Genomic DNA, 70,944 nt, shown 5'->3' with positions numbered 1-70,944 from the left:
GTGAATATGTCAAGCAGAAGGTGAACAAAGTGAATAGAGTTGGAATGGGTTGAATCGGTTGAAAAATGTAGAAATTAGAAGGGAAAAACTAAATTTTGGGAAAATTTGGTGTGAATTTCAAAATTGAAAATCTGGAATTTTTGGTAAGTGGGAAGGTGTGGAATAGGTAGGCAAAAGATGAACAGTTGAAAGTTGGAACGAGTTTAATCGGTTGAAAAATGTAGAAGTTAGAGCAAATGTTCAATCCACTGAGAGAATGAATGGGAATTTTAAAAAAAAATTGCGCCGAATTTTTTTGAAATTTAGAACGAAACAAAACTACGGGTTCAAGAGGTTCACTTTGGAGTTCAAAAGTTAAAAAGAGTTGAATCGGACAAAAAGTGTCAAAGTTAGAGCAAATGTTGAATCCCCATAGGAAAGGAATGAGAATTTATATAAAAAATGTGCCAAAAAGTTTTGAAATTTGGAACGAAATGAAAACTACGGGTTCAAGAGGTTCCCGAATAGCCGCCGATTGCGGTTCTGTTTCCCCAGTCGCCGCCGAGCGCAGTTCAGGCTATATCACAAACCAGTGGGGTCGTCTGGACTGGTGCGCCTTTACACAATAAAGCACAATAGCATATGTGTGAAGGCCATCGCCTTCACACAATAATAATAAAGTGAATGGTGTAGAATAACATATGTGTGAAGGCCATCGCCTTCACACAATAATAATAATAATAGAGTGAATGGTGTAGGGGTGCGTCCTCTCCCCACTGCTCTTCTCTCTCTACACCAACGATTTCTCCTCGGGTGACTCTCCTGTGAAGCTCCTGAAGTATGCAGATGACACCACTCTCATCGGACTGATCCAGGACGGTGATGAGACTGCGTACAGACAGGAGGTGGAGCGGCTGGTCCACTGGTGCAGCCAAAACCACCTGGAGCTGAACCCGCTCAAGACCGTGGAGATGACAGTGGACTTCAGGCGAGACCCTTCACCACTTTCACCCCTCACTATCCGCAGTAATACTATTCTCTCCACAGACACCTTCAAGTTCCTGGGACCCACAATCTCTCGGGACCTGAAATGGACCGGCCACATAGACTCTGTCCGGAAGAAGGCCCAGCAGAGGCTGTACTTCCTGAGACAGCTCAAGAAGTTCAACCTGCCGCGGGAGCTGCTGAAGACCTTCTACACTGCCATCATCCAGTCTGTCCTCTGCACCCCCATCACTGTCTGGTTTGGATCGGCCTCCAAACAAGACAAGCACAGACTGCAACGGACAATCAGGACTGCAGAAAAGATAAGTCAAAGTCAAAGTCAAAGTCTGCTTTATTGTCAATCTCTTCACATGCCAAGACACACAAAGAAATCGAAATTACGTTTCCACTACCCCACGGTGACAAGACATAGTCCACGATATACATACAAGTAAACAACACAAAATAAAAACAAGAAGGCACCAACAATGAATAATAAGAGTGATGAATAAATAATAAATAAACAAATAACACAATAAATAAGAGGAGCAAAACGGAGCAAGTGTGCATACAGCAGACAGTCAGAATAGAGCGCAAAAGTACAGGACGCTACGCAGAAGGGGGGAGAGAGTTCAGGATCCTAACAGCCTGGAGTATGAAGCTGTTGGTGAGTCTGGTGGTGCGGGAGCGCAGGCTCCTGTACCTCTTCCCAGAGGGCAGAAGATCGAACAAAGAGTGAGCGGGGTGACTCACATCACTCACAATCGTGGTCGCCTTGCGGGTGAGATGGGAGGTGTAAATGTCCTTCAAGGAGGGGAGTGAAGCACCAATAATCTTACCAGCTGTGTTCACTATGCGCTGCAGGGCCTTCATGTTGTATTCAGTGCAGCTACCACCCCAAACAGCGATACAACTGGAGAGGACGCTGTCAGGGTTTTCCAAACTATCTTGATCGTATGATTATGTTGGAATGTATGTAACCAGTAATAAATAACCTAGCTAGATTAGTTTTATGCTTATGTTGGTGTGTAACCAGTAATAAATAACCTAGCTTGTCCCATCCTACACAATGTCGTAAAACATCCCCTGCTATGCTTTGACTAGAGGTCAAGGGTTTTCTCTTCCCTATCCAGTCCACTGTCACCCCCACCCTGTTTCTCTTAATAAAAATGCTCATGCAGGAGGCGAGAGTCAGACGTCATTCGATCATCGCTGTATGCACAGCGACGAATTGACTCTCCGCCTGCAGGTGCCCAAAAAGACTTAATTGTCTCCCATGTGGTTCTTGCAAAATAAGTTAGAGTGAGCACCACTCTAACATTTTGGTGCCGAAACCCGGGCCCTCTCATACCCGCCATCTGGCTGACGGAGGACGACACGCTGCACACCGTCGACGGGCCAGCGTCCATTTAGCCGGACCTGGTAAAGAAAGACCTGGGAAGGAAATTCTTCGCTGGGCCAGCATCTTAGGTCTGCCTTTGTCTGACAGAGGTGGATTGACGGGACCCGGCAGTGCAACGAACCAGGGGACAAGTAAGTTAAAGCCCTAAAGTTGTGTGATTGTGTTGTTGTGAAACGCGTAAAAGTAAAAGTGCACAAGGAAAAATAGGCAGGACAGAAGATTTTAAGTCTTGTGGAAGGAGGGGGTGTTGTAGAGTCCCCCTCCGGATGAAGTGGCTCTTCTGGAGCAGTGGTTTTCAAACTGTTCTCTATATTTTTGTAAAATCTCACGTACCTCCGTGTACCCTCATTTGACAACCACTGTTCTAAGGGGTACAACTTCGCGTTGGCAGGGCTGGGTAACAAGACTGTTGTCTTTAGTTCCCAGGGAAGGAAGGGGTGTTGTAGAGTCCCCCATCCGGATGAAGCAGCTCTTTTTTTTTAAAAGAGGACTTCGCGTAGGCAGGGATAAGAGTTTGTGTGGTTGAGAGTGTGTCTGGTAGGATAAATTGACTAGAAAGAGAATTTGTTGAAAGGTCAATTTAAACCTGCATTGAGGATCCTCAAAGAAAGAGTATACATTTTTGAAACAAAGTTGTATAAACCTAAAATACCAAGTTAAGATGGGAAATAAAAACGGTAAATCCCTAGCTCTTGACGGAGATGAGAAGTACATGGCGAGTAAATTTGTTAATTGTATGCAATACATGCCGAAGTGGAAGAAAAAGTATGGAGTAGAAGGGAAGTTGAAAGTTGAAGTGTGGAAGATAGTGGTTGATGTTTTGGAGGAGAGTGTGAATAGGAAGTCAAAGGGACTGAAAAAGAAAAGAAAAGAGAGAGAATTGATTTGTGCTAGAATGTGGTTGAATGCTTCACAAGAGAGAAGAGAACAAATCCAAAAGACAAAAGATAGAAAGATGAAAAGTGATGAGGCTGCGACTATGTTTGTCAGGCCGGAAGACAATGAGGCCACAGTGCGCAGGCGCACTGTCCCAGGTGCACCTCAAGCAGAGGAGCAAGAGGGGCATTCCGCTTGTGCGCAAAACTTGTATCCAAGCTTAACAGACCTGCACCCTCCCCCATATAACAGCAAAAAAGGTCAGGGTCAAATTATTAGAAGCCCTGTACAAACAAGAAGTTTGACCACTGCTGCTAGATTTTCCCAAAATTTAGACAATGTTGATGTGTGCCCAATGATACAAGTGCCAAACCCTATTGTAGGGGAAGGCCAACCTCCACATACATATGTTTTTCGGCCATGGACTTTGGAAGAGGCAAGGAAAGCAGTTGAAGGGGTTACCCCTGTTGCTGAAGACCCAGAAAAATGGGCAGAAGACATGGCTGGAATCATACATTCCTATAGACTAAATGGGCATGAGGCAGGAGAAGCTGCAATGTCATCCTTGGGAAAAGACTGGGCAAAGGTTAGAGGAAATTATACAGGTAGAAATAATCAAGGGCCTTTTCCCTATCCCGTTGAGGGAAATCAATTGGGAGGGGAGTATGCAGCACAATGGAATGATCTTGTGCAAAGAGTGCGAACTATATTTCAAAGACGAGCGAATTATGGTCATTTGGCAGGAATAAAACAGAAGCCTGGGGAAGATACTGATGATTTTCGCTTGAGATTTGAAAAAGAATTCAGGGTGCATAGTGGCATCCCATTCAATGATGCAGCTGAGAGTGCTTATCAGCAACAGCTTAAAAATGCGCTCCTTACAAATTTCCGCCCTGAAATAGGCAACTGGGTGAGGAAACATTTGGTGGAAGTAGATATTGCAAGTGTGACAACAACTATGCAATGGGCCAGACATGCTGAAAAAGTGATCAAAAAAGGCAAAAGTTCTGATGTATTTCATCTAGACGATGATGACCTAGATGAAGATACAACAGTCTTCTTCCAAGGGTCCCAGCGAGGCAGAGGAGGTAGAGGCCAACAAGGTCGAAGGCCACCATACAATTCAAAACCCCCACCAGATTCTGACAACTGTTGGAACTGTGGGAAACGTGGACACTGGTCAAAAGAGTGTTTTAGAAAAAAACAAAACCAATCAAGGGGTGGAGGAAGAGGCAGAGGGAAAGCTAAATTCTCAGCATGACTAGATTCCTCCCCTATGACCTCTTGTGCTCCTACTGAGGAAGAAATAGTAGATGTCCATACAGCATGGGACATTCTGAGTGCATTAAAAGAAAAACCATATGTTACCTTAAACATTGGAGGAAGTGAAGTAGAGTTTTTGTGTGATACCGGAGCTTGTAAAACCGTAATAAAAACTAAAGTCCCTAATCTAAAGGCCTCCCAAAATACAATTTGGGTGAAATCTGCTGATGGGCAGGTACACAAGGAGAGTATCTCCAATCCAGTTGTAGTGAGAGATGATGAAACAGGAGTCATAGCTTCAGTCTCGATTGTTCTATCCCCAAAATGTCCCATAAACCTGCTGGGACGAGATCTGATGACTCGGTTTGGAATTGCAATAATTCCAGTAAAGGATGGCATGCGAGCATGTAGAGTGAGAGATGTAGACTCATATGCTGCACAAGCAGGTGAACAGATTTGCTGCTCCTATGACATCACTCCTGAACGGAATCCCAAGCTACCAAGCAGATTGCTGAGTAAAGCTCGAAAACAATTGTCCCGACCTGAATCAGAAATGACTTGTAATCAGTTACATGTCACCATGAATATTCTCACTGATCCACATGATGACTATATTGAAAGTTTTCTCAGTGACACAGAAGTAACTTTAACAATCACTGCTCTGTACACAGATCGCAGGTCATTTGCAGCTGCTGCTGTGCTCCTGCCCGCTCCTCAGAAGGACAAATACAAGTTGTCGGCTGTACCCCACATTTCATTGTTCAAACCTCACAGTACAACATGGGCAGATGTGGGTTGCCGAATTAAACTTGCTGGATCTGTCACTGATTATGAGGACAAAGGTGATGGGTGGAGCTACAGTACCAGTTGTGACATGTGGAAGCAAACAGTGTGTGAAGTAGCTGTTGGAAGGGCATGCGCTTGTGCGCTTCCCTGACTAGTTGACATTTGTTTGAATGAAAAGGAGGAGGGGGAATTGGCTGGGCTTCCTGAAGAACTGTGGACAAAGGGGCCATCTGATGTAGGACTTTTAACGTCCATTCCACCAGTACAGATCAAACCAAGATCAGAGTGGCGTCCAAGAGTTAAGCAATATCCTTTAAAACACGAGGCAATAAATGGGATTGCCCCTGTTATAAATGATCTTTTGACAGGAGAAATCATTAGGAAGTGCTCGGATTCTCCTTGCAACACTCCTATTTTTCCAGTCCAAAAGGCCAATAAAATTGATTGGCGAATGATACAAGATTTACGAGCAGTGAATGATGCAGTGCAGACAAGAGCACCTAATGTGCCTGACCCACACACACTTCTGAACACTTTGAAACCTAACCAGAAGTTTTTCACAGTAATTGATCTTAGCAATGCATTTTTCTCAGTGCCAATTCACCCAGACTCACAGTTTTGGTTTGCGTTTACCTTTAAAGGACAAAGCTATACGTACACCAGATTGCCACAGGGATTTGCTGATAGTCCAACTATTTTCATTCAAGCCATCATGGCCTGTTTGGCTGATTTTCAGATGTCAAACAAAAGCCAACTTCTAGTTTATGTAGATGATCTCCTGGTAGCCTCTGAAACTGAAGCTGCTTGCAAGGAAGACTCCTTAGCATTGTTACACTTTCTCTGCAAAACGGGGAATAAAGTGAGCAAGAACAAGCTACAATGGGTCAGACAGGAAGTGAACTATTTAGGTCACACTTTGTCAGCTTCTGGAAGACAGATACAGAGAACCAGAAAGCAGATCATTGCAGATGCACCGAAACCTGAAACAAAAAAACAAATGATGTCATTTTTGGGGCTCTGCAATTACTGCAGAGCATGGATCCCCCATTATGCGGAAAAGACACAACCGCTGCTGAATATTGTGCATGGAGTCCCCATGGCAATGACAGAAAAAATAATGTGGACACCAGTAGCAGATGATGCTTTTGTAGTGCTGAAACAGGCTCTGATGGAAACTACAACTCTTATCTTGCCAGACTACAATAAAACCTTTGTGCAAACAGCAGACTGCAGGAATGGTTTTATGACCTCAGTGTTGCTGCAGAGTCATGGCAGCAAACTAAGACCAATTGCATTTTATTCCAAAAAATTGGATCCAGTGGCTCAATCTTTGCCAGACTGTGTCCAAGCAGTATGCGCGGCAGCGCTTGCAGTGAGACAAGCTGCAGATGTGGTGCTCTTTCACAAAATGGAGCTGCTAGTTCCACATGCTGTAGATGTGTTGCTACTACAAAGTAAAATGAACTTTTTGTCGCCAGCCAGACACCTGTCTTACACTGCTACACTTCTGTCACAACCACACATTGTGATAAAGAGGTGCACAGTCCTTAACCCAGCAACGTTGATCCCGTTGCCAGGGGATGGTACCCCACATAACTGTTTGGATGCCACAGAACATCTCCAGCTGCCCAGAGAAGATTTACGTGACACGCCACTTGACAAAGGGGAAAAGTGGTTTGTGGATGGATCATGTTCAAAGGATCCTAAAGGAAACAATCAAAGTGGTTATGCAATTGTGAAATTGCCAAACCAGATTGTTGAAGCAGAGAAGCTTCCATACAACAGGTCAGCGCAGGCTGCTGAGCTAATTGCGCTAACAAGAGCTTGTCAATTAGCGGAAGATAAGGAAGTCACTGTATACACGGACAGTCAGTATGCGTTTTCTACTCTGTTCTATTTTGCGAAACAATGGGAGCGCAGAGGGATGACAACATCAACCGGTAAGCCGGTTACCCATGCCTCCTTGTTAAAAGACTTGTTGCAGGCCATTCATTTACCTGCTAAACTAGCTGTGTGTAAATGTGCTGCTCACACCACAGGCACAGATGAAGCCTCAAATGGAAACAGATTAGCAGACAGAATTGCTAAAGAAGCAGCAGCAGGGAAACATGGCCATGAATTTTTTTAAATGGATTCAGAGGACACGCAACTCATAGATAAGACTATACTGACAGATATGCAGGGCAATGTTCCAATGGTGGAAAAACGAATGTGGACAACAAAAGGTGCAATAGTGGATACAGATAATATCCACCGCATCGATGACAAACCTGTTTTACCAAAATCACTTTTTAAGGCAGCGGCTATTGCGACACATGGGCCTTGCCATGTGTCGACAGGAGGGATGAAGTCCATCATACATCAACAATTCACTACCTTTGGTTTAGATGCTTACTTAAAAAAAATTTGTAAAGCATGTCCTGTTTGTGTGAAACATAATCCACAAGGAAATATGAGACCTAAGAGAGGCTCATTTCCAAAACCGTCTTACCCATTTCAAATCATGCACATGGATTTTATTGAGCTCACACAAAGTGGACCTCACAAATACTGCTTAGTGATGATTGATGCATTTTCCAAATGGGTGGAAATAGTTCTATCTAAACGAGCAGATGCCTTAACAGTGGCAAAAGCCATCTGCAAAGCCATCATACCGACTCATGGCATCCCCCAAACCATTTCCAGTGACAATGGTCCACACTTTGTGAACCACGTTGTACAGAACATGGCTGTACACCTTGGGATAACATTAAAAAAACACTGCGCTTGGCATCCTGCGAGCGCTGGCCTGGTTGAACGAGCAAACTCCACTATCAAAAGCAGGTTGAAAAAATGCATGGAAACAACAGGCAGATCTTGGCCAGAGTGCCTAGACTTAGTGAAGCTCTATATGAGAATTACTCCCACTTCAGAAGGGCTAACACCTTTTGAAGTCGTCCATGGGAGACCATATAGACTACCTGTGTTCCCTGCAGATTTGCAAAAAGCAGATGAAGAACAGTCTTTGGCAGACTATATGATAAGGACGCTCAAACTGAAAGATGTGTCAAATGCAAATTTACTGCCGCCTGATCTTTCCTCCTCACAGGTCGACAACCCCATCAATCCAGGAGACTGGGTCTACATCAAGGTCATTAAAAGAAAGAACTGGGTCAGCCCACGGTGGGAGGGACCATTTCAAGTCTTGCTGACTACCCCCACCGCAGTGAAGATCGCTGAACGGCCCAGTTGGATTCACCTCAGCCGCTGCAAGTTGCAGAGAGTGCTGGACCCCTAATTCGGAGCGGTGGGGAAGGCTAACTTCAAAGGGGTCCTATCGTTTAGGGAGGGACGTCTCAATGTTGGTGAAGAAAACAACGATCCCCACTCCGCTAGGCGAGGGGATGTCCCGGTGTCTCTGCCATCCTAGTAGCAACGGGGCTCCATATGCCAGATGGATCCTCTGCTGCGTTGTGGTTGGAGCGTGCTATGGTCTATGGACTCATTTGAACAGACCAAGTGACAATGTAGACCGTGGAAAACGATGGTCACACGATGAGAACTTTGAGGACTGGTCATGGGACCCCAGAAACCCATACGAAACCAACACCGTCCGTACCGGTACGTCAAGTTCACTGTGAGAGCCCACACACAGGAGGGGTGTTATGTGTGTTCAAAACTCCCCCCTTCCTCCACGCAAGTTCACTTGGAGGCCAGGGCAATGAATGTCACTGAAGCGAAATGTATGGCATCCATGGGAGGAGTTGGATATCAACACCGTGCTGTCAAAGTGAGTGATGACGACCCTTCCCGCCCTGGACTTGCGGAAGGTGCCTGTGATCAGCTTTTCTGGACAAATCTCAATGTGACTGTTAAAGGACGAACATTGCCGCAAGTGGCCTACACGGAGAGACAAGCTGGAGTGAATTACACGTTACATCCAAGGTAACGAGACCCACAAATGCATTAACGACGACTGCTCTCCAGGAGGAAACTGGATGGGAGCTTTGGACATCGCCGCTGAGTGTCAGGATAGGAGAGCCATTTCAGTTGGGGAGGGCTCTCCGACTAACATGTCTGCACCATCGAACGGAACATACTTCATACAGAATGGCTGGTGGCTTTGTGGTCACAAGGTTTATCCGATGCTGCCCGCCAACTGGACAGGAGTGTGTGCACCAGTGTGGGTGACAGACCACACCTACAGGATACGACATCGTCAGCTGACGGCAGCACACAACTCTTCTGGACGTCAACGCAGGGCGGTTGCAACCTTTGACCCTCATGACCCTGTCTGGGGTGCGAATGTTCCAGACGACCATAAAATATGGTCCGTTGGAGACAAAGTCGTTCATGCGCTTTTTCCCTCGGTCGGAGTTGGAAAACATTCGCTCTTCATCGAAACACTGAACTATCGTTTTCAATCCTTTGTGAATCTCTCACTGCAAGTCAACGATGGACAAAATAGAGAGATTCAGGCTATTAGGCTGATGGTCTTGCAAAACAGGATGGTTCTGGACTTGTTGACGGCAGCACAAGGTGGTGTGTGCCACATCATTGGGACTTCCTGTTGCACATACATTCCGGGAGAAAATGACACACACATCTACGACGCCATGGCTTCACTGAAGAACTTACAGCAGGCCATGTCGAATGACAAAGTTCCACAACAGTGGGGTTTCTTTTCATGGCTATTCTCTGGCAACTGGTGGCAACTGCTGTTGAAAATTGTGTCTCCTGTGCTTGTTGTGCTGGTGTTGTTGTGCTTGTTTACGACCTGTGTTATCCCATGTTTGAAGTCTGCTGTGACGAGGGTTGTCTCTTCTACCGTAGCACAAGTACATATACAACTTCTTAGTCGTGACGGATGTGATGACCATAATGAAACGTGAATTGCGTAGGTGCTGTTATACTGAGCATGTTTTACAGAAACTTGATGATTTGATCATCGAAAATGCTTCGCAAGTGATGGATACAATGATGTACTGTTTCTGTGTTTTTCTTTTTCTTTTTTATTGATAGCGTTGTGGTCGCCTAAGGCAGAGGGACCGTGTGAGACTTTTCCTGCGATTTAACATCGGCCGGCAGGTTTTTAGATCACACACTAAGTTTGAACTGGAGTATTGAGGAAATACCTCATCTTCACTGGAAGTTATTGCTATCATTGTTTATTATTTTTACTATTCTTCTTTATATTTTCTTGCTTGTGTTTGTGGATCGGGTTGACATAATCATATGATAAAACAGGAGGGATATGTCAGGATTTTCCAAACTATCTTGATCGTATGATTATGTTGGAATGTATGTAACCAGTAATAAATAACCTAGCTAGATTAGTTTTATGCTTATGTTGGTGTGTAACCAGTAATAAATAACCTAGCTTGTCCCATCCTACACAATGTCGTAAAACATCCCCTGCTATGCTTTGACTAGAGGTCAAGGGTTTTCTCTTCCCTATCCAGTCCACTGTCACCCCCACCCTGTTTCTCTTAATAAAAATGCTCATGCAGGAGGCGAGAGTCAGACGTCATTCGATCATCGCTGTATGCACAGCGACGAATTGACTCTCCGCCTGCAGGTGCCCAAAAAGACTTAATTGTCTCCCATGTGGTTCTTGCAAAATAAGTTAGAGTGAGCACCACTCTAACAGACGCTCTCAATGGTGCCACGGTAAAATGTAGTCCTGACGGCCGGAGGAGCACTCGCTCGCCTGAGTTTCCGCAGGAAGTACAGGCGGCGCTGGGCCTTCTTCGCCAGTGATGCGGTGTTGGTGGACCAGGAGAGATCCTCACTGATGTGCACCCCCAGGAACCTGGTGCTGCTCACTCTCTCCACCACAGCACCGTCGATGGTCAGCGGCAGGTGTTGGGTGTGACCCTTCCGGAAGTCAACCACAATCTCCTTGGTCTTGTTGACATTCAACCTCCCATCTATCCAAGACTTGTACCTGTCCAGGACCAGGAAACGTGCAAGTAACATCTCTACAGACCCTTCTCACCCAGGTTGCAGTCTGTTTGAACTACTCCCCTCCGGACGGCGTTCTAGAGCTCTGTACGCCAAAACCAGCAGACACAGAGACAGCTTCTTCCCCCAGGCTGTTGCTCTGATGAACTCACACCACTCTTAGAGTCTCAGAGTCATTACTGTGCAATAACATCCTGCTCTCCACACCTTTTTTGAATTGTCTACACTGTTTGTACTATGTGTCCTCTCTGCATCCATTGCAGCCTGGTCATTCTGGAAGAGGGACCCTCCCATCTGTGGTCTCTTCTCAAGGTTTCTCATTTCCCCTAGCTGGAGTTTTGAGTTTTTCCTTGCCCTCTTGGGAGTTTAAGATCAGGGGATGCTTGAGAATATTTGCTATTTTTCACATGTCCTGAGTGTTGTTAGTCACCTAAATGTTGAACAGGGTCTGTGATCTACCGAAGTCAAATTCCTTGTTTGGCACGCTCAAACATGGAGAATAAAAACTCTTGAATCTTGAATCTTGAGAATAACTTAAGTGTGAAGGCCATCGCCTTCACACAATAATAATAAAGTGAATGGTGTAGAACAGGGGTGTCAAACTCATTTTTTTCGCGGGCCGCATTGTAGTCATAGCTTCTTTCGGAGGGCCATTATGACTGTCAACCCAAATAAATGTATGAGCACCTCATGTTATACACAGTAAAAGCTACAAAACAAACTGACAAATAACTATTTTTCAAATCAGACTAGTAAAAACTGGTCAAATATTTAAAAAAACAGATATTATTAAAAGTGAAGACAATTTGCAATTCTAGTAATGACACACGAATTTGATGCACAATTTGTCTTCGCGGGCCACATAAAATTATGTCGTATCTGGCCCCTGGGCCTTGAGTTTGACACCTGTGGTGTAGAATAACATACCGTCTTTTCCCATGTATAATGCGCAAAATTGAACTCATTTATTGTCCTAAAATCTGGGGTGCGCATTATACATGGGTACAACAATTTTTGAAGAAAATCTCCCTCGAAATAAAACTTGAAATCACCTTTCTTCTTGTTTGTTGTCAATCGCGCATCGCATTCAGCCATCCTGTCCAACACACTTAGTCAGTAAAATTCATAATTGACGACACATCGTTTGATGCGATGGTGCAATCCTTGATGGTGTGTTATTGTCAAATATTGTTTGTTTTTTAATCTCCATCGCAGACCGGATATCATACGGAGGCTGCCATGACAGTATGCGCAGAACGGATGCGCAAGACACGTCAGCTATATACTAAAGAGCGAGAGTTCAGTTCTAAACCTAAATGCGTATTACAGGTAATATTTTATTTCACAACACTTTGCCTTGTTCCTTTCGTCTCTGCTGTTCACTTCAAACACGCTCCATACAAACACAATGCTCTCGTATCAGACGCTTGCTCGATCACCTGCTCGTTTGCTGTCACAATGTACCCTACACAAATCCGAAACATTTGTTGCGGCTCCGAGTCACGACGAGGGGCAAGTTTTGGTTTCCAAGGGTGTTTTTATTCCTTTTCAACTTCTCTCCCATACAGAGCCGCCTTTTTCACATGTCCGCACGTCACTTTCCTCTCTTTTCATTTTTACCTAACTGATCGCGGTGGTGCCTTTCTGGGCAGTCGGAGAAATCAACGCCAACAAACAAAATACATCCAGCCTAGTTAAGAAATCACCAGAAAGATCACCATGACAATTGTGAACACACAGAAAGATAATAAATAACTGGAACATCACTCAAATATTGGTGATCCCGTTGAGAGTCTCACATATTTCTTCGCTATCGAGTTTGCTACCGCATGCGCAGTGATACTGACCGGCAGAATAACCTCCGGTTGTTCCCAAAGATGATCTTTTTTCTGAAATAATTTTACGTTTACGGACTTAAGTAAGAGTCAAAATTTGGGTGCGTATTATACATGGATACAGGCTTTTTTCCAGCATCGACTTGCCATTTTTAGGGTGCGTATTATACATGGGGGCGTATTATACATGGAAAATTACGGTATGTGTGAAAGTCATCGCCTTCACACAATAACGGAGGAAAACCGGAGGATTTACTTCCTCCATAAACAAAAAATTAACGCGGCGGTGAATTGACTTAGTCATGTTTTGACTTCTATTACTATCACTTGAGCATTTTCATTTTTGTCTTGCAAAAATTAGAGTTGCGAGTGCACTACGAAGCCCCATCACGAGAAGGCAAAAGCCATCGGTTCCTTTCTAGCACTAACACTTTCCTTGACATCACGCCTGTTTGCCAAGCGGCAGGACACCACAGAAAAGCAAGTTAGGACAATATATTTGACAGCACAGTTGTGACAATTATCACCATTGGACAATTAATGAACAAGGTTGATTTTCGTTTTCATCACATCGAGAAATACTTTCATTTAAATCAAAGTTTGAAACATTTGTCAAAAATTCCAACGGTCGCACTTAAGATGAAGCTTTTATTTGTGATTTCCCTTTGAAGTAAAAACAACAACAACAATCAGCAGCAGGAACCCAAGTCTTGGGATCAGGTGGGCAGTGCGAGTCACCATGGTAACAGGCAGCCAATCACACAGCATAGCTCAGTACCATGGGAACGAGGCTGATGCTCAGAAAGGTTGCTTGTTGACGAATCTGGAGAAGACAGCAAACGCTGCCACAGGTTTGTCCGTCGGCACCATGTGACCCGAACCCTGCGGGGGTAGAGTTTATGGTTGGGCCGACGGGCGCGAAAGGCAACGTCATTTACCTTGACAGTGAGGAAGGCCAAGTTGTTGAACTCTTTGACGAAGCCGCCCACCTGACGACCGTCCTCATCCTCGTACAGCCACGGGCGCCGGCTCACCTGCACCTGTGTGCGAGCGAGAGGCTCCCAATTAGCGTCACATTCATGCGAATGTCCTTCCTTGCACATTCGTCTGACGACCGTGGGTCGTTTTTGCTCGAGTCCACTAACCTCCTGGTTCAAGGACTCCACGAACCACTCGTCGCCCATGAAGTTACAAGCCATGTCCACATCGCCATTGTACACCAGCACGCGGTACTTCTACACACATGCACACACGCAGAACTTCTGTTGAGGAATATCAACGTCAAGCGGAATGCAGTGAGCACGCCGTCGTCGTACCAGCGCTGCCAGAAGCTTGAGGTATTGCTTGCTGACGTCCAGATACAGCCGGCCATAGTTGAGGTACACCTCGGAACTGTCAAAGACAGAAGTGTGAACGTTTAGCCTGGGGATTATTGCGGATGGGCGATGCATATTGCAGTGTGTGGGGGGGTGTACTCTGAAGAAACATTCACACGTGCGTGCCGGGCTAAAACCTTTGAATTGTTTTGAGGATTGAAATCGGACGTTTTTGTCTTGCAACATGACATTTTTAGCCTCATCTGTCCCAAGGTGGCCGCTTAGCGTTCCAAGAACATCAGTGTCACCTGCAGATGGTCCAGTCGGGCGCATTGGGGCTGATGTGCAGGGCGCGTCGCACATGCGGGTCGTTGAGGAAGCGAGTAGCGGGTGTGGAGTTGGTGCAGTGTGGCTCCAGGTGCACGCGTGTCTTGCCGGACGCCAGGCCTCGCAGCTTCTGAAATGGAGCAAATGTGTTGGTGGGAGAGTTGTGTGAAGAAAACTTGAATGTCTTCCACTTGGTTCTGATCTCTCCATATGCTGCACCTCCCCGTTAGAGGCCAGCAACAGATGCCTTTTGTTGGAATTGATTGTTTTGTGCTAGCTCTTCTTTTATTGTTTTCCTAGGTGACTTCTTTACTCGTTTGTTTATTCTGGTGATATTAGAAAAATTCAAAGCCTTTGTGACAACAATTCAAGAATACACAGACTTTTCTGGAGAAATTTCCACGTGATGCGGAAGAAAATAGAAAGCCGAGCTCTCCAGTTTGTCTCGCAAGTGCAGAGAACTCAAGCTCAAACGCATGAGAGAGCGGCCAAAGACATTGACGCTTTGAATGTGCACCAGGGGGCCGCAAAGGAGTCGATGCGACTACGGCACGACACTGATGGCGAACAGGCTCCAATTTCACCCAATAGCCACACAAAAAGTCATCAAATGAGGCTACCGTGACACTTTGAAGTGGTCTCGCTGTACAAGTTGAAGCAAGAGGACTCTCGGAAGAATTACATTTCATTCACTGTGATTTTAATCTCAGTCTAAAATACCTTCTTCCACATCTGCGTCCACTCGAGATGGATGAAGACGTTGCCCAGGTCCCGCACCACCAGCTCGCCTCGCTCCGCACTGAAAAGAGGCAAGAGGCCGATCAGGAACGGCAGATGCAATCAGAGGCGCCGATGCTGACATTGAGCGGAGCAAGCCGGGTCGGCGGCCATCTGACCTGAACCTGTGGGCAGCGCCCCCCGGACAAGGCGCGTAGAGGTTGTACATGTTGAGCCCCGAGCCGTAGATGATGTCCTGAACCTCAACCAGCTGTGAGCAAAGCAAAGAGGCGTCACGCCAGCCGCGGCGTCTTGGCCGGACCTTTGCGGCCGGACTCACGGCAGCCGAGCAGTTGACGTCGGGATTTTGATGGAAGTCGCATCTGCCTCGGCGGCAGCACCACGCCTGCAGGCGGCTCCACAGATGGCTTCCCAGCAGGCCGTGGTAGTACGCAAAGTACACCAGCGAGTTGTCGTTCAGCTTGTAGCTTGACATCCCATTGCCCACCGCCATGCCCTGGTGTGCACCGGCAAAAGGGTGGTGAAGTTCCGCTTGCACTTCCAAGAGCCATCTGTCTTCAGACAAGCTTTCCCAGGTGCTGAAAGCAGAGCCCGTCAATCGGCGGCGACCTCACCTGAAGGTTGAGAGCAGCGTCCTCCATGACTCTCTCGGCCAACGTGGGCACGTAAATGCCGCCGTAGCTTTCTCCCATCAGGAAAAGCGGGTTGGTGCTCAGCTCGGGGAAAAGACGGAAGAACTCTTTCAGCGCCAAGTAGTTGAGAATGGACACCTGAGACAGGCAGAACCGGAAAAACGACAGCCATCAGCAAGTCGCCAGGACCGGCGGGAGGCGTGCAGGCGGCCTGTGGTGAGCACCCCCCCACACACACACACACCTCCGTGTCATTGGTGGCGTAGGTGCCATTATCAGAGTAGGAGAAGCCCACCCCCGCCGGAGACTCCAGGTACAGCATGTTGGCGATCTGAAAGCAACAACACAACAAAATCGACAGATTCCGGATTTGTCTTTATCTTTGTCTTAAGCTGAATTGTGGTCATGGGTAGAAAAAACCAAAACAGTCGGCAAAGCCAGCCAAATTAAAAAGCGCTAAATAGATCGGAGGGGGAGCGACGTGTAAAGAAAGGATGACAATTGTAAAGTTTTCTGGAGATGGACTAGGGAGGACGCAAACCAAGCCGAGCCAGACGTGCAAGAAGGGTCGTGACCTTGTTCCAGGATTGTGTGTTTTCTCTCAGCGTGGCGCCGTCATCCTCCACCTACACAACAAGCCGCAGGACGTCCATGTTACACGTCAGAAGGGTCAGAAACAGCCCGTTCAAATATCACGGAGCATCTGGCTCCAGTCTATCACATCACTCAAGACGACAAGATTGCTTGCTCAAGCGACGGCCGGCACGTGGAAACATTCCCAAGTTAAAATTGGCCACCTACCAGGAAGGGTCCGTGCTCCGTCAGCAACCCGTCCAGCGAGCTGCAGCCGGGACCGCCGTTGAGCCAAAGCACGACCGGGTCGGACGCCGGAGAGTTCTGAGACTCGACGAACCTGCCGGAAGAAAGTCGGCGGCTGAGCATGCGGCGTGCCTACCCTCGTCGTGCGCGTGCGCTCACCAGTAGTGCAGATGCTTGCCGCCCGCCACACTGAGGTAACCCGAGAAGTGCCGGAAGCCCGGCTGCTTGGGAAGCCCGGGAAGGTTGACTACCTCATCGTGGGTCGGCGCTGCTTCGCTCATCCTCGCCAACAGCAAGTACAACAGCACCACTGCCGCCATCTGACAGGAAGTGACATCATTAGACCACACTTGCGCTCAATCCATGTCGACCCGCAACCATGAATCAACAAGTAACCAATGATCCAATTCATTGAGGATTATTTTTTATCACAGCTGAATTGTTTCGATACTTTTTTTAATTTGAAACTGCTCTGAAGTGCAGCTTCTGAACAGTAAATATCCAAATATTGGCCTTTCTTTGGAAACCAATGAGCAACATTTTTCGACATGTTACGGAACAAACCGGTAAATATTATGAAACCAGCCATTTCATTTTGAAAAACAAAATGGCAGGTTTCAGGAAAGATTTGTCAATTTAAATTACATCACACAATTTTCTGTAATTACTTCACTGATTGGTATCACATTTAATTGAACATTTATTCCTTAAAGATAAGAAAAGTGTGTGAAGGTCTTCTTGAGTGACCGAAGTGGCTTAGACTTTTGTCTTGCACTCGATGTCACGCATGTTACTTGCACTGAAGCCCCAAAGCCACAAGTCGGTTCGGGCACAATTTGAAGGAAAGCAAGTTCTTAGATTGAAGGCTTGATGACGCTTCGTTGAGCCACATATTCCAGCTCGTTTGAAGCCCATTCTTCTACTCATCGTTGAAGAGCTCAAGAAACACTTCGGAAAATATGCACGAGATTGGGACCTGTGACTTGCACAAAATGAGCGCAGCCAGCCTCCTCAACATTGAGCTTTTGTTTGTTTCTTCAAACACATTCGAAGTCGTTACGTGACATCAGGAGCCCTACAATCATTGGAAGTTTTGAAGTCATTGCGTGTTTGGGCTTGTGACATCACGTCATTTAGAAGCTTCTCTGCTTGTTTGCCGGCAAAAGGAGCTAGCCACAACTCCCACAGAACAATTATCTTGTGACGAGCACGAGAAATGTGGCCCAAGAAGCAAGCTTTTTTTAACCGCTTTATTTGTAATACTACATAGTCACAACATTTTTTTCAATTCTTGAGGTTTTTTTATACTTCCTTTTGGCTTTAATTGCTTTTAAGTGTGTACAGGTAATTCATTTGAGCAGGGATTTTAGTATAACACATTCCTCTCACTTCCCAGCAGTGTGAGCGACCCAAAGCCACCCTTTGGTGGCTGTGCTGCGTGTGAGGGGATTCTGCAAAAAGAGGGTTTTTGTGCTACAAGTTTTACTGTTTATGCTGAATCTTTTTTTCTGCCATTTTGAGTAAAGTGTACACTAGCTACAGTGATCAATTATGTCATTCTATCCCAGTCGGATGACTCGTTCAAACTTTGTGACCATTTCTCACTCACTCAATAAACTGTGCCCTGAGAGTACAGTTTGTGCCCTTACGAATAACTTACCCCACAATCTCATTTGAACTTTACCCTAAACAAGAATGACAACAGTAACAATACGAAAGTTCAATAAACATCCAATGGGGAGAAGAGGGGGCACCAACATTGCCTAGGTTTGCAGTCTCATTTACGGTACTCAGCGTGTGTTGATGTTCTTTGCATGTACTTGGACGTGCAGGTTGTCTTCTATATTTTAAAGCATCTGAGTTTGTTTCAAAGAAACACGGATGCAGTGGTTGCCAACGGATTGGCTAAGTGCTTCATTACCTCAGTGCAAAATCAGAGAATTTTAGCAGTCACAATCAAATGCCTTCGCTACGTGTCACCGGGTAAATACGTTTGTAATCGTGTCATGTCCTTCTTAACATCATGAAACAAGTGCCGTCTTACCTTCTTCTGTTGCTTCTGCTCCTGCTTCCGGGTCACATGACCGCCCGACCACACGCGCGTGACTGGATTCTTTTTAGGGGGTGTGATTTGGCGATGACCAAACTTTCCCATTTGAGTTGATGTACAGTTTCTTTCATTGTCTTGTTACTTTCCTTTCTTTAGTTTGCCTACTTTGTTGTTTTGAATGCAGTATGCATGTATCATTTGAAAGTGTTCCTCACCATTCATGTTTGGTACTGCCTGTAAAAATCTATGCAACTCATGGGACTTCACAGGATTTTGTTTCGTATTGTCTATTTTATTGTTGGTGTGTATTTTGTTAGATAAACAATCTATGAAATATATACACAAAACGGAATATTTGTATCAACCTCACTAAAATTCAGGTATCCAGATAATTGTTGATGTTTCACGGACATATAGCACAGTGGTATTGTGGGAGATAAGTATAGCTGTTTCTGGTACTTTTGTGTAATCTTCATTCTTGCATTTCCTGCTCTTCACAGTCATTCAAGTTTGGTTTTATGCATTCAATTATTTTTAATCGTACCAGATATTTCATTTGTAATTTGATTCAGCCAGTAATAACTTTTGGTAATCCCACACATTTGATTGTATTTAAGGTTAGCATTTTATGCCGATTACAGGTTATTATATTTGTTTCATGATGACACTGGACTTTAAATTGCAGTGTGATCACTTCATTCCATAAAATTTCTTGGCTGTTTCAATTCAAGTGGTAAGCAGAGCAACAATCATGGAGAGAACGTTCACCTTTATTAAAAATAATTTAAAAAAACCTTAAGAGTCAAAACCAGCAAGAAAACAGGAACATTGTACAGCATGCATCTTTTAAGGACGTGGGGGCGGTCTCAGGCCGGGAGGGGGTGGTCCTGCCACAAAAACAAAACAGACAGCAAATGAAGGATTCCGCTTTGGGATTCTGCCACCGCCGCAGAGGCGCGTACCTCTCATGCCGGGGGGAGGCGGCCTCATGCCCGGGGGAGGCATGCCCATGGGAGCCCCTCTGCCCGGGGGCATGCCCATGGGAGGACCCATCGGGGGCCGCATGCCAGGGGGAGGACCCATCATACCTGCACACAAGAACCAAGCACATCTTAACCTCCCTATCAGGGTCCCATATGGGGACACATCAACTCAAATGCTCATAACACCATGCACCCTGTTCTGAATGTTCATGTTGTCCATTTACACTAAATCTGCTTAAAAACAAAATCCAGAAAACCCAACTACTGTCGAGCTGGGCTTTGTTGACTGCACATCACCGACTTGACTGAGCAGCCTTCATCGTTTTATGATTTAATTAGAAAAATATTACAATTCTCTGGTGGGGTGCGGGGGTCCCTCTTCAAAACCAAGCAAAGACACCAAACGAAAGCCACACTTACCAGGAGGCGGGGCCCCGCGCCCCATCGGAGGCGGGGCACCTCGTCCGGGCGGATACTGCGTGGGCGCCCCCGCAATGCTAGCGCCTACAGCAGCGGCGGCAACTGTCCCTCGGCCCTGTGGCGTCATCACCTGCGAGACAAACCCCCAACTCGATCAGCGAGCGAGTTCCAGCGGACGCCGTCACAGGTGCCTTACCTGCTGCGAAGGACCACCAACTCCTCTGACTGGTCCCGCAAGCCCGGCGGGGGCCTGGGGCATCGGTGCACCAGCCGGGACGCCGCGGCCCGCCGCCCGTCCCACACCGGGGCCGCCGGCCACGCCTGCCAGAGGGACGCGGGCGATGCCTGTCTGCGGGGTAAAGGCAATGGACAGTCAATGGAAACAAAGTCAAAGGTGCGAATGCTGAGAATGAAGTGCGAACGTGTGGCGTCTGGGTCAAGTGCGGTGGGCAGGCGGGCAGCACTTCCTTACGTCTTTGGGCGGCGGGCCCTCCACAGTCATGGAGACCAGGTTCTCCCCTCTCAGCAGGACCAAGCCCAGGACACGCTTCTCCTCCCTCTCGGGCTGCTTGGAGTTCTTGGGCCTGCGCAGGCACGCGCATGTTTGTGCGTAGCTTATCACGCACGTTCAGAGGCGGCGCTTACTTGATCTTGCGGAATTCGTCACAGTCGCATAGGATGAGGTTCATGTGCTTGTCGAAGGCCTTGAAGGTGCCGATGAAGATGCGGCCGTCCTGCAGGATGCACCTCATGCGGAAGTCGATGTGCTGCAGCATCTTGCTGCTCTTGCCCACAGTCTGAACAAAACAAAAAAAACAACCGCATCACTCGCACGCACGCAGTAAACTTTTGAGTTTCCCATTTAGTCAGCAGCCAGAAACACAAAATTCTTTCAACCAGAGAAGAAAATAAAATCACAATTCGCTGTGCGTCAAAATTAATAAATAAAATTAAGTCCAATAAAAAAGTCCAGCTATCGATCAATTGATCACCTCAATCTATGGACGCTTTCATTAGTTGGCACATAGAATTCAATTAATTGGATGATGATATATTTACATACCTTTTAACCAACAACAGGACCTTATTTGAAATTGCCAGCACAGAAAACGTACATTCGATGATGATGACGACTGACTTCTTGGTTCAGTCGGTCAGAAAATTATCAGAAAGTCTATCATGACAAATAAAACCAACGCTGCTTTTATGAATGATGACAAATTGGAGATTCAAATGAGAGGCTGAAACTCTGATGATGAAATTCTGAGAGCACTTTGTAGCTTGAAACGACTATCAAAACAGATATCGAAACTTGTGACCGTGAGGATGAGCGGTTCAGAAAATGAATCAATGAATTTTATTTGTTTCAAACATATAAAATATACATCAAATGAAGACAAATAAAATAAAAAGCAAAAACAAGGTGAAAGTAATTTAAATTATGACTTTGTATAAATACTACGTATAAACAGAAAACGATCTACTGCACAAAATGGGCAGAGTTTACTTGTTTGAAAAGGAGTGGGAAGAAGTAAGATTTATTTAATCCCACACCCTATCTAATTTAAGACAAAAAATGAAATTTGTAGTTACCTCTAACAGCGTTGTTAATTTATTGTTGTGACTTTCCCGTGAATAAAAAAGGAGAAAAATCTTAAAAATTAAAGTTAAAAAATGCCATTAATTTGTGAAATTTCAATGTGTTTGTAGCTCAGAAGAGTCAATTCTTTAAATTTCTTTTTAAACATCACCATACTTGAGCATTGTTTTAGGTTTTGACTCATATTGTTCCAGAGTTTAACACCTGCAATGGAGATACAAAAGCTTTTCCTAGTTAATTTATGTTTGGGTAGAGTAAACTTGCTGTCATTATCCCTTAGTTTGTCATCACTGTTTTGTAGGTGAAACTGCTTTTGAATTTTTTTAGGCAAAAACTTTGCTTCACTTTGAGCATGATTTGAGTAGTTTGATAATCTACCAAATATTTGAATTAAAGAATTTGTGATTTAAGAAATAGCTTGTTAGTATGTTCAAGGTAATCGGATTTGTTTATAATTCTAATGGCCTTCTTTTGTAAAGGCGTGATTTGTCCTGAGGCTTTGTAGTTTCCCCATATCTCTGCGCAGTATGGATGGGGAATAGTTGCACCCTCAGTAGGGGAGAGCACTGGGAGATGTTTGCGTGCGCTTCGAGCGTCACCTTGACCGAGCAGTTAGGAGCAATGAGCAAATCCTTGTTGGTTTCATCGGAAGACATTTTGACCAGTTCTCTTGCAAACTTCGCATTTGCAGGACGAAGACATTCGGCAAGCGACGTTGTCCAATGTCGCTTGCCGACTAGCCGCCATGCTAGACATGTTAGCGCGCACAAATCACGAGACAAGTCCGGAATTGGACGCAAATCGTCATCGTCTTCCCTAGGTGAAGACGACGGGTGAATGTGTTGAGAACGCAAGCCCACGTGCCCAAGTTTGACGGACCGGACGAGCCTTCCGGCTTCCCGCGCCCAGTCGCCATTATCCGGCGTCCCTCGGTCCATTGAGTGGCAAACTGTGAGCAAAATGCCGGCAATGGTCGTTGCGTTGAAGACTTCGTCGGCTTAACTTGAATGTGCGAACGCACTCACCATGTTTGCGGTTTAGATGGCTCTGATTGACCCCAGATTCCGAGAACCCCAAAAATGCAAAACGCTCCAACTCGAGACGCTGGGACTGGCCGCCCAAGTCTTTATGAAAGAGCCTCAACGGAAATGACGTCGTCTAATGTCTAGTGTTGGCAGGTGAGTGAACGATTCGTTCAAAAGAAGGAATCTTTTCAGTGAACGTGAGTGAACGGATCACTTCCTGAAATGATTCGTTCTTTTTTCAGTTCGTATGACTTCATGCAATAACGTAATTTATCCCACACAGTAGGTGTCGGAAATGCGCATTGAAGCTGGTGCCAGCCACCTCGCCGTATAACAAAACGAAGAAGAAAATGACGTAACTTCCCTGAATTGCCTTGCCCGTTCATCAACTGAACGGATCTATGAGTAAACGCGTCAGTGAGTGATTTGCATTTCCCGTTCATGCACATCACTAGCTCCAAGCTTTGGAAGCCAACTATCCATTCTTATATCTGCTCAAATCACTTTGTGGGAAGTACATAATTTTGTTTTATTGACGTCAACATTCATTTGTGAGGTATACTGGATGTAGTGCTATAAAGGTACACATCCACCATCAGAGGACGCTGGCATGAGTGCCTCTCATAACATTTGAAATGTACTCTTTATTTATTTTAATATATTTTATGTTTGGTTTTTACCCTGTGAGCCAAGAGCCTGTAAAATAAAGTTTATTATTATTGCTCGGATATTCCCTTTTTCTTGCTGCTACTCGGCCATGTCCTAAGGAATGCATAATTACACAGCTTCATTACAGTATGTTTGTCCAATTGCTAGTTTCTAATAATTAGATGGTTCACACATCTACAATTATGATATATTATTATTATTATATCATGTACTGCCATGGCTGGCATCTTCTCCGTTTCGCTCCACTGGCTGTGACTGAACGGAATGGACATAACCAGCAGTCAGTAGTGATATTGTTGCAAATTCTTGTAGGCTCTGAGGTCTTCCTTGGTATATGAACTTGAACAATCTATCAAATAGTTGTAAATGTCTGGATATGTTACTGGCGGAAAATCGCCTTATCAGAGGACCAAACGCTTGCTGTCCCAGCTCCTGCTACGCTTGAGCTGGTGGCTTTCTTACTTGGTTTCCACAGCGGATCAACACGAATGTTATATTTTTTCAACTTTTCAATGTATCTCTTGCGGCTTTCTTGGTCCAACTGGACGAAATAATCACTCACGACACCCACCCAGGCTGCCATCCTCACGAGTCTAGTGGCAGCGGACAAGGCTTTTTGCCACCTAAACAATAATGGCCGCCCCGATCTGTGACGGCAGTGCATATTGTTATCCAATATATCTAGGGTGACCAGACGTCCTCTTTTCCCCGGACATGTACTACTTTTCAGCCCCAAAAATTGTACAGGATTTTGTTCGACTGCCTCACATATACTGTACATCGTCAATAGAATTGTCACTCCGTTCCATTTCACTCTATTCCAGGTTTCTATGTAATCGTTTGCAAATAAGTCACCCCCTTTTCCTCAAATCTAGCCACCTTGCTGATTGTGTGTGTGTAGATCACAAATTTGAGATTTTCTGATGGCATGGCAAAGATGTAATTTCCCTTTTTACCCATGTTGTGGTTTGTGACTCCAGATTTAGCTCAAGGAGTGGCATGTGAAAAAGTAGGTGTTTATCTTCTGATGTCATTAAAATGTGCACCTAACTTTGTTTTGCGCTCAACAGGGCTCGGAACTCTAAGGCAAATCACTACAAAAGTTTAAATTGTGTTGTGTCATGTTATTAACAGCGGTTAATGGGTGAATTGTCAAATCAGACATCTTCTTTTTCCCTTTCCCTCTTTTTCAGACTCCAAGCCTGGAGGTAAGAGGAGCATCTGTCTTAAAAACTGACCGGAATCCACAAAGTACAGATTGATTTTTGATTTATTCTTGATTGTAGTAGAAATCTTAACTGCCTTGCGTTACCTTTGGAAATTGATCTGTTATTGGTGGTTTGAATACTTACTTGTGTATGCTTAGCTACTGTCACGCATTTGCAAAAAGCGTATGTTGTAATTGCAATCTTCAATATGGAACTTGCATTCATGACATGTCATTGCCTTGACTTTCACACTCTGGAAACCATGGCGGATGTCAAAGTGCAAAATAAAACCCAGGTTTACCCTGTACATTTTCATCATTTGGACAACAACTTGTAGAACAAGCAATTTTATCAGTACTATTTTAAAATAACGTGATTGGATATGTACAACAGCCAAATTAATTTGCACCACATTCAAAGGCACAGACAGAATGCCACCGATTTTTTTTTTCAAAACAGGGCAAAGTTTATCATTGGAGAATGGTTCATTTGAATCTTGCAGCTAACATTTGCTTCATTCTTCAACAGCTAGGAAGTGAGTGTGAAATGCCCATGACAGGGAAAAGTAAGAGGGTTTTTTTGTAGGCATTAGTCATTTAAAAAGATGTCATAGCTGCAGTAATTTAAGTGAGTATTTTATTTCTACTTCTCTTTATTCTCAGAGTTTCTGAAGGTCATCGTGGAGCCCCTTCTGGCAATCTCTGGGCTGAGGAGCCTCAATTCTCGTTCAGAATGTGACGCGGAGACTGGACGGTGCCCATGACTGATCTGGACACCTTTGACACGATGTCCAAGGAAATAAATAACAAACAGGATGCAAGACTGAATGACAGTGTCACGCCCATGCCAGAGCACGCTCGGCCGGCAACTTCCCTCAGCCACACCCCTTCATCACCATAATGTCTGTCACCTGCTTCCTCTTGTTACCTTATGTATTTAAGCCCTGCCCGTGTGTTTCTCCCTGTCGGTGTCTACTGTTGTCTCCCGTCTGTGTCCGCGCCTTGTGGTCCTGTCCTGCTTGTCCAGCCACACCTGTGGGTTCTCTGCCACTCTGCTCACGGCTGCCCCCTGTGGATAAGAGAAAAACCTCCCGGACCCTGACAGTAGGGTTCTGTTGGTTTAATTGCTGTACTGTCAAAGTTACTGACTTTTCAGTTATTTTTTGCTTGATTTACAAGAAACAAAGTCCTCAATTCAGTTTTGTCTACTCTTAATTCCACTCTTCTGAGACTCTGTTCATAATCCCTTGTATGCAGATTGCAAAGCAGTCTTGTTAGGAGGCTACTGATTTGAAGACCTGCATGTTTCCAAGACCATGGACAGGTATGATTAGTTTGACATCTGTAATGTAGATTAAAAAAAGACAACAGTGAAGGCTTTAGATGTGGTGGGTGCGCTCAATGTTGACATTTTTCTTCTGTTGTAGACTCTACACAAATGACAATGACAACGTTCAATATGCGTGCTTGTGTGACTCGTGCAGAGGGCCCTCAGGAAGACTGCTCTGACAGTGCTGGCAAATAAAAAAATAAAATAACCTGTCTGCTCGTTCCTGTGCGATTGCTTCATGTTCGAAATGTGCGACTGACATGAGATGCATCAAGGAAAAACTATTTTACAGGTAGTCCTTTTTTTTTGGTTCCCCATATTCATATTTCTTTTACAGAGTAATCCCAAAGTCTACAATGGGTGGTGCCTGATGTCCATCGAGTTCATCTTTGTAGAAGCTGTTGGCGACACACACAGAGACCACGGATGATGAAACAAGGACCGCAATGCTTTAAAATTAAAACGGGCTCCAGCGCTGAGTAGCAAAGGGGGCTATCAAAAGCCCACAAGAGTGATGTTTATATTGTTTACCCCTTGTGTTTTGCCGAGCTGATTGTTTTGTTTGATATGTCCTACATAAAATATGTATATTTCTATTGTAACTTAGTAGTTTTGTTCTATTAAATAGCCCCCATTTTTTAATACTGTATGTATATTTTTACATTTTTAAACATGATTTAAAAACATTCCACATTTGTATTTGTGATGGTTGGATAATGTTTGCAAAAATGTTTTTATTTAGGTTCAATTATCGTTTTGGTTAATTTAAACATCAAAAGGTGTATTTATATCTGCAGCTAACATAAGTATGACTGTTACTGAAACCTATTTTTATATTAAAAAATGTAAATTTTCACACCCTGGACCATCACTAATCAAATGCATTTTCACAACATCCTGGAACTACACAAAGGTAAGGATCACAGGTTAAATGTATTGAAGAGGACCTCAATGTTGAATAGACGTCTAGATGTTCAAATGATCACTAGCTAGCGATTAGCGCTAATCGCGTTAATAACTATTAGCCATCATTCAAACGTCTAAACTTTCACTTATAGACGTCTAATAGACGTCTATCCCATAGACGTCTAAAAAACTTTCACATATAGACGTCTAATAGACGTCTAAAAAACTTTCAGGTATAGACGTCTATGCTATGGTCTGCGACCTGCGTGAAGCTGCCCCCCCCCCCCCCCCCACGCAAAATCTAAGCAAAATAGTCTGTTTCGTTTGTGCTTCGTTTGTGCTGGTTTGTGCAGCAAAAATTTTCGTTTGTGCTGCTATGGTTTTTTAGTTATGAACAATTCTTTTATAGGTCATCCAGAGTTCACCCAGCCCCCCATCTGCTCAAAATGAACCCAAAATGGTACCGTTCGTTTGTGCTTCGTTAGTGCTGGTTTGTGCAGCAAAAATTTTCGTTTGTGCTGCTTCCGTTTCGGAGATATTACACATTTATTTTATAGCGATGACGTCACCCAGCCCCCCATTTCGGTCCAAATGGACCCAAAATAGTACCGTTCGTTTGTGCTTCGTTAGTGCTGGTTTGTGCAGCAAAAATTTTCGTTTGTGCTGCTTCCGTTTCGGAGATATTACACATTTATTTTATAGCGATGACGTCAGGTAGCCCCGCCCCCCTGTTTACTTCCAAACGACCCAAAATAGTGCCGTTCGTTTGTGTTTCGTTTGTGCTGGTTTGTGCTGCAAAAATGGTACCGATTGTGCCGCAAAAAAAATTGTTGGCGTTCAGTGAATCATTCAATTTGTCATTTATTTAAAACTAATTTATTTTCTAGAGATGTCAAATCCTTGCTCCATGGATCGTTAATTAACCATTTGTTTGTGCCATTGCAATTTTTCATTATTAAAATCATGCATCTTCATTAACCCCCTGTCATGTATTTTATTCTTTTTCACTTGACATCATGATAACTCCTTAATTCTTACACATGTATTATCCAACTAATTACCATGCAAAGTGACCTCTCTGCAAACAGGTGTTGTGCTTGATTTGGTTCCCCCGTGAGATCTTGTTCCCCCTGCCGCGGGAGCGCGCACGCCTTATTTGGAAAGCGAAAAACCGATGTCGTACGGCGTCGTACGGCGTCAGCACTATGTCGTTTTCAATAAAAACATAAAGAACTCACGTTTGCGTCAGTCAATTTTAATTTTTATAAAGGATTATTCTCATTTGATGTCTTTAAATTCATCCGCGTTCTGCCATTGAAGCGGGGTGCATTCAAAGACCAGTCGTACAGTAGGGATGGGCGATACCAATGATTTTGGATTCGATCCGATACCAAGTATTTCCTGCCCAAAATACCCGATATCGATCCGATATCGATACCGGAAGTGTAATTTCCCGCCAATTTTTTTTTTTAAATGCAGTGGCATGCTGCATCAATATTTTGTGCCTTACATGTGACTATTGACCTGCACATTTGTATACTACAGCAGGTGTTTCACTGCAAATGATACTTGCTCTTGGAGAGTCATCTATTGAATTTTGTAGAAAAAAGTATTACGTCATGTACATGAATTATTAACCTTTTTAGAAAAACATTAATGGAAGATGCATATTAATAGTATAACTTTAATTAAAAGGAGCTATTCTTTACTTTTTTCTCTCTCTCTCTGTTGTTGGGAAAAAGTTTTGTCTTTTAGTATAATGTAAAAAGAGACATGGTACCAACAGAGATGCAGGGCTTAATCGTCATGAGCAGCAAAACTATCAATTTGTAAAGCCACTGGATACTTACATTTAATATTGTAATACTTTAGTGTTGTTTATAGGAAGTGGAGTTACAAATAAAACGTATGGCGTTCGACCACAAATTGAAAAGGGGAAAACTTTATTTATAAATGACTGACTAAAGCGCAGTAATTATTGCTTCAAATAGCACATCAACCACAAATGCTTACGATTTTTGGTTAGCACCTGTTACCTGGATATGTCTTGCCTTTCTGAAACGCTGCTTCTAAGGTACTTTGGTACCTTAGCCTCGGTGTGGCTGCAGGGTTTTCCGTCGCTGCCTTAGTGTCTGCGGCACGTTTCAACTGCAGCTCTTCATGAACCGTGGGGTGAATTTTGCTTAAATGTTTTGTCAAGTTTGTGGTGTTGCCACAATATTTAATTGTTTTGTGACATATTTCACATTTTGCCTCGTTGTTATTAAGTAAAATATAATATCCCCAAACCAGACTTCTCTTGCGTTCGGACTGGGCCGCCGCCGTGGCCATGCTTGTTTGTGTTTGGATTGGAAAGGGGGGGCGGAGGAGGAGGGCTTGGCTTGTGAGAAAAGGGGGCGGGAGCAGAGCAGAGCAGGACACGCCGGTGCAGCAGGCGGAAGGAAAAGTAGTGCTAGCATGAGTGCAAGTCGTCAAATTGGAGCAGAAAAAAATGAGGAAAAATATAATTAAATAATTGTAAGTATCGATATTTTAGCTAGGGAGATCGATACTCAAAAATGAGCAGCCTGGATCGATATATCGATATTTTGGTATCGATCCGCCCATCCCTATCGTACAGACGGAACACTCACTCACTTCACCAAAACGCAACAATATAATTACGTGAGCTCTTTGCATAAACCTCGATGCAAAGAAACTCCTCTTTTTGGGTACAGGCTACAAGGAGTATATATTACAAAGGAGACTTTATACTTAATTGTGATCATCATTCATCCATCCATCCATCCATCCATTTTATTACTCAGGTATTTTCAAAGCAAATTAATATTGTTGCATTTATTAATTTGCTTTAAAATGACAGCGCAATATAATTAAAAGCTGACACTATAGCAATGTCAAACGTGTTCATTTAAGAAAAAGCCACACACGTTTTGTGATCAAATCTTTCATAACGAGAATGATTTGAGTGAATTGATTTGAATGAATAATTGAGAAGAGATTTCAGTTCTGAAGGCTCCTTTTGTCCCAAGCAAAGTGACAGATGGTGGGGAGGGGGGATATAAATTGTAACAGGAACTCTATAAAAAATGTCAAGCCGTGAGAATTTGTGCCCCCCTCCCATTTTGAGAACGGTGAGTCCTGGACATCGACTGGCTTTTTTTCTATCTTCCTGGGGGTCTGTTCAGGTTGTGTGGAAAATTTGAACAGGTTCCCTCATTCCTAGGCCAAATTACAGGGGGGAAACAAATCCTCACAGCTGCCCCATGAGGATATGTTCCCCCCCCTTATTTTGAGAACGGTGAGTGCTGGACTCCAGCTGTTTTTTTTCTGTCTTCCTGGGGGTCTGTTCAGGTTGTGTGGAAAAATTGAACAGGTTCCCTCATTCCTAGGCCAAATTACAGTGGGGGAACAAATCCTCACAGCTGCCCCGTGAGGATATGTTCCCCCCCCTTATTTTGAAAACGGTGAGTGCTGGACTCCAGCAGTTTTTTTTCTGTCTTCCTGGGGGTCTGTTCAGGTTGTGTGGAAAATTTGAACAGGTTCCCTCATTCCTAGGCCAAGTTACAGGGGGGGAACAAATCCTCACGGGTGCCCTGTGAGAATATGTTCCCCCCCCTTATTTTGAGAACGGTGAGTGCTGGACTCCAGCTGTTTTTTTTCTGTCTTCCTGGGGGTCCTTTCAGGTTGTGTGGAAAATTTGAACAGGTTCCCTCATTCCTAGGCCAAATTACAGGGGGGGGAACAAATCCTCACGGGTGCCCTGTGAGAATATGTTCCCCCCCCTTATTTTGAGAACGGTGAGTGCTGGACTCCAGCTGTTTTTTTTCTGTCTTCCTGGGGGTCCTTTCAGGTTGTGTGCCAAATTTGAACAGGTTCCCTCATTCCTAGGCCAAATTACAGGGGGGGAACAAATCCTCACAGCTGCCCCGTGAGGATATGTTCCCCCCCCTTATTTTGAAAATGGTGAGTGCTGGACTCCAGCTGTTTTTTTTCTGTGGGGGTCTGTTCAGGTTGTGTGGAAAATTTGAACAGGTTCCCTCATTCCTAGGCCAAATTACAGGGGGGGAACAAATCCTCACAGCTGCCCCGTGAGGATATGTTCCCCCCCCTTATTTTGAAAACGGTGAGTGCTGGACTCGAGCTGTTTTTTTCTGTCTTCCTGGGGGTCTGTTCAGGTTGTGTGGAAAATTTGAACAGGTTCCCTCATTCCTAGGCCAAATTACAGGGGGGGAACAAATCCTCACAGCTGCCCCGTGAGGATATGTTCCCCCCCCTTATTTTGAGAACGGTGAGTGCTGGACTGCAGCTGTTTTTTTTCTGTCTTCCTGGGGGTCTGTTCAGGTTGTGTGGAAAATTTGAACAGGTTCCCTCATTCCTAGGCCAAATTACAGGGGGGGAACATATCCTCACGGGTGCCCTGTGAGAATATGTTCCCCCCCTTATTTTGAAAACGGTGAGTGCTGGACTCCAGCTGTTTTTTTTTCTGATGATTTGTGCAGTGATACCGTTATTACTGCACTTTATCAATTTCTTTGGCCTTATTTTGGTCAAACAACTTTGTTTCTTAATCATATAACATACATCAAAAATTATAACTTTAAACTTTATTAAGAAAAAAAAAAAATTTATTTTTTTTAAATAATAATAAAATAAAATGAAAAAATACAAATTTTAATAAAAAAAAGCAAGATTGTCTTCAAGCAAGCTTCAAATATTTAGCATTTAATTTCTGTATTTATTTGAACAGGTTCCCTCATTCCTAGGCCAAATTACAGGGGGGGAACATTTGTTCCCCCGTTCCCCCCCATTTAAAACGGTGTATATGTAAATAAATGATTTGTGCACTGATAACTATACAATATTGGATGTTAAATAAATAAATAAACAAATAGATAATAATGTTTTCTTTCCTTTGTTGGTCAAACAATATTGTCATGAATTCAAACTTGTCACCAAAGCACCCATTTTACCCCACCTTGTAAGTGCGCACTTCGCGTCATTTCGCCATTGTTTTCTGACAACAATACGCTGCCGCACAATGGACCCAACTATTTACCAAAAAATTATTGCCTACAAAACAAAACAAGAATACCCAAATGGTATTACGAAGAAGGAGAAGTACGTATTGAGAAGAATAGCTTCTTTTTACGACGTTGAGGGTAAGATACACATCGTACATAAATCAAGCAAATTAGATCCAGAGACGCACCAAAAATTCACATTGCAGAACCTGCTCATTTCTACACTAACGTCAGAAACTTAAGTTTTAGAGTAATTACTCTATAAGACAAATAATTGACTTGCAAAATGTTGGAAGCAATATATATAACACACCTCACTATGAAGGAAATTGTTGAATTTGTTGAGTGCAGCTCAAGCTGTTTTTTATTTCAAGTAACTATTTGTGGATCTATCGAGTAAATATTTGATAAATTATCAAACTAAAGTAACATATTTGGTTGTAGACCCATTGAGTGAACATTTGATATATTATGAAACTAATGTTTTTTTTTTTGTCCAAGTAGCAAATTTCCAATTAGGTGTATTGAGTGAGCACTTAATGAATTACCACAAGTATGGTGCTAATTCAACGTTTTATTTTTACTTCTACTCAGGAGGGGAGCTGTATTATTGCCGCCAAAAAGGCACAGACCAGGCAGTCCAAGTGAAGGTTGTCTGTGGTGCTGAAGAGGCAAATGAAATTTTTAAGAGATTTCATGCCAGCCCGGCAGGGGCACACACCGGGCAAAATAAAACAAGACACAGCATCTCTCTGAGATATTACTGGCCAGCGATGTCTGTTGTAATTAATGAAGTCCAGCACTCACCGTTCTCAAAATAAGGGGGGGGGGGGGGGGGGGGGACATATCCTCACCGGGCAGCTGTGAGGATTTGTTCCCCCCCTGTAATTTGGCTCCCGCGGCAGGGGGAACAAAATCTCACGGGGGAACCAAATCAAGCACAACACCTGTGCTGTTAAGTAAACATGCAAACTGAGTAATCACGCCTCGTCGGATTATTATAAAATAAGGATGACAACACACCTTTAACCTGTGATCCTTACCTTTGTTTAGTTCCAGGATGTTGTGAAAATGCATTTGACTTGTGATCCTTACCTTGATGTTAAAGAAAAATAATAAATGCCGTTATTATTTATCCATTTATTATTTTTCTTTTTGCAAAATGATCATAAAACAACAAACGCAAAGTGGCTCCGTTTCAGGAAGATAACGTCATCACCGCAGGACAAACGTTCTTGTGTGGTCACGTTTTGATGATTTGACGGTGTCGTAATCCCTCCCCCTGTGGGCCAATTGTCATGGTAACTCGGGATTCCGCGCGCGCTGCCGCCACCGCCGCAGTGAGTCACCGCAACGAACGCGGGCACGAGCGAACGCACGCCACAGCGCTGGCGTACCGGACGACACCGGCGAGGGATTGATTACGGACTTGCATTCAGAAGTGATTGGCTGACAGCTGTCAACAAGTCGACCGTGCACGGGCATCAGGTGAGCGCGCGAACTTGCCGCGTTGTCCCGAGATGCGCGGCCTGTTGTTCCCGCCGCACGTTAACGTCGCTGTGATCTTTTCTTGTGGAGCGTTGAGTGAACGACGGCGCACACGCACTTTGAGAGGGACACCAAGGTTTTTTGGGGGGAGGGTGTGCTCACATATCTCCTGAGCAATGAACACGCAACACATCACGCTGTTTGTTTGTTTGTTTTTTTAAACTTTTTTTTTCTCTTTATGTCACATACAACCACATGAACCGAACTCATGGTGCCTGCACACAAGACAGGCGAGTGAACCGCTCCACTATCAGCGACCCACACATCGCGCTAGTTGGACCACTCGGCTCGGTCGCTGACGACGTAACAGCTCATGTCTGGTAGACGTGAACGTGAGGGAACACGTTGAACGCTGTGCAGCCACGTTATTTTATTTATATTCCATTCATACACAATGATTATTTTTTCATTGACTAGCATATCAGATTCAAACAGACTTGTTTCATTTTCATCCCATTTTCAAGACTGAACATGATTTGACATTGACAGAAATGATGATGATTCTGTGAGTGGTTTGTGCCATAACATTCACCAGGAAATTGCGTTCCAATGCCAGTTCAACAAACCATGAATGGATTGTTGTTGTCCATTGCCTCGTCTGCCACTCAAGCTGGAGCTGTTACCATAACAAAGAGCTCATGCGCCGCTCAAGCTGGAGCTATTGCCAGAGCAATGAGCGCTGTCCCCTTCAATGCGCCTGCCGGTGTGTGTGTTGTTATGTGAGGCCAGGTGGCCCAATGTGATGCACACACGCAAGGATGCTCATGCGCCACTGCTGCCGATGTCTTGCAGATTTCCATGGGACTAGACCTTGGATGCCATCGCCGGGAAGCAACATTGCCCCTGTTGGATTTCGTCCACAATTTAGGGAGCGCGCTATCTGCGCCTCACGGCAAAAGCCATTGCCAATCACCTGTTATCCAATTTACTCACTGCGTGCTTGTTTGATTTCTTCAGATTTAGGAAAATGCTAAGACACTGAAGCAGAAATTAGACTTACACAGGTTGGTTGAGTTCAATCACAATTCTTGTTAAGAAAGCTCTGTTTTCAGGAAAGTACAATACAGCGCTGGGCCTTTCAAGAGCAGAAAGTCTCCATTCAGAAAAGGCAACGTTCAAGGTTCTTTGGTCTGCTTATATTCAGTTGCTCATGCCGGTGTGGGCCGAGTTTGATGGGTGATGAGTCTTTGGGGTGGGGCAAATTCGCAGTAGAGTTTGATTCCATGGGAGTGGGTGCTGGTTATGGACGATTCGGTGTGTGTGTGGGGGCTGCCGTCTTCCACCCTGTCTTTCGGCCTTGGTGATCATCTTTGGCCGAGTCCTTGGCTGTCTCCCTCTGGCACCTGCTGGTTTTATCTCCAAGTGACCTTCCTGTAAACATTCTGCTCCATTCTTACACTGTCGCACCTCATCCATTCGTCATTCTTTCAATTTTGTCATTTTGTACGGAATTATGTGAGTTTTTGGCTGTGACATCCTCAATTTATTAATGTTCCCTGACTATGCAAAGTTTGTTCTTTTGATACTCCATGTCTTTGCTTACATCATTACATTCTTAGTTTAATCATGCTTCCAACCGTATCTCTTCTTTGTTAGGCAAAATATTTCCCTCTGTGGAGAGCGTTCAGTAGTAATCGAAAAGCTGGCGTCTCGCATTTAGGCGACATATGACGTTTAGTCAAAACACAAGATATAATCAAGTACTGAACGGTCAAGACGACTCTGGCCGTGTCCATGATTTAGAGAAAAAACATCAGGCATGCATTACACAGTTCCTTAAGGGTCATTAAGCTATTTAGGCAATATATCAAAAAACATTTGTTATTTCACAGTGCTCAGAAATATATATCAGAAGTTATAAAAACCTTTGTCATTACCACCTATTAAAAATGTCTAGTTATGTCTTCTTTATTGATTTGGTGTGTAGGTATAATTATATGCTTAAAATGTTTCTTTTATTGATTTAATATGTGAATATACTTTTCTGCTTATGTACTTCATTCAATGAAGTTCGAGCATATCTGTTTTTGTAGCTAGGCAGGACTTTTTGTATTTCGACCCCATTCCTTCACCCCCTTCTGCCTCAGACAACCCACAGGATGACCCGGCGCGCCAAAAAGACAGAGTTGAGCCGGGAGCAGCAGGACCAGGCGAGGTCAGCCGTCAGTGCTAGCGTGCGGGCCAACCGCCCGCCGATGGCGAGGTTGGCCGAGTCACCGCCGGACGAGCTAGAGTGTAAAATCTGCTACAATTGCTTCGACGCTGGCAGCCGCGAGCCCAAAGTTCTGGCGTGTCTGCACCGCCTGTGCGCCAAGTGTCTCAAGAGAATGCTGGACGTGGGTGAGTCGAGTTCATGATCTCATCACATCACAAGTTATCGACCACTCGCCCATCAGCCTAGCAAGCGACAGCTACTTTGCTCTTTGTTGAATTGTTTGGAGAAAATTATTGAATTGTGCCTTTTCAGCCTCTCAAACAAAACCGACCAATGATCTTGGACCGGGGAGTGGGGATGGGGTGTTAACGGAAGTCACGGGGGCAGCATCCGAAGGAGAGAGAGTCCAGCCTTTGCTCTCCCCGGCTGATTTCGTGGTGGATTCTCATTTCCAAATACACAAGTTGGGGCCGGCCGAGCAAATGGTGGCAATGGAAGGAAAGGAAATCAAACTTGTAGATGGAAGTCGGCGCTCGCGATGGCGCCTGGACAGCAGAGGAACCCCGCCCATCCGCCGCTGGATTCATGTCCTACTTCCAAGAGAATTCGTCAAAGGCGGTCAACCCTTGCTACACTCGCTTTCCTATAGAACCGACTTAAGACAAGTGATGATCATGTAACATCATCCATCCATCCATCCATTTTCTGAACCGCTTAGTCCCCACGGGGGTCGCGGGAGTGCTGGAGCCTATCCCAGCCGTCAACGGGCAGTAGGCGGGGGACACCCTGAACCGGTTGCCAGCCGATCGCAGGGCACACAGAGACAAACAACCATTTGCACTCGCACTCACACCTAGGGACAATTTGGAGTCTTCAATCGGCCTACCAAGCATGTTTTTGGGATGCGGGAGGAAACCGGAGTGCCCGGAGAAAACCCACGCGGGCCCGGGGAGAACCATGTAACATCATCTGACAGCCAAATGGATGCTAACAGGCTAGCAATTGCTATGCTAAAAGACAACGAGATGAGTAGCAAAGTGAAAAAAAGTCAGATGTTTAAGTCTCACGTGAAAATGTTTGGTGTTGTCATTCAGGCGAGTCGTCCCCGTACATCCTCACTTGTCCCTTCTGCCGTCACCAGACTCGCCTCCGGCAAGAAGAGGTGACGCCCGCTCCTCCTCTTCCCTTTTCTTCCTTCTTCCTGTTCTTCTAGCATCCTTCTTTTCTCCGTTTCCTTTCCTCCTCCTTCCCGTGTCTTCCTTTTCATCCCGTCTTTCCTTTTCCTCCCTGTTCTCCTTGGCACTTGTTTGCCCTGCGCGGAGGTGTGGCTGATGGAGGACGACCGCCACATCCTGGCAGTACTGTCGTGTGGCGAACGAGCTCGGCGAGGAGGAGAAGTTGTGCTCTGCCCCGACTCACTCACAGGTGACATCGTCCGCCTTCACATACATACGAGTCATCGGCCATCGCAATCCAATCTACGTCTGGCGTGTACAGGCACAGAGCAGGCGCCCCGCCATTCGGACTGCCTGGTGATCACCATCATGGAGCTGCCGGCCGAGTCGCCAGCTTCGGACTCCCTGAGCGCGCTCAACGCCACGGCGGTCACTTTGTACCGGCAACGGGACTCGCTGGCCTGCGACCTTCCTGCCCACAAATGTGACTCTTGGACATCTGGCCCTTTGCCCCACTGCCTGCTGGGGGCACTGTGTCTGGTCAGTCGCCCGGCGTACCGTCACAGCAGTGCGGCCACACGAACATCTGAGCCTGACCCATCTGAGATTTTGGACCGATTACCAAATAATTTGCAATTTCTTTAGATTTCCACAAATGTCATCATTAGTCATTAGTGTTAATGTAGGCAAAAGAACGGTGACAGCAGTCGGTGACAATAAAACAATGAAGCAATTCATTGGTCAGGTCTGAGTGCAAAAACCTGAGTCAAATTTTGACTTTGTGTTGTATTTGGTCTGTAGTTTGACTTAATTGCACACTAAAGTGTTTTCTGTGCACCGGTACTTATGGCCTACATGTGTGTGTGTGTGTGTGCGTGTGTGTGCGTGTGCGTGCGCACATTCAGGTGTATTTCAGCTCGCTTCCGGTGGGCATCTACCTGCTGATGATGGCTCACATGTGGCCGGGCGTGCTTCTGGTCAGCCTGGTCCCGTCCACGCTGCTTCTGCTGGTCCTCTACGGCTTTTGCCAGTGCTTATGCCACAAGCTCCTGGAGGCGCTCGCCACCCATTGCCACGACAACGCGACCATCGCCATCACGTCCGAGGAAGACGACTAGCACTTGCTGCGACCGCCCGGGAAAATATTGACATTGTTGCTGTGACAGATAGGACACGCGCACAAAATTTGCAGTTTCACAAAATTTGAATGTCGCCAGACTTCAACTCATCCGTCACGCCTTGGTTGTCGTTTCTAAAAAAAAGAAAGACAAAAAACGGAAAATATCTCTTTGTAGTATAATGTGCGTGGAAATGACAGATTTCTGGAAAGCTTGCTCACTCGGACGACCCAGTTGTTCATGGCAATGATATGAAAGCAACAAATAGTCCAAGTATTTTGACTGCATGTTATATCTTGATTGGCTTGGCGTTAACTTTTGGGATGACTGCAGTCTCAGAGTGTCACATGTGATTGATTGGCTTAGTGTCAACTTTTGTTATGACTGCAGTGTTAGTGTTACATGTCTCCTGATCACATCCGTCCAAACGTGCCACCAATATGGCGGCCGTGCTGCTAGCCTAGCTTAGCATGGAGATGGGAGGTGGCAAAGAGCTAAATAAGTTTTCACCCAACAAGACTGGGCCTGGCTGAGAATAGCCAAAAGTGACAAATGATTGACGCTCAATAGCATTGCCACGATCTTTGTCAAAGGGAGGGGGAAAAAAAATCTGCTGGGGATGGAGTGGGGTGACCAGATTTGGGTTTCTGAAAAAGAGGACACCTTTTTATTTGGGGGGGTTGGGGGTCATTTCTTTGGAGGGGGGGTCATTTGTGTCATATGTTATGACACAAATGACATGGTGTCTGTATAGTGCTGCGTGTTGTTTGAGATGTCCATTGTCGAGCAAGGAAAACAAAGATGTGCATTAACAGTTGGTTCTTTATTGGCAAGATCTTGGGTTGTTTAATGGCGGCCAGTACACGAGGCACGGCAGCAGATGAAATAACAACACCCATTCTCCAGGTCAGAAGGTTTTATACTGTCCGGGAAAAGCGGGAACGCATCACCTGACCATTTGGTATTGAAGGAATGGCTTCGAAATACAAAATGTCCTGCCTAGCTACCAAAACAGATATGCTCAAACCTCATTGAATAAAGTACATAAGCAGATAAGTATATTCACATATTAAAGCAATAAAAGAAATATTTTAAGCATATAATTATACCTACACACCAAATCAATAAAGAAGACATAACTAGACATTTTTGATAGGTGGTAATGACAAAGGTTTTTATAACTTTATGATCTGATATATATTTCTGAGCACTTTGAAATAACAAATGTTTTTTGATATATTGCCTGAATAGCTTAATGACCCTTAAGGAACTGTTTGATGCATGCCTGATGATTTTCTAAATCACGGACACTGCCAAAGTCGTCTAAAAATGTTCAGTACTTGATTGTATCTTGTGTTTTGACTAATGCTAGACGCCAGTTTTCGATTACTACTGAACGTTCTGGACAGAGGGAAATATTTTGCCTAACAAAGAAAAGATATGGTTGAAAGCATGATTAAACTAAGAATATGATGACGTAAGCAAGTACATGGAGTATCAAAAGAACGAACAAACAAAAACATGGTAAGTGGTGAGTACAAACTTTGCATAGTCAGGGAACATTAATAAATTGATGATATCACAGCCAAAAGCTCACATAATTCTGTACAAAATGACAAAATTGAAAGAATGATGAATAGGCGGTGTGCGACAGTGGGCGAAGTGGATGTATGTGCAAGAATGGTTTACAGGAAGGACACTTGGAGATAAAACCGGTAGAGGTACCAGAGGAAGGGCGGTGTTAGGGTTTGCAGAATATCTTCATCGTATGATTATGTTGGAATGTAACCTGTAATAATTTACCTAGCTTGTCCTGTCTTACCAAAAGTAGTAGACCAAAGTGCTAAGATCTTTTCACCTGATTGACTAGCTGCAGAGGAAGCAATCAAAGTTGCTTTGTTTCCACAAAGTCGTAAAAGGCCCCCTGCTATGCTTTGATCAGCAGGGGAGCGTCTTCACCCCATCCTGGGTTCTCACACCCCCACTTTCAACCCCACTGTGTTTCTTCTCAATAAATATGCACCTGATGAGGCCTGACTTCAGACTTCATTCGACCATCGCTGTAAGCACAGCGACGAGTGAACTCTCCGCCTGCAGGTGTCTGAAACGACTAACTTGTCTCCAGTGTGGTTCTTGCAAAATAAGTTAGAGTGAACACTACCCTAACAGGCGGCAGGAGGAAAAAAAAACCAAGAACCCGGCCAAGGCCGAAAGACGGGATGGAAAATAACAGCCCCCACACACACCGAATCGCCCATAATAAGCACCCACCCCCACGGAACCAGCTCTCACCGAACCAGCACCCACTCCCATGGAATCAAAATCTCCTGCGAACTTGCCACACCCCCTGACTCATCACCCATCAAACTCGGCCCACACTGGCATGTGTGTGAGGTGCCCTCGTGCTTCAAGAGCTCCACCATCGTTCCAGTGGCCAAGAAGCCCGCCATCACAGGTTTGAATGACTATAGACCCGTCGCACTGACATCTGTGGTCATGAAATCTTTCGAGAGGTTAGTGCTGAACCACCTGAAGGAGGTCACGGGCCCCCTGCTTGACCCCCTCCAGTTTGCCTACCGGGCAAACAGGTCAGTGGATGATGCGGTCAACATGGGACTGCACTACATCCTGCACCACCTGGACACTCCAGGAACGTACGCCAGGATCCTGTTCGTGGACTTCAGCTCGGCGTTCAACACCATCGCTCCTGACATCCTCCAACAGAAGCTCATCCAGCTTGCGGTGCCTGCCCCCACCTGTCAGTGGATCACCAGCTTCCTGACCAACAGGAGACAGCGTGTGAGGCTGGGGGGCGTCACATCTGACACCCGGACCACCAATACTGGAGCCCCTCAGGGGTGCGTCCTCTCCCCACTGCTCTTCTCTCTCTACACCAATGATTTCTCCTCAGATGACTCTCCTGTGAAGCTCCTGAAGTATGCAGACGACACCACTCTCATCGGACTGATCCAGGACGGTGATGAGACTGCGTACAGACAGGAGGTGGAGCGGCTGGTCCACTGGTGCAACCAAAACCATCTGGAGCTGAACCCGCTCAAGACCGTGGAGATGACAGTGGATTCAGGCGAGACCCTTCACCACTTTTACCCCTCACTATCCGCAGTAATACTATTCTCTCCACAGACACCTTCAAGTTCCTGGGAACCACAATCTCTCGGGACCTGAAATGGACCGGCCACATAGACTCTGTCCGGAAGAAGGCCCAGCAGAGGCTGTACTTCCTGAGACAGCTCAAGAAGTTCAACCTGCCACGAGAGCTTCTGAAGACCTTCTACACTGCCATCATCCAGTCTGTCCTCTGCACCTCCATCACTGTCTGGTTTGGATCAGCCTCCAAACAAGACAAGCACAGACTGCAACGGACGATCAGGACTGCAGAAAAGATCATTGGAATCAACCTCCCTTCTATCCAAGACTTGTACCTGTCCAGGACCAGGAAACGTGCAAGGAACATCTCTACAGACCCTTCTCACCCAGGTTGCAGTCTGTTTGAACTACTCCCCTCCGGACGGCGTTATAGAGCTCGGTACGCCAAAACCAGCAGACACCGAGACAGCTTCTTCCCCCAGGCTGTTGCTCTGATGAACTCACACCACTCATAGAGTCTCAGAGGCATTACTGTGCAATAACATCCTGCTCTTCACACCTTTTGAATTTGTCTACACTGTTTTTGCCATTATTCACATGTCCTGAGTGTTGTTAGTCACCTATATGTTGAACAGAGGGTGTGTTTTACCGAAGTCAAATTCCTTGTTTGGCACGCTCAAACATGGCGAATAAAAACTCTTGAATCTTGAATCTTGAATCTTGAATATAAGCTGAACAAAGAACCTTGAACGTTGCCTTTTCTGAATGGAGACTTTCTGCTCTTGAGCATGGTCGCACGAAAGGCCCAGGGCTGTATTGTACTTTCCTGAAAACAGCTTTCTTAACAAGAATTGTGATTGAACTCAACCAACCTGTGTAAGTCTAATTTCTGCTTCAGTGTCTTAGCATTTTCCTAAATCTGAAGAAATCAAACGAGCATGCAGTGAGTAAATTTGATAACAGGTGATTGGCAATGGCTTTTGCCGTGAGGCGCAGATAGCGCGCTCCCTAAATTGTGGACAAAATCCAACAGTATCTATGTGTATTGGAGAGTTACTGCTGTGTGTGTGTGCTGTGTCAGCGGTCTGTGCCTATGTGTATTTGAAGGTTACTAAGCTCTGGGTGCTGTATCCGTGTTCTGATTGAGCGGTTAGGTTTAGATACAATAATAAGAGGATTTGCATATATTTGAACATGAAATAGTATATGAGTTTGTCTAACCTAATAAAATATGTACACGTTGCTGTTTCTCCCACTTCAATAGCAATTGCATTTATTGGCCCGAATAACACAAAACAACATATATACAATGAGTTTTCTAGTGGTACACTAAGTAAAAAAAGGCAAAAGAAATATGGCCATCGGTGCAGCATTTGAAGAAAAAAAAGTGCTCTTCTTCAGTCCTCCTCTTGCGGGGTGCGTTGTCACCTTTATTTGCCACAGACACGTAAGTGCCTGCCTTGCATGTCAAGCAGTCAGCTTCATAAGGATCACGACCCTGGCGGAAGTACAGGAATTATTTTATTCAACTCCTCCGTGAACGTGCATTTTCGTTTCGGCATTGCTTGTAAACACTCGGTGTAGGCTGGTCAGCCCACCCTATTTCATAGCAAAGTGACTAGATTTGAGGAGAAGGGCGTGACTTATTTGCGAATGATACAGAAAAACCTGGAATTGAGTGAAATGGAGCGGAGTGGCAATTCTATTGACAATGTAGTGTACAATGTATTATGTTTGAGGCAGTCCAACAAAATCCCGGAAGGTTTTGAAATTCCCCCTGGACATTTTTTTAGGGCTCAACATTTATATACAAAATAAACAATTTAGGGCCTAACACTGACCCTTGGGGGACACCACAAGTAATATCCAAATATCCAGAGCAGTGATTACCCAACTTTGCATACTGTTGTCATTCTTTCAAATAATCCTTTCCCCAGTCTAATACTAATCCCCTTATCCAATATTTTTCCAGTTAATTGAATAGTATGTTATGAATAATTGTGTCAAATGCTTTTTTGAGATCGATGAATACTCCTATTGCATGTCTTTTGTTGCCTATTGCATCTATGATTTCCTCGATTAATTCCATTACTGCCTGTGCTGTTGATCTGTTAACCCTAAAGCCATATTGATTCTCTGCAAACAATTTATGTTTTTCTAAAAATTCATCCATTCTACTGTTAAAAAGCTTTTCCAATATTCTTTAGAGTTGTGGCAATATTGAGATGGGTCTGTAGTTTGTAATGTTGTGTTTGCTCCCAGTTTTATAAAGCAGAATGTCTTTGGCAATTTTCATCTCTTTTGGGAATGTACCAGTTAGAAAAGACAAATTGCAGATGTGCATGAGTGGCTTTGAAATCCCTTCAATGATTTGTTTAACAAATGTCATATCAATTCCATTGCAGTCGGTAGATGTTTTATTTTTACAGTGTTTTACAATGTTAATAATTAAATTTTCCTCAAAAGCCTTCAAAAACATTGAGTCGGGATTCCTTTCTATTAGTTTATTCTTGAAGTCTCCATTTGGCGCTGGATTTGGTATGTTTTTTGCTATCCCAGGCCCAACATTTACAAAGAACTGATTAAAACTGCTTGCCACCTCATTTATATTATAGTTTTCAATATCCTTTATAACAAAATATTTAGGTAAATTATTTTGTTTGGTTCCAACTATCACGTCTCGCCTCCCCTTCTCACCGTTTCCGCGTTTCCTCGTGTGTCATTGTTCGTTGTCATGGTTTCCGTTTGCGTCTCTGTCCTGTGTCTGTGCAATCGCCCCTACCTACCTGTGTCTACCCGTAATCAGTGTAATTGCCCTCACCTGCCTCTCGTTACCTGTTTTGTATTTAAGTCCTGTCTGCGTGTCGCTCCCTGTCGGATCGTTCCGTTGGTCTGTTCCCTGTGCTATTCTGTTAAGCCTCTCTAGTCTACCTCTGTTAAGTCTTTGTTAGCCTGTCTCTGTTAGCCCGTCCTGTTAATTCCTGCCGGTTAGTCCTACCATGCTCTCCTGCTTGTTTGTTCCCCTCATCCTCTCATCCACCACCCTTTTCCCTCAATAAACTCTGCTCCAAGCTGCAATTGGTCGCCCTGCTCCATTCCGCACGTGACACCATCTCTAATAATCTAGTTTAGTACAGTCCATATCCCCTTAATATTAGTTTTGTTATCCTCTAGTTTATTTTTATAGTATTCTTTTCTGCTTAATCTTATGTTATTACAGTAATCCCTCGTTTATCGCGGGTAATTTGTTCCAAAACCACCCCGCGTTAAGTGAAATCCACTAAGTAGGGTCACTCTCTCATCTGTAATTCTTTTGTGTCACTAAATGTATATGAAACCATTTAAGTGCATATGTTATTATTAGAACATTAAATAATAGTTTCAAACATGTAAATAATACATCCATCCATCCATCCATCTTCTTCCGCTTATCCGGGGTCGGGTCGCGGGGGCAGCAGCTTCAGGAGGGACTCCCAGACTTCCCTCTCCCCAGCTACTTCATCTAGCTCATCCCGGGGGATCCCAAGGCGTTCCCAGGCCAGCCGAGAGACATAGTCTCTCCAGCGCGTCCTGGGTCGTCCCCGGGGTCTCCTACCGGTGGGACATGCCCGGAACACCTCCCCAGGGAGGCGTCCAGGAGGCATCCTGATGAGATGCCCGAGCCACCTCATCTGGCTCCTCTCAAATAATACATTTATAGTAAAAATAACATACAGAAAATATTGTATAAATATTGAAAAGATAAATATTGTGTGGGTGTGTGTGTAACATATGTAAATGTGACGTTCTGTTGATAACCTTGGTTAAACAGGGACCTCTAGTTACCATAGCAGCGCTATGCGCATTTTGTAGATGTATATGAAGATGTAGCTAAAGTACACATACTGTAAATATGATTTTAGGACTCTTTTATTATTATAACAACTTTTTATAACAAGGTACTGTTAGAGTGGTGCTCACTCTAACTTGTTTGCAAGAACCACACGGGAGACAGTATGCCTTTTGAACACTTGCAAGTGGAGAAATCGTTCGTCACTGTGCATACAGCGATGTTTGAACGAAGTCTGACTTAGGCCTCTTGCAAGAGCATATTTATTGAGAGAAGCAGGGTGGGGTGACAGGTTTGGTGAACCCCCGGCGTCTGGTGAGATCAGAGCAGGGGGTGTTTTACGATCTAATGTAAACAGAAACTAGTGGAGCATTTGAGGTAAATTTTGGATTCTATGCGTCTCTGTATGTCACCTTAAATGGTGACCTAGCTGCAGTGAGGAGACCATAAGCTATTTTTGCGGTACAGAGAAGCTCTAGTTTCAGTAATGTGTAGGTACTTAGAATATGGAAGGGCCATTCGTCCGTGACCAGGAAGACCTTTGTCCATGCCCTTTTAAGGGCAGCGGAAGTAACCAGTAGAGTGAGACTCGGACCGCAGCTGTTGTCTTACGAGGTACAAATGATAGGGGAGAACAGATAGAGGAAGGGAAGAAAGGGCAAGAGCAAGAAGCGCGAGGGCTTTTTGGGGCGAACATCTTTGCTGTCGAGAGCTGAAACATCTTTGCTCTTGGGGCCACTCAAACTTTTGGAGAGACATCACTCTGACATCGGTTGAATAAATCTTTTCCCAATCAGCCGTGTGTCACTGGAGTGCTTCGCTGGGACAGCCATTGTCCACCGAGTGTTTTTTTGGAGACCAGCGAAACAACAAAGACCATTCACCACACATTTTTGATGACTAAGCAAGAATGTTTCCACACCATTTGGAAAGTTCAACAACTGAATGGTGAAACTTTCCAGAGTCAAGGAAAGGTGAAATGTTTAAATAAAGTTAATAATTCTAGTCTACATTCAAGATTCAAGATTCAAGATTCAAGAGATTCAAGAGTTTTTATTCGCCATGTTTGAGCGTGCCAAACAAGACATTCTAACATAATCATACGATCAGGAGTATTTGTCAACCCTAACATATCCCTGTCCTCCGACATGGCCTGCTGTAAATTCTTCAGTGAGTTTGTGGCGTCCTTGATGTCCGTGTCGTTATCTCCTGAAATGCATGTGCAACAGGAATTCCCAATAATGTGGCACACGCGACCTTGTTCTGCAGTCATCAAGTCCAGATCCATCCTGTTTTGCAAGACTATTAGTCTAATAGCCTGAATCGCTCAGTTTTTGTGTCTCATTCAAAAGTGCCTTGTAAATGCCTCTGATTTATGAATCATGACTAGGGGTGTAAATCGCGGGTTTTGTCACGATACGATATCATATCGATACAAAGAACCACGATACGATATTTGCCGATATCTTAAAGCCTGCTGTGATTCATTCACGATACATCACGATATAGTGCTCCACGATAGATATTTTTATTTTTATTTTTTTTTAAATAAAAAATATAGAACAATATCCTGATTTATAACAATTCATACGCAAAATCAACAAGGTACTGCAAACTCTTTATTTAGGAAATTACAAGAGTATTGTAGTATACAAAGTGCTTATTTTAACACTGAACTTTATCAAATTCCTATATTTTTTCTCATATAAGTAAAGAAAAATGAATATTCTTTCTTTTTTTGTAATACCATTAACTTTAAAGTGCATTACTGAACTATTTATTTACAATAATTTTAATTGTCCGTTGAGCCATCTTTTCTTTGGAATCCAAAGTGCTTCCAAACGAATGACTTGAAGCCCAAAGGGGAGCGAATTTCCTCGTCTTCTTGGACACTAGCCATAGCACCAGCCCAGGAGCCGCGTAGTTGTCGGCTCCCCTTTCACGTGCCTGCTCTGCTCACAACACAACACGCCGCGTACTGCTCCCGGAAAGAGGAAGCAAGCAACAATGAACTGGATTTCAAAATAAAGTCGCGTCTAATGTCCGAGGTCAAACACGGCGATATAAATCGATGTTTACGTTTAGCATCGATGCCAATAAATCGTAGAGCATTATATCGATTAATCGATATGTATCGATGAATCGTTACACCCCTAATCATGACAGATAAAAAAATATATACCATAAACACCATGATGTTTGGTTGTTACATACATGGCAACCAATTGTTCTTCTGTGGGCACAGGTTGGACTGTAGGGACTGCGTCTGGCTTGAGAAGTTTCTCAGTTTTGAAGCAAAGATGCTTCATCATTGTCCCCTGATAACATTCCGGAGTGAAATGAGCTCCACAAATGACAGCTTGAGAGTCTGGCCGCGGGGTCCTAAAATCGGCTCGTTTTGTTTGAACAAAACGAACCCATTGTCGTCGTATAGATTCCGTTGCTGGGAAACGATGTAAACTGTGGGTTTTGTGCGTATTGCTACAAAATTTGACAACACAAACCTTCACCATCGTGGAACAGACGTTTGAACACCAATTTGTAAACTAAATGAAGCTTATATGTGACGTATTGGAGACAAAACACCAGGAAAATCTGTGGTTCTTCACGCTATCAATCGGTAAACAATAGGGGGGAGTCCTATCATCTACGTCACGGTACCACGTGATCCAGAATGGAGCGGTTCATGACAGGGGCGGGGAAGATCGAGAATTACACACAAATTGACTGCGTTTGGCTCACGAATGCAATTTTATTTCAAATTCTACAATATTATTTGGATACGGGTGAATATAATCGAACATTCTGAGTGGTTTTTAGAGCATGTTAACGGTGACTTTACATACACTTTAATTATTAATCCAAAAGCAACTTTTTTTTTCTTAGCATTTAACTTGCTCAAAATCACTCTTCATTCAAAGTTGTTCTACTAATTTTCCATAGTAGTCTCCAACAACTTCAACCATTCAACCTGTATTTTCCTTTCATACAGGCAATCATTCATCCTTGCTCATTTGCATCTCACACACAGTCTCCAAAAAAGGAGCCTTTCCATCACATATTGGTCTCACTCTCTTCAAGCTCTTCACACAACATTCATATATCATTCTCAACTCACATTTCTTATCCTAATTTTTCCTGTCTATTATTTCTCTTAAATGTAGCATTGCAATGTCTCAAATTCACAATATTGCTTCATCCAATTCCTGAAAGCATGTTCTCTCTTTTTTTCGAATTTTTCATGAGGGCTAGACACTAATGTGCACTAGTGTGGACCAGTTTCTGCCCACAAACAGATTTCTTTCTTTTCCTCGCTTTTTTATTTTTCAAATTTGTTTCTGTTTTACGGTGCAAATTGGATAGACCACAGTCTAGCAGATTTCTTTGCACTAAGAGTTTAGCCTATTTCATCATTTTAACACATAGGCACACATATGCACAGCTCTCGCGCGCGAGGGGGGGACCCGGCATCAATGATTCGTCACAGGCTGGCCATTTCCTGCAATCAATCATGAAGCCGGTCCCCGTCCACACACGCGAGGACAGCACATTCCAATTCTCTATTTATCTTTTAGAAGCAATTTGTATTTTTTTACGACTTGATTTGCAAATTTTAACTTTAGTGTGGACACACAATTTGATCCCTGGTGTCAAGTTACATGGTGGATTGGATGGTATAAGATGGTGCGTGAGTGTGTATTGGATTTGGCCCAGACGAATTGGCTAAGATCATCATCATCATCATCATCGTTTTAAAGTCCGCTTTCCAGGCGCCGCTGGGTTGGACTGGGTTCTCGATATGGCCGTCTCTAGCCATACTGAGAATTTTTGGAGCACTACATAGGGCTTGCTGTTAGAGAGGCTATGTACTGGCAGGGAGAGACTTACGCACTCGGCTCTCCCGTTCGCATACTGCTAGCCAGCGGTGAGGGTTGACAGTGAGAAGTGACATGCACTGGACACTCCACCAACACACTAGACGCATCACAACAACCCGACTTGATGTTATGAAGTCAGACAGATGAAATTCCAAATTTCAAAGCTTGACCTGAGGAAGGGGGCCTGAGTAAGGGTTACTTAAAAGTTAGTTCTTCAAAATTAATTATTATTAAATTGGTAAAGGGGAGTTTGTGGGTTGAACCAGTCAGCCTCCATTCTCGTTCCAAATTTCACCAGAAACTGGTGACAAAGCTTGACATGGAAGACCTGAAGAAGGGGGCCTGAGTAAGGGTTACTTAAAAGTTAGTTCTTCAAAATTAACTATTGTTAAATTGGTAAAGGGGAGTTTGTTGGTTGAACCAGTCAACCTCCTTTCCCGTTCCAAATCTGTCCAGAAGATGGTGCCAAAGTCAGATTGACCTAACATAGTAAATTAATAGTTGAAAAAGTCATCGACTAGATGAAGACTTGTTCTGAAACACAGCAACACACAATTTTGGATCATGTTATAAAATATTATATTAAATATTGAATAATATTTTATTTTGTTTTGCTATAATAGGCGGCTCGGTGGCGCACTGGGTAGCACGTCCGCCTCACAGTTAGGAGGGTGCGGGTTCGACTCCACCTCCGACCCTCGCTGTGTGGAGTTTGCATGTTCTCCCCGGGCCCGTGTGGGTTTTCTCCGGGCACTCCGGTTTCCTCCCACAACCCAAAAACATGCTTGGTAGGCCAAATTGTCCCTAGGTGTGAGTGCGAGTGCGTATGGTTGTTTGTCTCTGTGTGCCCTGCGATTGGCTGGCAACCGGTTCAGGGTGTCCCCCGCCTACTGCCCGATGACGGCTGGGATAGGCTCCAGCGCGCCCGCGACCCCCGTGGGGACTAAGCGGTACAGAAAATGGATGGATGGATGTTTTGCTATAACATACAGTGGAGCATCGGTTTTCGACCACAATCCGTTCCAGAAGGCTGTTCGAGAAGTGAATCGTTCGAATTCCGAATCATGTTTTCCCATTACAAATAATGGGGAAAAAAAATCCGTTCCAAACAAAAAATAAACGCCTTTTTTTCGTTTGCGCATTTTTGTCCGATCGCGCAACTGCAGCGCACCGCCCAACGCGCGACCGTAGCGCGTCGCCGACCGTGCAACTGCACCGCGCTGGCCGCATTATTGTGACAGAGCCGTCACTGAAATTTAGAAAATATTTTTAAAGTCCTAATTTCTTTCCAAAATTTAAGTGGACCTCAGTGCGCAGGGAGCTTAATTTTGTCCGATCGCGCAACTGCAGCGCACCGCCGAACGCGCAACCGTAGCGTGTCACCGACCGCGCAACTAAACCGTGTTGGTCGCATTATTGTGACAGAGCCGTCGCTGAAATTTAGAAAATATTTTAACTATTTTATTCTGGACTTTGAAGCGGGGACATTAAAGGAGCTAGGACTGCTCCGTCCTGAAACGTCGCCGGACTCGCCTGCTATTCCTCCCCCGGTTAGGGAGCGTCGGAAGCGGTGTGCGAGGAGGCTGAAGAGGGGCAAACGTGGAGGCGTCCGGGCCAGGCTAGCGGCCAACCCAGCTCGCCCGGCCGTGCCTTCCATTCTTCTGGCGAATGTTCGATCGCTGGACAACAAAATGGATTACGTTCGCCTGCTGAGATCTACGAACCGGACAGTGCGTAACTGCTGTGTGCTCGTGTTCACTGAGACTTGGTTGACTGTCAACATTCCGGACTCTGCTGTGCATCTGGAGCGGCTAGCGTGCTATCGGGCGGACCGGGCCATTGTAAAAGGGGGAAAATCGCATGGAGGTGGAATATGCGTCTACATCCGTGACGAATGGTGCCGGGACTCTGTAGTGGTATGCAAGCACTGCTCGCCACTGGCGGAGTTTGTGATCATTAAGTGCCGTCCTTTTTACCTGCCGAGGGAATTTACTGCGATTCTGCTAGTCGCGGTATACATCCCGTCTTCCAACATCGAAGGCAACAGGATCGCGGCTCTTAGTGAACTGTACCAGTCTGTCAGTGAACAACAGACGGCGCACCCTGACGGTTTCACCATCTTCGCTGGGGATTTTAATCACGCTAACCTGAAGTCTGTTTTTCCGAGGCTTCACCAACATGTTAATTTTCCAACACGTGGTGACAGCTTCCTGGACCTGGTCTACTCTTCACATAAAGGAGCTTTCAAAGCCGCCCCCCTCCCCCATCTTGGACTTTCTGACCATATCACTGTTATGCTTTTGCCCGCATACAGACAAATGGTGAAAGCATCCAGGCCGGTTCGCAAGCGGGTTAGAGTGTGGCCTGAGGGTGCCTCTGATGTGCTTCGAGACTGCTTTGGCTCTACTGACTGGGAAATGTTTAAGCAGGCGGCCACTTGCAATGATCGGACGGATATAGAGGAGTATACTGACTCTGTTTCCTCTTACGTCGCGAAGTGCATTGATGATGTGACCCACTCGAAATACATAGTCACTCGGGCTAACTGGAAGCCGTGGCTGACTGGGCCTGTCCTCAGGCTGCTGAGGGCCAGGGACAAAGCCTTCAGAGCGGGGGATGAGGCTGGCTTGAGGACAGCGAGACGCTCAGAACAGCACTTGCCCGCTGAAGGCCCCTCCTCCTCCACAAGAGCAGCCCCTGTGCCTCTCTGCTGATAGCGTGAGGAGGGCGCTTGCCGCTATCAACACTCGTAAGGCGGCGGGCCCTGACAACATCCCGGGTCGAGCGCTGAAGGACTGCGCTGGGGAGCTGACGGGTGTCTTCACGGACATCTTCAACATTTCCCTGCAGCAAGCCGTCGTCCCTTTGTGTTTCAAGGCTGCCGCCATCGTACCTGTGCCGAAGAAACCTGCCCCGTCCTGCTTCAATGACTACCGCCCCGTGGCACTGACGCCCATCATCATGAAGTGCTTTGAGCGGCTTGTCATGGAGCACATCAGATCCATTCTACCCCCCACCGTAGACCCCTTCCAGTTTGCGTACCGAGCCAAACGGTCCTCTGAGGATGCCATCTGCTCGGCCCTCCACTCGGCCCTCACCCACCTGGAGAGTAGGGACTCGTATGTGAGATTGCTGTTTGTGGACTTCAGTTCTGCCTTCAACACCATTGTGCCACAACGACTCATCTGCAAACTCGCCAAGCTGGGCCTCAGTACCTACCTCTGCAACTGGCTACTAGACTTCCTCAGTCAGAGACCTCAGGTGGTACGTGTTGGCGACAAGATCTCCGCCAGCATCACGCTGAGCACGGGGGCCCCCCAAAGCTGCGTGCTCAGTCCGCTGCTCTTCACCCTGCTGACGCATGACTGCGCTGCAACCTACAGCGCCAACCGCATGGTGAAATTTGCTGACGACACGACTCTGGTGGGTCTCATCACCGAGGGCGACGAGACTCAATACAGGTTGGAGGTTGACCTTCTGACCACGTGGTGCAAGGACAACAACCTCCTGCTGAACGTCAACAAGACCAAGGAGATTGTTGTTGACTTCCGGAAGGGTCACACCCGACACCTGCCGCTGACCATCGACGGTGCTGTGGTGGAGAGAGTGAGCAGCACCAGGTTCCTGGGGGTGCACATCAGTGAGGATCTCTCCTGGTCCACCAACACCGCATCACTGGCGAAGAAGGCCCAGCGCCGCCTGTACTTCCTGCGGAAACTCAGGCGAGCGTGTGCTCCTCCGGCCGTCATGACTACATTTTACCGTGGCACCATTGAGAGCGTCCTCTCCAGCTGTATTGCTGTTTGGGGTGGTAGCTGCACTGACTACAACATGAAGGCCCTCCAGCGCATAGTGAACACAGCTGGTAAGATTATTGGTGCTTCACTCCCCTCCTTGAAGGACATTTACACCTCCCATCTCACCCACAAGGCGACCACGATTGTGAGTGATGTGAGTCACCCCGCTCACTCTTTGTTCGATCTTCTGCCCTCCGGGAAGAGGTACAGGAGCCTGCGCTCCCGCACCACCAGACTCACCAACAGCTTCGTACTCCAGGCTGTTAGGATCCTGAACTCTCTCCCCCCTTCTGCGTAGCGTCCTGTACTTTTGCGCTATATTCTGACTGTCTGCTGTATGCACACTTGCTCCGTTTTGCTCCTCTTATTTATTTATTTATTGTGTTATTTGTTTATTTATTATTTATTCATCACTCTTATTATTCATTGTTTGTGCCTTCTTGTTTTTATTTTGTGTTGTTTGCTTGTATGTATGTCGTGTACTGTGTCTTGTCACCGTGGAATAGTGGAAACGTAATTTCGATTTCTTTGTGTGTCTTGGCATGTGAAGAGGTTGACAATAAAGCCGACTTTGACTTTTTTTTTTACTTTGACTTAATGTCCTGATGTACTTTCCAAAATTTAAGTGGACCTCAGTGCGCAGGGATCTTAATTTGGTCCGATCGCGCAACCGCAGCGCGCCGGGCGCTCACTGTCACATTGCTTTAAGAGCGTCTTTGTGTTTTAGGATGGCTTTACTGCTCCCACTTGCTTCCTTTGGAGGCATGATTAGAGTTGATGCCAACCTCAGAGTAACGAGAATATAATAACGAATGGAGTCAGTTGGCATGCGGGTCCTCTCGACTCATCTCGTGAGGTTCGACAACCGAAATTTCGTCCAACATCCGAAGCAAAAAAAACTAAATGTTTTTGTTCAAATACCGATTTGATATGTAAGACGTGCAGGAGGCTCACTTGTTTGTGTGCGCGCGGACTTGTGCACTTTCTGTGGTCTTGGGTGTTTGAGAATGTCTGTCATCCTTCTGTCTTTGTGTGTGAGTGCGCACGAACTTGTTTGTGTGCGCGCTGGCTTGGATGTGTGCGCAGTGCTCGCGGAATTGTTTGTGTCCATCTCTGGAGTCAATACCAAAGCCCGGTCATACGCCCGGGCATTGGCCGCTGGCGAGGGAGGTGAGCCCGATGAACTGGATGTTAGCTCCACGGAGCAACAGGTGGCTACTTTCCTGCAGTCCAAGGGGATACAGCTGGACTGCGACAACATCGAAGCTTGCCACCCTCTGCCCAAGAGGAGACCCGGAGACAAACCCGCTGTCATCATGCGGTTTGTCAACAAAAAACACAAGATTGCACTATTAAAACAAGGAAGAAAGCTGAGAGGAACCGACGTCTACATCAATGAGCACCTGACCAAGCACAACGCTGATATTGCCAAAAAAGCACGCTACCTGAGGAAGCAGAAAAAAATTCAACATACCTGGACTACAAACTGTAAAATATTTATCAAGCTCAATGGAACACCGGAGGAAGCAAAAGTGCTGATGGTAAGGAGTATTGAGGAGCTGGATAGATACCAATGATCATCATGCAGGACTGTAAGGTAAACTCTACTCACAACCATGACACACATCGAAAGAAATCAAGCATCTACACCTGAAGACAACAGTAACATAACTCAGAGGATTAGTGAACACGACAAACTGGAGCTCCAATCATTTCAATACACTGACCACAGTTCACTGGATATGGAACATGATATAGACCCGGATAACAACTTCTTTAACTCAATCAACAATAACTGCAGTTATTATACTGATGAAAAATTTAATAGAATCAATAAAGATAGCAAACTGTCTATTATACATATTAACAGTAGGAGTCTGTATGCCAACTTTACAAACATTAAGGATTATCTTCATCAGTTTACTCGCCCATTCAACATTATTGCAATAACGGAAACATGGATCAACACAGTAAAAGGGGCGGACTTTGAGCTGGAGGGATATGACTTTATACACATAGATCGACAAAACAAAGGTGGAGGAGGAGTTGCGATCTATGTGGAAAAGACATTAAACGTCAGGGTGATAAAGGATATGTCAATGGTAGTTAACAACATATTGGAATGCATAACAATTGAAATACTCAAGGAAAAAAAGAAAAATGTGATCATTAGCTGTATATATCGGACACCAGGTTCTAGCATTGAACTGTTCACAGAATGGATGGAGGAGGTGTTTTCAAAAATCAGTTGCAAAACAATTTTCATCTGTGGGGACTTCAACATTGATTTACTCAATCCAAACAAGCACAACCTGACCGAACACTTTGTTAACACAATATATAGCATGAACTTGTATCCAAAAATCACTAGACCAACCAGAATAACTTCTCACTGTGCCACTCTTATTGATAATATATTCACAAATGACATTTTAAACAACACCATAAGTGGGTTATTAGTCAGCGACATCAGTGACCATTTGCCAGTTTTTATGGTTTTTGATGACAACTATAAAATTATCCAACCGGCCAAAAAACAGGAATACAGAAGAATTAAAACAGAAGAAACAAACGCATTTAAACATGGTTTAATGTCACAAAACTGGGATATTATATACAATGAAAATAATATTAACTGTGCATATGAGGAATTCTTAAAAATTTTCAAAAGGTTATATGACAAATACTGTCCTGTAAAAGTAAATAATAGGAAACTAAAGTATGTAGATCATCCCTGGATCACAAAGGGCTTACAAAATGCCTGTAAAAAGAAAAATACACTTTACAGAGAATTTATAAGACAGAGAACTAAAGAGTCAGAAAATAAATATAAACAATATAAGAATAAACTAACTAATATTAAAAGAGCTGCTAGAAAAGAATACTATAGTAAAATATTAAATGATAATAAAAATAACACCAAAGAAATATGGAATATAATGAATACTGTAATAAAAAATGGCTCTAAAAAAATTTATTATCCTAAATATTTTATTATCAGGAATACTGAGAAGTATGATATGCAAGAAGTGGCTGATAACTTCAATACATTCTTTGTAAATACGGGACCTGATCTGGCCAAACAAATACCAGATTCAGTAACAACTGAGGAGCAGTGTAATAGTTTAATAGATAGGAATCTGAGCTCAATGTTCCTCAAAGCAGCGGATGAGAAAGAAATTATAAAGATAGTCTCCCAATGCACAAACAAGACATCCAAAGACTGTGATGACATTGATATGATTACCGTAAAACGAGTGATTGAGGGGATCTCTAAACCATTAACATACATCTGTAACCTATCATTTCAGACCGGTATATTTCCAGATAAAATGAAAATAGCAAAAATCATACCTTTGTATAAAACCGGGAACAAACACCACTTCACAAACTACAGACCTGTATCATTACTATCACAATTTTCTAAAATACTGGAAAAACTTTTCAATAAACGACTGGACAAATTTATAGATAAATATAAAATACTCACTGACAGTCAATATGGATTTAGATCCAACAGAGCAACATCACTGGCACTAATTGACTCAGTGGAGGAAATTACTAACGCAATAGACCTAAAACAATATACAGTTGGGATATTCATTGATCTAAGAAAGGCATTTGACACAATAAATCATGAAATATTATTCAATAAATTACATCGGTATGGCATCAGGGGGAAACCGTTAGAATGGATCAAGAGCTATTTCACAAAAAGGAAGCAGTTTGTGAAGTTGGGTGACACTTGTTCAACGTGGTTGGACATTAGTTGTGGCGTCTCTCAGGGGTCAGTGTTGGGCCCTAAACTTTTTATATTATATATAAATGATATATGCAAGGTATCACATATTTTGAAGATGGTTTTGTTTGCAGATGACACAAATATTTTTTGTTCTGGTAGTGATTTACACACCTTAACAACACTAATAAATAATGAATTAAGTAAATTAAAGGTATGGTTGGACAGCAATAAATTATCCTTAAACCTAAGCAAAACAAGAGTAATACTTTTTGGTAATCACAGAACTAATTTGAAACTAGAGATAAAGCTGGATGGGGTTATTATTGAAAGAGTGAATGAGATTAAATTTTTAGGGGTGACAATAGATGATAAGATCAGTTGGAAATCACAAGTTAAACATGTACAAACTAAAATCTCAAGGTGCATCGCAGTATTAAATAGAGCAAAACAGGCTCTGGACCATACAACACTTCACATCCTTTATAATACACTAGTTCTTCCATATTTCATGTATTGTGTAGAAATCTGGGGTAATAATTACATAAGCACAATATATCCACTTATTATTTTACAAAAAAAAGCAATACGGATCATTCATGGGGCAGGATACAGGGATCATACAAATTCATTATTCTTAGAGTCAAAACTCATCAAACTCAGAGATATAGTGGAATTCCGGACAGCACAAATACTTTACAAAGCAAAAAATAATCTGTTGCCAACTAATATTCAGAATCTTTTCATTGGGAGGGAAGGGGGTTATAATTTAAGGGGGACATTTAATTACAGGATAAGGCAGGCACGCACAACAAAAAAAACATTCTGTATTTCAATATGTGGAGTTAAGTTATGGAATACTTTGGAGGAAACGCTCAGGGAATGTTCAAACATCTATCAGTTTAAAAAAAGATATAAAGAAGAAATTATTTTTACAAGGTACAGAAATGAGGGTGTATGAGTATCATGGGGTGCTTAGTAATTATTGATTTCCGTTTCTTTGTTGGTTTTGTTTGTCTGTTTGTCATTGTTTTGTTCAGGCTGTTTTTTATTTTTTGTTTTATTTTGTTTATTTCTACCATTCAGGTATCTTTGTGTTGTATTTGAGGTGTGTATGTACGTTAAGTGTCTGTGTGTGAAATATACGTATGTATTAATAGTGTGTAGGTACATGTTTAGTGTTAAGCGAGCAGCAGGTGGGAGATAATTTAGTAATTTAGTATTTTGTTGGGATAACTGAGGCAAAATGATTTATGGCTGGGTATTTAGGGATTATTAAAAGGGGGTGGGATTAAATAAGTTATACTTCTTCCTACTCCTTTTCAGACATGTGAATGTGACTTATGGTTCTTTTGCGGTTATATCTTTATTGCCACGCTTGTAGGCATGTGTATGTGTATATGTATATATATGTATATGTATATTTTTATATGTATATATATATATGTATATGTATGTATGTGGGTATGTCGGTATGTGTATATATGTATATGCATGTATTTTGTCATGTCTTTTCATTGTGTACAATAATCTTATTCTTTTTTCACATGTTTGAAATAAATGAAAAAAAAATGTCCGTAAATGTCTGTCATCTTTCTGTCTTTGTGTGTGCGTGCGTGGGGAAAGAATGCGCGGCGTTGGTTCCCATGTGTGGGTGTCAGAGGCGTAGCCAAGCCGGGGCGAGCCGGGGCGGCGCCCCGGTTAGGACTCCCTGCGCCCCGGTTGAAAAAAATCGAGCTTTTTCGATTCTTCATTTTCATGCCGTTTTTTTCTTTCGGTCTTGCGCGAATGTGCTTGCGCTATTCTATGTGCGCGATGTTATCCATTCACCGTTTGCCTCCCGGACCCGGATGTTGTTTTAGCGATCAGCGAACGGCGTGGGTGATGTTCGATTTTTTACGCCTCTGGTGGGTGTGTTAATGTATGTGAGTTAGTGTTCCGTTGGAAAAATTAAAGTGTGTGGCAGAAAATGTGATGTGTGAACGGTGGCTTGATAGTACGGGAAATAAGCGATAGAAAATTTGTGTAGTAGACGTCGAGAGATGTCGGATGTGAACATTACGAAGGGCGCAACAACATAGTTGACGTGTGGGCCCTCGCGCGGCAGGCACTGTGGCTGCGTGTGATGTGAAAGCATTCGTATGAGTGAGGAAAGCCACTAATAAGATAAAATAGTATAAGCAAAACGTCAAATAGTGGATGACGTTCGCACAGCGTTGTTTGTTTGCATGTCTGTGTGCTGTGTCTTTGTGGGCTTTTGTGTTGTTTGTGTGCTGTCTGCGTTATATAGTATAAGGATGGAATTGGCTATATGGTGCGCAAAAGAATTTGCTAGAGACTGTAGTCTGTCTGATATGCACCACAGAACAACAATTTTGAGTAAAATACCGTAATTTTCGGACTATAAGTCGCGGTTTTTTTCATAGTTTGGGTGGGGGGGCGACTTATACTCAGGAGCGACCAGAGGCGTAGCCAGGAATTTTTCCAGTAGGGGCGCACGCCCACAGGAAAAAAAATCGAACATCACCCACGCCGTTCGCTGATCGCTAAAACAACATCCGGGTCCGGGAGGCAAACGGTGAATGGATAACATCGCGCACATAGAATAGCGCAAGCACATTCGCGCAAGACCGAAAGAAAAAAACGGCATGAAAATGAAGAATCGAAAAAGCTCGATTTTTTTCAACCGGGGCGCAGGGAGTCCTAACCGGGGCGCCGCCCCGGCTCGCCCCGGCTTGGCTACGCCTCTGGGAGCGACTTATATAGTATGTTTTTTTTCACAAATTTTTACTTGATCATTAACACATCACTTACTTACAAGTATAGTTGACTACTTTACATGTTATTTTTAGTGTAGTTGATCACTTCACATGCTTTGATATCTTTATCTTGAACATATGTATTCAAAACATGAAAAATAGAGAGAAAAAATCAAATAAAGTAATTAACACTTTAAAGCGCCATATCCTCTGTCACCAGGATGACATAAAGGACGAGAAATTTGATCGATGGATTTAATGATTTGGAGTGACACAAATGGTTTGATAATATTGTTGTTTATGTGATAGTTATTTAAAATATAGTTTATATATCGTTGTATGGGCCTGTGGAATAATTTGAACTGCGGCGCGGCACACGGCATTGTTGACAAAGGACGATCGATAAAAGACGAGAAATTTGATCGATGGATTTAATGATTTGGAGTGACACAAATGGTTTGATAATATTGTTGTTTATGTGATAGTTATTTAAAATATAGTTTATATATCGTTGTATGGGCCTGTGGAATAATTTGAACTGCGGCGCGGCACACGGCATTGTTGACAAAGGACGATCGATGGATTTAATGAATTGGAGTGACAGATGGTTTTATAAACGTGTTATTTATGTAATAGTTTTTTTTAAATAACTGAATGTTACGTCAGGCCCGTTCTCAGCTCCTCGTTTGTGTTTGTCACGTTAGCATACCGTATCGTTTAGCCTGTTGTTGCACACAGGACAGATGGGCTGTCAAGCGGAGACGAGTTTGCAGACAGAACCGCGGCAGGTGCATCGCAGAAGACACCTCAATTTTTTTTTTTTTTTTAACGAAGATGCGGAGAAAGAGACAAATCAAGAAAGGATGGAGACCTAAAAGCCCATTGGGGCTTCATCATTGAGTATAACAAAGAGGAGTGTTTCCAAAGAACACTCGATGACGTGCAGGCAGGAGATGTTGCTGCTGCAGTGCTGGAAAGACTGTTGGAGGCTGTGACCAGTCACGCGGGACGTATAAGAATCATAACCGACAATCATTATTGTGAGCAGGCCCTCAAAGATGTTCTGGCCATTTGGGAAGAAAATGGCTAAGACGGTGCGAATGGAGAACCGGTGACCCACAGCGACATGTGGGAGAAGATAGCCGAGGTGCGGCTAAACATGGAGCTTGATGTTGTTCGTTGATACGTTACGAATGGAGTAATGGCCGGTCGAGCCCTGGATCTGGTGAGACAGATACTGTTGGTGGAACAGTACACTGGTCATTTGTCATTGGGCATACAATCAGCATTGTCATACTTCTTGTATGTACAGGAGCTCTAATAATTTAAAAAATGTTCTAATAATCTGACAATGACATGTTTTGCTGTCATATGGGGGAGGCTTCAGGTCTTTTAAATTTGGATACATGATTTGCATAGGAGTGGAAGCTCCTCTTGCCCCTCTGCTTGAGCCGCGCCTTGAGCTGCAGCCTTGCGCCGGCGCATGGGGGCCTCATTGTGTTAAGTTAAAGTTAAAGTTGGGACTTAATGATCGTCACACACACATCTGGGTGTGGTGAAATTTGTCCTCTGCATTTAACCCATCCCCGTGTGATTTTAATCCATCCCCTGGGGGAGAGGGGAGCAGTGAGCAGCAGCGGTGCCGCGCTCGGGAATCATTTGGTGATCTAACCCCCCAATTCCAACCCTTAATGCTGAGTGCCAAGCAGGGAGGCAATGGGTCCCATTTTTATAGTCTTTGGTATGACCCGGCCGGGGTTTGAACCCACAACCTTCCAGTCTCAGGGCGGACACTCTACCACTAGGCCACTGAGCTGTTCCGGTCTGACAAACACTTGCGGCCTCATCACTTTTCATCTGCCTAGGTTTTGTTCAATTTTTCTTCTCTCTTGTGACACTTTCAAACGCTTTTCAGCGCATTTCAGTTATCTCTCTTTTCTTTCCTTTCTCAGTTACTTTTCTTGCCAGCCACACTCCTCCAAAACTTCTACCACTTCTTCCACATTTCAACTTTCCTTCTGCTCCATACTTTTTCTTCCACTTTGGCATGTATCGCATACAATTAAATCAAGAAAATCAACTAAATAAAGAAATCAACTCGTCATGTACTTCTCATCTCCTTCAAGAGCTCCTTTATTTGGGGATTTACAGTTTTTATTTCACATCTCAATTTAGTATTTTAAGTTTTTAAATTTTTTTTTCAAATTTTTTTTTCTTTTAGGATCCTCAATGCAGGTTTAAACAGAATTGCTTTTTTCCCTGCCAACGCGAAGTACTCTTTAGAAGAGATACCTCATCCAGAGGGGGGACTCTACAACATCCCTCCTTACCTGGGAACGAAAGACAACAGTCCTGTTACCCAGCCCTGCCAACGCGAAGTACCGTATTTTTCGGACTAAAAGTCGCTCCTGAATGTAGGTCGCATTAGCCATAAAATGCACAATAACGTGAAAAAAAACATATATAAGTCGCTCCGGAGTACAAGTCGCATTTTGGGGGAAATTTATTCAAAATATTCCAACGCCAAGAACAGATATGAACGAGCAACAACTTAGACTTAGACAAACTTTATTGTCATTTTGTCAACACTGGGTGTACACAAAACGAAATTTCGTTGCATACGGCTTTCAACAATGTAGTGGTAATGCGGCTGGTTAAAAAGTGACATTCTATATAAAAATATGAAATAAGATAAGTATAAAGTACAAAGTGCAGCAGTGATAAAGTATGTAAACAGTGCAGGAGACAAAAGCAGTCTTTACAAGTGTGCAGAGGAATGCTACGTTTGAATGTTCAACAGTCTGACGACAGCAGGGAAAAAACTATTGCAGAACCTGGTGGACCTGCAGCGGATGCTGCGAAACCTCTTCCCAGAGGGCAGCAGGGAGAACAGTCCATGGTGGGGTGTGATGGGTCACTGATAATATTACGGGCTCGGGACACGCAGCGCTGGGATGACAAGTCCTGAATGGAGGGAAGAGGAGCCCCGATGATCCTCTCTGCTGTCCTCACCACTCTCCTCAGGTTCTTCCAATCGGAGGCGCTGCAACCTCCACACCACACCGAGAGACAGCTTGTCAGAATGCTCTCTATGGTGCTTCGGTAGAACGTCCTCATGATGGGTGGGGGCAGGTGGGCTCTCCTCATCCTCCGCAGGAAGTACAAGCGCTTCTGTGCCCTCTTGACCAGTGTTGTGGTGTTCACAGTCCAGGTGAGGTCGTCTGTGATGTGGACTCCCAGGAATTTAGTGCTGCTGACCACCTCCACAGCTGAGCTGTTGATGATCAGTGGAGCGTGGTGAGGCTGGTTCTTCCTGAAGTCGACGATGATCTCCTTCGTCTTCTCCACATTCAGGATCAGGCTATTTTCTCTGCACCAGCCCACCAACTGCTCCACCTCCTCTCTGTAGTCCAGGTCGTTGTTGTCCCTGATGAGGCCCACCACCGTTGTGTCGTCTGCAAACTTCACGATGTGATTGGTGGTGAACCTGGGGGCGCAGTCGTGTGTCATCAGGGTGAACAGCAGGGGGCTCAGGACGCAGCCCTGAGGGGAGCCTGTGCTGAGGGTGATGACATCTGAGGTGTTCTGTCCGACCCGGACTGACTGAGGTCTGTTGGTGAGGAAGTCTAGCAGCCAGTTTCGAAGGGGGGTGCTGAAGCCCAGGTGTTCCAGTTTTTCCACCAGATGCTGTGGAATGATGGTGTTAAACGCTGAGCTGAAGTCCAGGAACAGCAACCGCACGTGGGTGTTCCTCTCCTCCAGGTGAGCCAGGCTCAGGTGAAGAACGGAGGAGATGGCATCCTCAGTAGAGCGGTTCTGCCGGTAGGCAAACTGGAACGGATCGAATGTTGGGGGGAGTCTGGAGACTATGTGTTCTTTAAGCAGCCTTTCGAAGCACTTCATCATGATGGGAGTCAGTGCCACAGGTCTGTAGTCATTCAATGAGGTGATTTGAGGTTTCTTCGGCACCGGAATGATGGAGGCAGCCTTGAAGCATACTGGCACTTTGGCTTGGTCCAGCGAGATGTTAAAAATGTCTGTGATGACACCAGCCAGCTGGCCTGCACATTCCTTGAACACCCGCCCAGGTATGTTGTCGGGGCCTGGGGCCTTACGTGGGTTGACTCTTCTCAGAGTCTTCCACACGTCGGCTGAGTCAAGGCAGAGTGCCTCCTCTTCCTGGTGGGGAACAGTTTTAACTGCAGGAGTGCTGTTTAGTGCCTCAAACCGCCCAAAGAAGTTATTTAGACCATTTAGAAAGTCAGCATCAACCTCACCCACCGGGGGGGAGGGTAAGTTGTAGTCCGTGATCGCCCGTATGCCTTGCCACATACTCCTGGTGTTATTGGCGTCGTGGAAAAAATCCTGAATTTTTCGACTGTGGCTTCGCTTCGCTAACCTGATGGCACGGTTCAAGTTGGCTCTCGCTGTCCTCAGTGCCTCCTTGTCGCCAGACTTGAAGGCTGAGTTCCGTGCTCGTAGCGTATGACGTACCTCCTCAGTCATCCAGGGTCGTTGGTTGGCTCGGGTGATGATGTTCTTAGTGGTGCTGACGTCCTCGGTGCATTTGTTGATGTAGGCTGACAGAGTCATGGCGTATTCATCAATGTCAATCTGATTGTCATATGTTGCTGCTGATTTGAACATGTCCCAGTCAGAGCACTCAAAGCAGTCCTGGAGTGCCTCCATGGCCCCCTCAGACCACACCCTCACCTGCTTCACTGTGGGTTTTGCTCTGATCAGCAGGGGCCTGTATGCAGGGATTAGCATAACAGATAGGTGGTCTGAAGAGCCGAGGTGGGGGCGGGGGCCTGCTCTGAATGCATCCTTTATATAGAGGCTTTGCAGCTGACGTCATCAAGCTACCCACATTAGCTTGGCGGCCATCTTGGCGGTCAACTTTTCAGTGCCTGTCAACGACTCACCCACGCTTTCTTGTTATATCTGCTGCTATTTGAGCTTAAAAATGCTGGATACCTGCTGTGCTGTTGGATGTAGCAATAGACGAGGCGATAAACCAAATCTTAGCTTCTATAGATTTCCGGCGAACATGAAAAAACGTGATAAATGGATCGCGGATATTCGTCGTGAACGATGGAAACCTACGATTTACACAAGGATATGCAATGAGGACTTCATATCAGGTATGTAAACAAACCATTCACCCCTGATTTGTTTCACAAAATGTGAAATAATACAATATGGGATGATACAAATATGATTGTTGAAAATGCTGGGTGCATTTTTAGAAAGGCAGCAAGAGCAGCAAGGCAGGGAATGGGATGATTTCTTCAGTTCACCCCCCCGTTTTTATTTTGTGTTTATTTTTTCATGATGCTTCATCTGATTGGCTTGAAAACGTTATCAATGTAAATATTGAATTATATTTATTGGTTAAGTTTTCAAGCCAATCAGATGTGGCATCATGCAAAAATAAACAAATAATAATAATGGTAGCAACTTGAACAGACAGGTACAGTATCTGAATGATTTCACTCTATTCAGTTTTTTAATATGTCAAGTTATGAAATGCCATTACAAAACAAATCGACGAGGTAATTATAAATATCTGGATATGAGAGTTCAGGCAGGTCGGCTGTTGCAAAATGCTCGGGCGATTTTAGCATGCTTCTCGGTAAAAGGTACGGATCCGTTGTGCCAACAAGGTTCAACTTCTCTCTGTAACGTTTCTTGGATTCTTCATCCAAATGCCCAACTTCGTTGGATAGCAAATCAGCCATAATTCGGATGAAATCGGTGAAAATGTAGCGCAGAAATCAAACAATCTATACAAACACGTAGGAACGAGCTGACGAGTTGACCGCCAAGATGGCGGCATAACACAAAATCACGTGATAAAACCACGTGACTGCAAAGCCTCTATTGGTGTAAACCAAGTCCAGAGTGTTCTCTCCCCGAGTTGGAAAATCCACGTGTTGGTAAAAATGAGGGAGAATAGTCTTCATGTTAGCCTGGTTGAAGTCCCCAGCAATGATGAAAACACCCTCTGTGTGCGTGGATTGCAGCTCACTGATTGTCCGATAGAGAACACTCATGGCCTCTTTAGTATTAGCACTAGGAGGCACATACACAGCCGTGATGCTAACAACAGTAAACTCTCTGGGCAGGTAGAAGGGTCTGCAGTTAACAGTCAAAAGCTCGATGTCCGAAGAGCAGAAGCTGGCGACAGATCTAGCATTTTTGCACCAGTTGTTGTTGATGTAGACACACAGCCCACCTCCTCGGGATTTACCGCTTAGCTCGCTGTTTCTGTCGGCGCGGAATGTAGCGAGCCCCTCCAGGCTAACGGCGTTGTCCGGTATTGATGAGTTCAGCCATGTCTCCGTCAGGATGAGAGCGCAGCAGTTTCTAACCTCCCTCTTTGAAGAGAGTTCCAGTTGTAGATGGTCCATTTTATTATCCAGTGAGCGGACGTTGGAGAGGAAGATGGATGGAAGCGGCGGTTTGTTGGGGTTAGCTTTAAGCTTAGCCGTTAGCCCACCTCGACAGCCGCGCTTTCGCCGCCGGTCACACCGCCTACGCTTACTCCTCCTCCGGCGTGTGCTGCCCGGCGAGCCCGCTGCATCGTGAGCTTCTGGGGCTAGCGCCCTAAGCACTCCGAGGCTACGTAAACAGACTAGGGTAGTTGTGGCTACGAGTCCGAAAACACTTGATGACCGTACCTCCAGCAGGCGCTGGCGATCATATACTAATCTACTGGATGGATAAACTAAACTTTGTGTTGTTTGTAGTGTCCTAGGCGACATATTTTGTGAAAATACTCGTCGGTTGTCGAGAGCCGACGCGGCCGCAGCCAACTGGGGCGCCGCCATCTTGGATTTCTTGACAACAGGCTAAACGATAGGTATGCTCACGTGACATAAACACAAACGAAGAGCTGAGAACGGGCCTGACGTAACATTCAGAGTTATTCAAATAACTACATAAATAACACGTTTATAAAACCATCTGTGTCACTCCAATTCATTAAATCCATCGATCGTCCTTTATGGAAGCAATGCTGCGTATGCGCTGCGCCGCTGACGTCTAAATATTCTAAATATTCCACAGCCCCATATAACGATATATAAAGTATATATCAAATAACTATCATATAAACAATAATATTATCAAACCATCTGTGTCACTCCAAATCATTAAATCCATCGATCAAATTCCTCGTCCTTTGTCAACAACGCCGCGCGTGCGCCCTGACGTCAACCTTGTCGTTATTCCACAGATCTAGTATATAACTATATTATAGCGTTAACAAAGTACAAGGAAAGACGTGGGTTTGGTAAACGTCTCTTTATTTAACAAAACAAGAGTTCAACGAGCCAACAAGTACTGAACTGTAACGATAAAAACATATACAAGTTGCTATACGAAATAAAATATATCAAATAACTATAACAAAAATAGTTCACCACCACACGGGCCCAAGCACCGGCGTCGACTTCCAGGTGTGTGGCGGCGTGGACTTCCATCCCCGGAGGTGGCACTTCCAGCCACGGAGGTGGAAGAGAGCTCCATAGAATAGGACCGGGCGTGCGTAAAAGCCATGTCCAAGCCCCATCCACCGTCCCCGGACAGTCACCCGGCCGAGCGCCGGCCCCCGACTTCCATCCACGGAGGTGAAAGAGAGCTCCGTAGAGTAGGACCGGGCGTGCTCAAAAGCCATGTCCAAGCCCCATCCACCATCCCTGGACAGCCACCCGGCCGAGCGCCGGCCCCTGACTTCAATCCACGGAGGTGAAAGAGAGCTCCGTAGAGTAGGACCGGGCGTGCGTAAAAGCCATAATCGTTTTTCAAATCTTCTGTGTCACTCCAAATCATTAAATCCTTCAAACTCTTTATCCTCCGTGTCACTTACAAACAAAGCCGCTAATGATGCTGGTAGTACGTGGGGCCCTTCGTCATCTTCGTCATCCCGTGATCGAATCTTTGTCCTTTATGTAAACAATCGCCGCGCCGCGCCACTGACGTCACTTGAAATTCAAATTACAGTAATCCCTTGCTACATCGCAGTTTAACTGTTTTTTTTTTGAATTTTGAAAATTTGTGAAAAAATTCACATATAAGTCGCTCCTCAGTATAAGTCGCCCCCCCACCCAAACTATGAAAAAACCCGCGATTTATAGTCCGAAAATTACGGTAGTACTCTTTAGAAGAGCTACTTCATCCAGAGGGGGACGCTACAACACCCCCTCCTTCCATGGGACTTCTGTCACGTTTATTTTTACGCGTTTCACATCAGCACAATCACACAACTTTAGGGCTTTTACTTACTTGTCCCTTTTGGAATAATTAGATGGTCGGCCTGACCATGGGTCTCATAATTTACGAGTTGGGAGTCCCTTGCTTCAACAAAGCTCTCTGTCTAGCTCCAGAGAATTCCTTTCACTCCCTTTCCTTTCTTATCTCACTAGTTCTCTGTTTAATTCACAAGAACTTCTCTCCCTTTAAGTCAACTCTGTAGCTTTTATCTATGGATTGTTGTTGATCGAGACTCTTTGTCTTTAAGTGTTACAGAAAAGACATATCTGTTGAAGTAGTTGCATATAAGTTATCACATATTTACTCAATATTAGTATTGTGTGAAACTTAGCAAGAAAGTCTAGTTGCATTGTTCCACAGGAAAACGGCACTCAACACGCTTCAAGATATCTAATCAAGGACGAGCCAGCCAACCGGCAGCCAACCGGCTGAGGAGGAGCAAGATAGACTGCAACCTAACTGCTGGGGTCACAGAATGGCCAAGGCCATGCGGCCTCGCACCACATAACATTCGTTAGCTAATCAGCGTTGCTACAGCCACAATCTCCCCTCCCTTTAGTGTAGCAACGCCTTTGTAACCAGGGCAACCAAATCATTAAAAAGAGAGTAAGAAGGCAGAATTGGTGGAAGAGTAACTGGGCCTTCTGCGTAATTCTCCTCGCAAGTAAACCAATTCTGGATGTCTTCTCCTCTTTGTTATAGTGTGTGAAATGATGTCTGATGGTATTTAGACCTGACATTAAATTGGTCCTTCGAACCGGATGCCAACACACCTGAGGATTCCAGCGGGCGTCAGCATAGATCCAGAAAGACCGCGCGCGGCGGGACCTGAGGTCCTAAAATCATTTTCAAGGGCTGGCTGTCTGCTCGTCAGCTGGGATCTGAAGGTTGAAGGCAGTCCGAGGTGCAGAGGTGAAGAGAACCAGAGGACGAGTTTGTTTTTTGTTTAAAAGAGTGGTGCGGCCGAGGGTTTGTCATGCCCTGTAAAATCCTAGGTGAGAGTAGAAGGACGACGGAGTCCACAGACCCTGCATAGCTGAAAGTTCCGCATAAAAGTAAAGGACACTCAGGTCCAAGTAGAAGGACGGTGGAGTCCACAGAAAAGCAGAAAATGAAAATTTCGAAAGGACAGCGAGGTCTGTGTTAAGAAGTAAAAAGACAGCGAGGTCCAAGAATGGAGAGGTGCGTCTAAAAAGGACAGCGGAGTCCGCGGGAAGCCGAAAATGCCGTAAAACTGTGTGAATGAGAGTGTGAATGGGAATACGTATCACTAGATATAGTATTCCATATTAAAGCAGTGGGGAGCACATAACGTGGTTCTGTGGATGCAATATGCAAGGATTCTCCACCAAAACGCTGATCGAAGTGAGAATCACCACAGGATCTTTTCGTTATCCCACTGGAAACACCCGACTTTAGAAACCCCTATGGTTTTACAGTTGGGACCAAATTGATTAAAATGGGGAACTGGCAGGGCAAAAATAATATCCGAGATACAGTAAAATGTAAAGATTGGAAAATAATTGAAAGACAAGATCCTAACCGAATTAAAAATCTAGATAAGTGGATAAAAAAATACAAATTTGAGGGACAACTAGAAAAAAACAAATCAATAGGACTTGGAGGTGCCATAAAGGAGAGAACAAATAGAAATCTTAAAGAAATTAAAGAAGGGGATGAGGATGTAGTGTTTTGGCTGAAAGTAACAGCAGAGAGAGAGAGAGGAGAAAAATGAGAACGCTCAGAAAGCGCTGTATTGCAGGCAGGAGGGTGATGAGACGGGGCCTAGCAGCAGGCAGGCAAGAAAAATAGATAACACGAAAAGAGCTGAAGAGGAAGGGGGAGGGGAGAACTAGAAGAAGTAAAGGAGCGAGGAGAGAAAACACAGGCTACAAATTCAAAACAAAAGATCGTAGAAAAGTTGTATCCGCAAATACATGAAACACACAAAAATGAGGAGTCACCTCCTTATGGGTTAACAGACAAAGCCACCAGACAGAAAAGCTCACTAGAAATGACTTGGTCAAAGAAAATGGAAGCAGACTATCCATTGTGGCCAACCCAAGTTATGATCAAGGTAATGAACAAATTCACCCCAGGGTGGTAATGGCCTACAGAACATGGACAATGGAGGAGATAAGGCTAGTGGTAGAGTGTCCACCCTGAGACTGGAAGGTTGTGGGTTCAAACCCCGGCCGGGTCATACCAAAGACTATAAAAATGGGACCCATTGCCTCCCTGCTTGGCACTCAGCATTAAGGATTGGAATTGGGGGGTTAGATCACCAAATGCTTCCAGAGCGCGGCACCACTGCTGCTCACTGCTCCCCTCTACCCCAGGGGATGGATTGAAATCACACGGGGATGGGTTAAATGCAGAGGACAAATTTCACCACACCCAGATGTGTGTGTGACGACGATCATTGGGACTTTAACTTTAACCAGGTACGCAACAGATATAGAATGAGAGCAAATTATACAGAGATAGGGAGAACAAAGCAAAATGATAATGAAACCTTTGATGAATATCGGGTGCGCATGACAAAAGTGTTTAAAATACACGGTGGATTGGTAGAAGATAATGTAAGGTGCTTATCATGTGTGTGACGATCATTGGGACTTTAAATTAACTTAACTTTAACAAACATTGAGTAAATATGGGATAACTTGTATGCAACTACTTCAAACTGTATATAACACTTAACAAAGAAAAACAGTTCTGATCAACAACAATCTATGAACCAAACCTACAGTTAACTAAAAGAAATGAAGTTTCTTTGAACCAAATAAGAACATTTCACCTATGCAAATAAGCTCTGCTCATTGTTAGTGAAGGCCTCTTACATGAACAAAAACACACAGACAACATAAGGACAGGAAGGATACATATGGCTGGCAAAACCCTGTAAAACAATAAATGCCCTGGACCTGACAGCATCCCGGCTGAACTTCTCAAGGAAGGAGGTTACCTCTGTATATGGACACTGCATCTCTACATTTCAGAGGTGTGGAGACGAGAATGTGTACCACAACAGTGGAAAGATGCCAACATCTACAAGAACGAAGGAGAAAAATCCATATGCTCCAATAGTAGGGGTATCTCTCTGTTGGTCACTGCTGGAAAGGTCCTTGCCAAGGTCATGCTCCGCAGACTCATCTCGGCAATATCAGAACGGGTCACCCCAGAGTCGCAGTATGGTTTTTGGAAGGACAGGGGGACAGTTGACATGATCTTTGTGGCACGTCAGCTCCAAGAGAAATGTCAGTAGTTGTACAAGGACTTGTTCATTGCCTTTTGTTGCTCTCTCAAAGGCCTCGGACCTCGTAGACCAGGAGTGGCCAACCCGCGGCTCGCGAGCCGCATGCGGCTCTTTGCCGTGTTTCATGCGGCTCCTTTACGTTCGCTACGCTCCGGGGGGGTGTTAATGGGACTTCAAACGCTGCGCGT

At 44.6% G+C, this 70,944-nt stretch overlaps 3 protein-coding genes and 1 long non-coding RNA gene across 8 annotated transcripts; 2 read left to right on the top strand and 2 right to left on the bottom strand.

Annotated features, from left to right (window-relative positions):
* Window positions 1-13,696: 13,696 nt before the first annotated feature.
* ctsa (cathepsin A) lies at window positions 13,697-19,004 on the bottom strand. Of its 4 annotated transcripts, none has more exons than XM_037252559.1 (14): window positions 18,945-19,004; window positions 17,060-17,220; window positions 16,883-16,994; window positions 16,657-16,707; window positions 16,326-16,412; window positions 16,064-16,219; window positions 15,769-15,945; window positions 15,608-15,699; window positions 15,432-15,510; window positions 14,693-14,841; window positions 14,385-14,460; window positions 14,214-14,303; window positions 14,007-14,108; window positions 13,697-13,950 (listed from the first exon to the last, which is right to left on the bottom strand). In XM_037252559.1, exons 2-14 carry the CDS (start codon window positions 17,218-17,220, stop codon window positions 13,867-13,869), a joined length of 1,416 nt encoding a protein of 471 aa, XP_037108454.1. In that variant the 5' UTR covers window positions 18,945-19,004; the 3' UTR covers window positions 13,697-13,866. The 4 variants fall into 4 exon arrangements, with proteins under 4 accessions (XP_037108454.1, XP_037108453.1, XP_037108455.1 ...); XM_037252558.1 differs by having other exon boundaries at window positions 17,060-17,224; window positions 18,945-19,003; XM_037252560.1 differs by having other exon boundaries at window positions 14,693-14,838; window positions 17,060-17,224; window positions 18,945-19,003.
* A 695-nt stretch (window positions 19,005-19,699) lies between these two features.
* Window positions 19,700-23,114, bottom strand: LOC119123455 (small nuclear ribonucleoprotein-associated protein B'). Its single transcript, XM_037252625.1, has 7 exons — window positions 22,979-23,114; window positions 20,999-21,150; window positions 20,826-20,937; window positions 20,550-20,702; window positions 20,354-20,483; window positions 19,913-20,038; window positions 19,700-19,837 (listed from the first exon to the last, which is right to left on the bottom strand). Exons 1-7 carry the CDS (start codon window positions 22,979-22,981, stop codon window positions 19,797-19,799), a joined length of 717 nt encoding a protein of 238 aa, XP_037108520.1. The 5' UTR covers window positions 22,982-23,114; the 3' UTR covers window positions 19,700-19,796.
* A 2,992-nt stretch (window positions 23,115-26,106) lies between these two features.
* LOC119123485 lies at window positions 26,107-28,581 on the top strand. Its single transcript, XR_005098074.1, has 3 exons — window positions 26,107-26,178; window positions 26,282-26,700; window positions 28,570-28,581. It is a non-coding gene; the product is annotated as an uncharacterized LOC119123485 (long non-coding RNA).
* A 4,817-nt stretch (window positions 28,582-33,398) lies between these two features.
* Window positions 33,399-38,710, top strand: LOC119123447 (E3 ubiquitin-protein ligase RNF182). 2 transcript variants are annotated; one of them, XM_037252613.1, is made up of 7 exons: window positions 33,404-33,602; window positions 34,455-34,502; window positions 35,734-36,002; window positions 36,912-36,979; window positions 37,140-37,242; window positions 37,315-37,532; window positions 37,898-38,710. In XM_037252613.1, the coding sequence occupies exons 3-7, from the start codon at window positions 35,762-35,764 to the stop codon at window positions 38,108-38,110; spliced, it is 843 nt and encodes a 280-aa protein (XP_037108508.1). In that variant the 5' UTR covers window positions 33,404-33,602; window positions 34,455-34,502; window positions 35,734-35,761; the 3' UTR covers window positions 38,111-38,710. The 2 variants fall into 2 exon arrangements, with proteins under 2 accessions (XP_037108507.1, XP_037108508.1); XM_037252612.1 differs by having other exon boundaries at window positions 33,399-33,602; window positions 37,140-37,532.
* The last annotated feature ends 32,234 nt before the right edge of the window (window positions 38,711-70,944 follow it).

This window comes from Syngnathus acus, chromosome 5 (genome assembly GCF_901709675.1).
Source record: "Syngnathus acus chromosome 5, fSynAcu1.2, whole genome shotgun sequence".
Classification (NCBI taxonomy): domain Eukaryota; kingdom Metazoa; phylum Chordata; class Actinopteri; order Syngnathiformes; family Syngnathidae; genus Syngnathus; species Syngnathus acus.
The sequence above is the reverse complement of the archived record's forward strand: the minus strand, read 5'-3'. Positions and strand labels throughout refer to the sequence as shown.

Coding starts and splice junctions, on each gene's coding strand:
- LOC119123455 (XM_037252625.1), bottom strand. Junction 20,938..20,998: donor GACGAATTCCGCAAGATCAA/GTAAGCGCCGCC, acceptor GTGCCTGCGCAG/GCCCAAGAACTCCAAGCAGC. Junction 20,703..20,825: donor AGGGCCCGCCGCCCAAAGAC/GTAAGGAAGTGC, acceptor TTTACCCCGCAG/ACAGGCATCGCCCGCGTCCC.
- LOC119123447 (XM_037252612.1), top strand. CDS start 35,762: ATGACCCGGCGCGCCAAAAAGACAGAGTTGAGCCGGGAGCAGCAGGAC. Junction 36,980..37,139: donor CTCGCCTCCGGCAAGAAGAG/GTGACGCCCGCT, acceptor CCCTGCGCGGAG/GTGTGGCTGATGGAGGACGA. Junction 37,533..37,897: donor TGCTGGGGGCACTGTGTCTG/GTCAGTCGCCCG, acceptor GCGCACATTCAG/GTGTATTTCAGCTCGCTTCC.
- ctsa (XM_037252559.1), bottom strand. CDS start 17,220: ATGGCGGCAGTGGTGCTGTTGTACTTGCTGTTGGCGAGGATGAGCGAA. Junction 16,708..16,882: donor CGGAGCACGGACCCTTCCTG/GTAGGTGGCCAA, acceptor CTTGTTGTGTAG/GTGGAGGATGACGGCGCCAC. Junction 16,220..16,325: donor ACGCCACCAATGACACGGAG/GTGTGTGTGTGT, acceptor TGCCTGTCTCAG/GTGTCCATTCTCAACTACTT.